Source organism: Malus sylvestris, chromosome 9, assembly GCF_916048215.2.
Source record: "Malus sylvestris chromosome 9, drMalSylv7.2, whole genome shotgun sequence".
In the NCBI taxonomy this organism is placed as follows: Eukaryota; Viridiplantae; Streptophyta; class Magnoliopsida; order Rosales; family Rosaceae; genus Malus; species Malus sylvestris.
Genome location: NC_062268.1, coordinates 4,828,483 through 4,899,114, shown reverse-complemented (window position 1 = coordinate 4,899,114; position 70,632 = coordinate 4,828,483). Strand labels below are relative to the sequence as shown.

General features: G+C 35.8%; 7 protein-coding genes and 1 non-coding gene across 14 annotated transcripts in view; 2 read left to right on the top strand and 6 right to left on the bottom strand.

Moving 5' to 3' along the window:
* LOC126583965 (truncated transcription factor CAULIFLOWER A-like) overlaps window positions 1-4,099 on the bottom strand; it is a 13,083-nt gene extending 8,984 nt beyond the window's left edge. The window contains exon 1 of one of the 7 annotated variants that reach the window (XM_050248529.1): window positions 3,567-4,099. In XM_050248529.1, the coding sequence (XP_050104486.1) occupies window positions 3,567-3,751 (185 nt within the window). In that variant the 5' untranslated portion in view covers window positions 3,752-4,099. The remainder of the gene's footprint in view (window positions 1-3,566) is intronic. The other 6 variants (XM_050248525.1, XM_050248528.1, XM_050248524.1 and 3 more) reach the window with 6 other exon arrangements.
* A 20,111-nt stretch (window positions 4,100-24,210) lies between these two features.
* On the bottom strand, window positions 24,211-29,788 carry LOC126583966 (agamous-like MADS-box protein MADS2). The gene is made up of 8 exons (XM_050248530.1): window positions 29,153-29,788; window positions 25,911-25,992; window positions 25,749-25,810; window positions 25,522-25,621; window positions 25,129-25,170; window positions 25,000-25,041; window positions 24,689-24,831; window positions 24,211-24,586 (listed from the first exon to the last, which is right to left on the bottom strand). The coding sequence occupies exons 1-8, from the start codon at window positions 29,335-29,337 to the stop codon at window positions 24,502-24,504; spliced, it is 741 nt and encodes a 246-aa protein (XP_050104487.1). The 5' UTR covers window positions 29,338-29,788; the 3' UTR covers window positions 24,211-24,501.
* Window positions 29,789-39,786: 9,998 nt separating this feature from the next.
* On the bottom strand, window positions 39,787-40,822 carry LOC126583970 (uncharacterized). Its single transcript, XM_050248537.1, has 2 exons — window positions 40,656-40,822; window positions 39,787-40,277 (listed from the first exon to the last, which is right to left on the bottom strand). The coding sequence occupies exons 1-2, from the start codon at window positions 40,766-40,768 to the stop codon at window positions 40,049-40,051; spliced, it is 342 nt and encodes a 113-aa protein (XP_050104494.1). The 5' UTR covers window positions 40,769-40,822; the 3' UTR covers window positions 39,787-40,048.
* An 80-nt stretch (window positions 40,823-40,902) lies between these two features.
* TRNAI-AAU (transfer RNA isoleucine (anticodon AAU)) lies at window positions 40,903-40,976 on the top strand. The gene has a single exon. It is a non-coding gene; the product is annotated as a tRNA-Ile (tRNA).
* A 1,226-nt stretch (window positions 40,977-42,202) lies between these two features.
* Window positions 42,203-43,260, bottom strand: LOC126582580 (MYB-like transcription factor EOBII). Its single transcript, XM_050246727.1, has 3 exons — window positions 43,131-43,260; window positions 42,896-43,025; window positions 42,203-42,743 (listed from the first exon to the last, which is right to left on the bottom strand). Exons 1-3 carry the CDS (start codon window positions 43,258-43,260, stop codon window positions 42,203-42,205), a joined length of 801 nt encoding a protein of 266 aa, XP_050102684.1.
* Window positions 43,261-46,323: 3,063 nt separating this feature from the next.
* On the top strand, window positions 46,324-51,498 carry LOC126583957 (probable tRNA (guanine(26)-N(2))-dimethyltransferase 2). Its single transcript, XM_050248513.1, has 12 exons — window positions 46,324-46,743; window positions 47,383-47,685; window positions 47,796-47,883; window positions 48,139-48,260; window positions 48,535-48,674; window positions 48,766-48,838; window positions 49,224-49,312; window positions 49,401-49,506; window positions 49,968-50,180; window positions 50,267-50,461; window positions 50,708-50,785; window positions 50,973-51,498. Exons 1-12 carry the CDS (start codon window positions 46,648-46,650, stop codon window positions 51,207-51,209), a joined length of 1,740 nt encoding a protein of 579 aa, XP_050104470.1. The 5' UTR covers window positions 46,324-46,647; the 3' UTR covers window positions 51,210-51,498.
* A 345-nt stretch (window positions 51,499-51,843) lies between these two features.
* LOC126583967 (UDP-arabinopyranose mutase 3) lies at window positions 51,844-54,497 on the bottom strand. Its single transcript, XM_050248531.1, has 4 exons — window positions 54,076-54,497; window positions 52,843-53,093; window positions 52,587-52,755; window positions 51,844-52,410 (listed from the first exon to the last, which is right to left on the bottom strand). Exons 1-4 carry the CDS (start codon window positions 54,385-54,387, stop codon window positions 52,072-52,074), a joined length of 1,071 nt encoding a protein of 356 aa, XP_050104488.1. The 5' UTR covers window positions 54,388-54,497; the 3' UTR covers window positions 51,844-52,071.
* A 4,369-nt stretch (window positions 54,498-58,866) lies between these two features.
* On the bottom strand, window positions 58,867-61,829 carry LOC126583959 (cytochrome P450 85A-like). Its single transcript, XM_050248517.1, has 9 exons — window positions 61,478-61,829; window positions 60,828-61,149; window positions 60,408-60,557; window positions 60,066-60,311; window positions 59,882-59,968; window positions 59,704-59,782; window positions 59,500-59,606; window positions 59,261-59,385; window positions 58,867-59,073 (listed from the first exon to the last, which is right to left on the bottom strand). Exons 1-9 carry the CDS (start codon window positions 61,666-61,668, stop codon window positions 58,986-58,988), a joined length of 1,395 nt encoding a protein of 464 aa, XP_050104474.1. The 5' UTR covers window positions 61,669-61,829; the 3' UTR covers window positions 58,867-58,985.
* Window positions 61,830-70,632: the final 8,803 nt, after the last annotated feature.

The following is a 70,632-nucleotide window of genomic DNA, read 5'->3' as shown; positions in this document are numbered from 1 at the left end:
GCCATGGGGTGTCTTGGGCAATTTTTTTTAGGCTGATATTTAGCTATGCCTTTTAAAACTTCATTTTGATCTCACTTTGCTCTTTGTAACTTATAAGTCACAACTTTACTTCCTGAAACTCATAGGTCGCTCCACTTTGCCCCCTAAAACTCGATTTTAACACCATTTTGGCTCCTGAAACTTGAAAGTTGTCTCTATAAAACTCAAAATTCACTCCACATAGCCTTAGATCTGTTAATTTCTTATGTGAGTTTAATTTGGTTGCGCTAGGCTAATCAATTTATTTTTTTATTTTTTTTCATCTCTTCAATCTCTTTAACCTTAATATTCTTTTATTGTCGAATGTTAACGCATAATGGAGATTTATAATCAAATTTATTGCATGTGGCATTGTCATATAGAGTCTTGGGTCCCACATGTGTTTCAGGAGGCGACCTATAAGTTTCATAGATGAGAGATTCTACAAGTCAAAGTGAAACGAATTTTGAGTTTCAGGAAGAAAAGTGGTGACTTTTGAGTTACAGTGGGCAAAGTGAGATCAAAATGAAGTTCCAGAGGGCGTAGCTAAAAATAAGCCTTTTTTTTTTTAATAAAACTTCTTCTCAGTCTTCTTCGTTCGACACTCGAGTCCTCGGCAACCTCGCGTTCTTTTTCTTCTCTGTGAAACACTGAAACTCTCCCTTCTCTTCTTCGCGTGATACTACCAACTGAGCAACACCGCTACCACCCAGCGAAGAGGGAAAGTGAGAGTAAGGGAGAGTACCGAGGGAAAGAGTGGTGGGGGATGTATACGGACCATTTAAATGTTGTAAATGAGTGGACATTAACGAGAAAGAGACACAGAGAAACAAGAGGGAAAGTCAGAGTAAGGGAGAGTACTGAGGGAAAGAATGGGTGGGGGGTGTGTGTGAACTATATTAATGTTGTAAAATGAGTGGACATTAACAAATGAGATGAGGGAAAGTGAGTGAGGGAGAGTGTACCGACAGTGAGTGTGGGATGTATGTGGGCTATATTAATGTTGTAAAATGAGTGGGATATTAATGAGGAAAAAGACAGTTTGTTACCATTTTTTTTGTTTTTTGTTTATATTTCAATCTATGTGGACCATATTTGGATGAATGATTTCTTTGTTTGTTTGTATGTTTAGTTAAATTTACTAATGACTTGTGCACTTCTGAATGACAAAGGATTTTTGTTTTACAGAGTATTATATTTTGTATAATATAATTATAATTATATTTATATATATATATATATATTTAAAAAATTAGGTCATGAGGCTTCACCTTATGCCTCAAAGCTTTGTTTAGGCAGGATTATCCATGAAACGCCTCGTCTACGCCTTCATCTTAAACAATGGTTTCAAATAACTCATTTTAAGTAGTAATTTCAAATCCCTTGGTACCAACAAATTTCATTAAATGCACTGCTTTTAGACTTCAGAATCCACATATCTTATATTTTGTAGTACTTTCTGGCTAATATAGCTTAAATCCCTTAGTACTTGGTCATCACTCGTCCAAACACAACATACATGATTTTACTTGTTGGGAAAATTGCAAAAGTTATACTTGATGACAATATACATTACTCGTGAAATCAAATAACTTATTTCCTTACAACCTATATTTAGTAACTTTTTTTGCTAAAGGGTGAAGAAGGATTGAGGAGAATGGAGTGCTACTAATGAAGGATAATTAATGAAAAAAAAACTTAAAATTAGTGAGTTTTTAGTTTTTAATTAGTTTTCATTTTATATAGTATTCTTCAAACATTTCTACCCCCTTCCTCCTACCATTCTTTATCACTCTTTTCTTTTGTATACCTCCTCTCCATCTTAAACAATAAGAGAAATCTAAAACCAATAGAAGGAATATGTTACAGAACATGCCCTTAGATTCACATAATCTCATAGATATAAGTTTCCTAATATCCACACTTACATTCTATTATGTCCAATGGTATCATGCATTTTATAAAACTTTCTATCTCAATCTAAATTGAAAAGAGAGAACTGTTGAACGAAATATTTATAGTAAGGGGTGGAGAAATAAATTGGTATCAAACTTGCCATTTACGAGATTCAAACCTAAAACCTCTTACTTACAAGTAAAAAGAAATACCACTAGCTCATAGTACTAAGTGGTGAAAGAAAGAGAACTTAATGATAGATGTGAGCAAATATTCATTTATGAAATCTCTTAGGTAATTTCATACTAGTTTAAAATGTTTTCCAAAATTTTGTAAGTTCTCATCCACCATTGGGTAAACAGACACAAGTTTAGGAAATTGACCTAGCTAACCATCAATATAAAGTAATACTTGGATTCCTGTTAGCTACAGATGTCCCTAATTCTTGTTGTCTTGTCTAAATGGTTAATCACACCAAAATGAAAAATCCTTTTGAGAATCGTAATTTTTTTAATTAAAAATTATCAATATTTTACACTAATCTGTACTTAAAAAAAAAAAAAAAGTTTTACTTCGAAACACGATAAACTGAACACAAAAACTCTAATCACTAGGACAATCCACTAATTTTTGAAAAATCATATTTAGTAACGAACCAACATACGTTTTCCTCTTTTTCTTATGCAACTGTTCCAGAACTTACTGGATGATTGGAGGAGTGCTTTCTCCTAAGCCCTAGGTGCGCAACCAGAATCATATTGGGTATGCTACATTTACAAGATGCTCAAACATATATCCTAGGTAACAAAACCTAGGAAAACACCAAGCCCATCATGACTCATTGCTCAATAACCCTCACACGGGTCCAACACCTGTTGAACAAATTATTTTAAAAATTAATTGCTAATTTTAAAAGTACAAGTAAGAAGAGCAACCCCCATGGCACTGCGTCCTATTTTGGTTTTATATGAGACAATAACCCTTATCTCAGACATTACGCAAGTGGTGGTATTTATTTACTGCCTTGTATCCAGTGTCTTATGTAATCTTCATACATAAAACCATTGGATTACAGAAATTAATTATGCCTTTTTTAAGTATATGGATAGGATATAAATATTTGCATACTCATTTTTACCTCTTATATAATTTTATTAATTTTTATCTATTAATTTTCTTTAATTCATCCGATCTGACGATAAAAATTTAAAAGAATTCTGAAAGAACATCATCCATATAGATATTTATATAAAATTAGCATTTAAAATTTAATTAACTAATTCACTCTCATGATTTGACCAGTAAGTACTCCCTTGTCACGTCTGCGAATGGTGAAATGAACAAGGGCTATGTACGTCTTCTGACAATAAAAAAACTGAAGTACTTATATTTTGTGTATATCTTTGTCATGTAAATATGTCGACCTCTTAAATATGGGACCAAAAAATCGATAAAAAGGGCCGATCCAGAAAAAAGTAGAGGGATAGATGGAGCTTAAGTGTATAAGTTGTTTAATTAAGTTTAAGTTTATTTTATGTTTAAGATGACTGGCGTAGCACAAGCAAAAAATACTAACAACAAACAAGAAAAAGAAAAGAGATGTATATACCCAGATAAAATCTAAGCTCAATAAGCTTGAGTAACGTTCAGACCTGAAATCAGTAGAATACTCAAAGAGCTTCCCTACGGTGGAGAAGACAATAACTGCCACCTCAGCATCACACAGAACAGAGATCTCATGAGCTTTTTTGAGCAATCCACTCCTCCTCTTTGAAAACGTTACTTGCCTGCTTATCTTGTTCTCGATCCGCTTCATCTGCACCTTACCTCTTCCCATTTCTTCTTCTTTTCCCTCTCTTGTTTTTTCTTATATATTGCTAAAACTAGAAAGGGGAGAAGCGGAAGAAATAGCACTTTCTTTTTTAGTGCTTAGAAACCCAAGAGATGGAAAATATACCAAATTTGAGAGAAAACCCTAATTTGGTTGATACAAGAAAGGAAAGGGAGCTGAATGATGATGAAAAGCAAAAGCAGGATGAGGAAGACAGATGTTTTTTTTTTTTTTTGGTAGTATATTTCTATTTTTGTATTGGGAGTGCCTTGGTTTTAATTGTTTTGATGAAGAAAGGCGCTGAGTATATAGGACAGAGCTTGGCTGTGAAAAAATCAGCAGCTGCTTCTGCTGCTAGCAAATCATGAGTAAACACGTGTTCAATTTATGATTACAAAATTAATTATTTGAACATGTTTTCACGGTTTACTAGTAGCAGAAGCTTGGCTGCTTACTCCGTTCGAGCATAAATATGGGAAAATAGAGAGAGGAGAGAGAAATAAATATGATGGTTTTGGGGAATGCGTTGTCGAGATGGGAGTGGTCCAAAAGACTAATCAGCTGTTTGGTCTATCAGCTTAGTCACAGGGTTGCAGACAGTCCGTACAAATGTCATGTCAGATTAAGCTCTGCCGGGCCAAACAGAGGCGTCATCGCAGCGCGGTAAGCATTTGCCACTGCTGACGGCGCTTATGTTTTCCAAAAAATAAAAACAAATTAAGTATATAAACTATTTTTAATATTGTAGCTATTCCCATAACTCGAGAAAGGATTCTCATGGGATTTTCTTTGTGAGAATTTCGGAAATCTTCTAATCATATTTGTTCATTGTATATCATACAATTAGTTTTTATTAGGTACTTATTTACAATAATTTCTAATCGCATAATTCTAAGCATAACATCAATTTTAAATAAAAAAATTTACAATAATTTTTTATTACATAATTATAATCATAACATCAATTTTATATCTTTTGGTGGTATATTATTTAGCACTGCACTAACTCTTGGAGCTCTTACTTTCATCCTTCAACTTTATTTATTTTTGTCTCCAAGTTGTCCTTTATTTTTGAAAGTGTGCTTATTAACAAATTAGGAGTATGCAGCATTTGTGATAAAAAAAATGAATGAAAGTACCAGCCCAAATTGTCAATTTAATTTGGATTTTCAAAATCGCCATTAAAACTGAATGAAGAAATTTTTTACCCTAAAAAATATTTTAGTAGAATAACCGAATAATACGTTTTAGTTACTGTCTTTTATTACAAGTAGTCGTTCAGTGTTACATTTGCTAACAAAAAATCTTATATCAACTTGACTTGGTATCGATGCAAAAAGTTTTCGAGCTAACATAGTTGATATTGTGGTCTGTTAATTTTGTAAATGAAGTCATTGTTGTTCTTATTTAACAAAGTTTTTTTTTAATTTTTTTTTAATTTTTTTTTAACAAATAATAACGTTAGTGGATTAAATTGTTCAATGTTATGGTAAATGAGAATAAGTGGAGATTAAACTTGCATCATGATGCATAAATATTATAGTTTTACGTCACTACGGTAAAACGTCATCTGCATTTATTTAACACATCTTTAACTTACCTAGGACAAAAAAGTGTTTGAGAACAAAAGTGGAACAACCACTAGAATTAGGGAGAAGTTTGTAATTAACTCAAGATTGTATATTAATATAATGGGTAATGCTATGGAAATTAAACTTTTAAACTAAATTTGAAAATTAAATTATGTGTAACCAACAAGAAGTAAGTACATCAACACTTAAATAAAAATTTAATCATTAACAACCACATCATTTAATTTACAAAATTAAAATTAAAATTTTAATCTCTCTAGTATTACCCCTAATATAACTGAGTAGATTCATGAGGTAATAAATTTGTAACATTGATACTTCGGCGTTGTTGCGTTGAAAGTGCACAATACCAATTTGTATCTAATTAAATCATAGGATAGGTTTTTTTTTTTTTTTTTTGTTAAATTCAAACCATGATGGGTTTTCCAGCCTTCATCAAGCATTATTTATGTGGAAAATAAAATCTATATTATTTTTAGATATCAATTTTGTAGCTTTCTTGACATGAGATAAGTTGGACAAAGAAAAGGTCGAAATTATAACCTAGCTGGATACCTAAAAGTCAAACAGCAGCCAGATCAACACTCAGCAATTCAGTTACCAAGGGCAATTAACATGATCCAATTACATGAACATCCCCAGCAGTTATATGACGAGGCTCAACTTTATTTCTTCGTGGTAAAGAGGGGTAAAGGACAAGCATCTTCAACTTGAATTTATACGTGTAAATTGCGGTGTAGCTAAATTAGCGATAACAATATGTTTTACTTTTTGCATTCAAGTTTGTATTTTTTTTATATATATTTTAAATTAATTTAGTAACTATACTATTATTGGTAAAAAAAATGATTTATACGTCATTAATTAAAATATTCTACCCCTCATTTTTTCTTCATCTTTTGTCTCAATCTTTTATCCGAAAATATTTTATTTTATTTTATTTTTAAAAGTAAAAAATAAATGAGACGAAATGCCGATAACTTGTGGCGCCTGTCTAGCACCACGATTGCAGTCTCCTGGCCACACCCACCCACACTGTAAAGGGAAAAGGCAATAGGGAGGGCTTCATTTGTAAAATATCAAGTCTTCTAGTCAACTACTTTCATGGATAATTAGCCAACATTTATTGGCATGTTTGCTTACACGAAAGCATTTGAATTATTTTGATTTTTTTTAGTGTTTCCTAGAGGCGGATATACTCGAGACTTCTATTGTGTTTACGGACAATTACGACACCAAGACGTATATAGTTAGACTTCACATTAGAATTCGTAATCCAATGTTTGAAGTAGCAAGAATAAATAGATTATGAGGTAGTTGATCTCAAATTTATTTACTTTCTCCCACATTCTTAACTTTCTCGTTGGATATTGTTATTCACATATTTATTTTTACTTTCGACATACATTTGTTAACTTTTTACTATTGATTTTCTTCAATTTATTCTATCTGATGAACGAAAATAAAAAAGGTAAATAAGAAATAAAAATGAGTTTTTGAATAAGATTACAATTCTCATTTCATGACTTCCCTCGTCCAAAGTAACTACGTAGGAACAGACTACTAGCTAGTAGCTGCAATAAAGCCATCTTCAATTTATGCGCATAAATATTGTTACATTCTTTACTAGTTTTATGCACAAAATCCATAAACAAATATGGACGTCACAATAATGGGAGAATCTTTGGATGAGCTCTTTGATCGCGTGGCATATTTCATCACTTAATATCAACAACTGTATATTAAATATTGAAACGTTGTTTATTTCATTAATGGTGTCGATATTACAATTACATAACTATCAAAATAAATCCATTGAAATGTTGTTTGTTTTATTATTGTTACTTTCTTTATCGTGTTGATATGTTCTTTAGTTGAAAACTGATTGTGCGTATGATTAGTTAGTCAAAATAAATCCATTGGAAGGGGAAATCAAGAGGTAACTGTAGAATGTGGGTATTAACAACATTGGAAAATATGAAGGATTGATATAAAAGAAGATGATAGAGAAAGAAACAAGAGAGAGATATTGAAGAGGAAAATCAAATCTTGAATTAATTGATATTTTCTGATACAATATTTTTAGCTGCTATATATATGCATAACACTATACCAATAGGGATATTCTGATGGGACCGAGGAATCGGAGTTCTCTCCTTTAGGGACAAGGTCGGATTGAGAAAGTACACCTCCCGGAGCTATTTGATCAAGTGCCGAGGGGTTTTTTTTACAACTATTTCCCAGTCTTCGATCGCCATTATGGCATCCATTGATTCAACAGATTTAGATACTCAAGCGGAAAAGGCTTAAGTTGACCTACTTTGGTTGAGCTGCCCGTAGAATACTTTAACTGGAATGGGCACGAAGTTATATAAGAGGGGCTTGTTCAAAACTTATATCTTTCTCCCATTTCTACACCGCAATACATCAAATGATGTCGTCTGTCTATTGCATTTAACATATCAGATAGTGACATTACTTAATAGTGGGTACGTAAAACAGTAAAGGTTTGCTTCCGCAACAATAATTGGGTAAGTAGTTTGCTTACTATATATTTGGCAAAATCAAACGGAGGGATCTTTGAAGCCGACAAAAAGACATTGTAAGTGAATAGTATCAGAAGTAAATTTTTAAAGTAAAAATGTCATTTTTATTAAAAGTGAACAATACTAAAAATGTTTCGTTAAAACTTCCTTTAACAATTGCTGCATAATTTCTCTTTTCCAATTGTTACCTGCTGCTGCTGCTGGTTGGGTCTCTCTCTTTTGTCAAATAAATTATATTGGGTTTGTTTTTTGTTCGTGAGGTGGCTTCTTGTGTTTGTACTTGGGGTTGGGCCCTTCGAAAGAGGAATGACTTACCTGCACTCTTTAGGTTTTGACGTTTCTTGTGTTTAAGAAGCCAGACGTTAAGGTTATGTTCCGAATCAATAATACTGTCTTGTGCATGTTTAAGTTTATATCAAATAGCTGTTTGCTCGTAATTTGTTTACTTTTATGCACTCCTTTGTGCTGGTTTGTAAATTAATTCGGGATTTCTGTATTATGCTTCTATATATGTACTCTATATCGAATTTTTTTGCAAACTAAATACGAGCTCATTTGACAACGACCTAATCCTTTACTACTAGTGTATGATATTGATCAAGAGAAGATCGACAAACAGGGGCGGAGGCATTGTATTGTATGCACAAAACTCTTAAATTCTATTCACCAATAGTTAAAACAAGAGGTCTTTTTTTCTTTTAACCCAACGACACTAATCCTAAAACTAAATTTAACTCTTATCTTGTAAACAAGTCAATAACTCTTAAATTTAAAATTTGAAGTCTACTTGAGTTTAATCAAAAAATTTCTTTTACATCGCCAACCGAAAGAATAATAAACTTTGAGCTTTTCCTCCTTTTCTTGTTGAATTTCATATATTTTGTCCTCCAAAAACAATATTAAGGTTTGTAAATCTTTTTCTTTTTTTTTGTCGAATTGTAAATCTCTTTGTTCTCTTTAACTTTTTACTAACAATATGGTCTAAAAACATGATCTCCCTAGCATTTTTCATTGACTTGATATTGGAAGGTTAATTTCTTTTAATCCTCTTTAATTTTGATTAACTACTCTCTATATTGAATAGATATTGGAAGGAAATTTTTAATTAGCTCACAACTCCAAGCATGTATTATACTCTCTTGTGAACATTATCTTCTTCTTTTTTTAACATTTAGTCACTCAATACTACGGTCTAGTGGTATTTCTCTTCACTTGGAAGTGAGAGGTCTTAGGTTCTAATCTCGTAGACGGCGAATTCGATACCAAACTAGGTTGCCCATTGTGTGGTTTAGCCGAACTCCCCCTCCCCTTAATATAAAAATATCGATGTACTCAAAACAAAAAAATGAGGCCCCTCCTCACGTAAAATCCGGGCTCCGCCACTGTCGACAAAACTAATCAAATTTAAAACCTTTTACAGCTATCAATGCATAGTCATGGCATCTGTGACTGTGACCACCCTACTCTTGAACTTGAAAGGGGTGTGATATCCACACACCCCATTTTACTTCTGACACACCTTTTTAATTTTCGACTGTCGGATCAAATGAATTGAAGAAGATCAACGGACATAAATTATCAAGGAGTGTGTGAGAAGAAAAATGGGATGTGTAGATAACACACCCCCAACTTGAAATTGTTATCTGACTACATTTCCAAAAGCACCGTATTCCATACCTTTTAATAATACGGCTATATGGATAAGAGAGGGGACCATTTACTACAAACTATGAAGTCCTAAAATTTCAAATTAGTATGGTGGAGAACAAGTGTGATAAAAAGGAAGATTTCTCACTTTTTTTTTTGTGGTTGTGCACATTTATTTATTTTTATATTGTTTGGTTAGTGATATTCGCTTGCAAATTTTTAAAGTGAACTTACGGGGCTTGGGTTTGATGTCAAATTTTGTTGATGAGTTTCGCATTCGATTACTTGAAGTGCGTGGTAGGCCTTCAAGAGCGCCCAAAATCTATGAGATTCTTCGGCTTTCTCTGTAAATTTGAAGCCAAGCTTAATACTGATGGTGCGGCTTGTGGCTCTTCGGACTAGGTTGGGTGATAGGATTTTTACACCTGTAAAAATAAGATAAAAATACTTGCAAGAGAACATCATAATTGTAGTATAAACGGTTCAAGTAAAGTCATTTTCCAAAGAGATTGATATGAATAACTTGTATTTAAAGCCAATTCTTAGTTAACTATTTAAAACAGATTTAGGAAAAGAATTTGAAATTGTGAATGAAACCTAATAAAAGCAGAAAATTAAATAAAACACATGAAATCAACTTTTAATTGAAATCAGCAGCAGAAAATTAAAGAAGACTCATCGAGACCAAGTATTCTTGGATTTACGCTTATCAAGCTGCTTCATGAATGTCTCCACTAGCCGGTCTATATTAGTTTCTCTCTCTATATATATATATATATCGTGAAGGTATTCAAGTGGTTAATTGTTTAAGCAAACTTTGGTGATGGCCATATTGGGGGTTCATTTGTGAAATTCTTATCCTTGGTGTGATGATGCAACCTTTGTTCATGATCTTTCAAGGCTTTCGAACTTACACTTCTTTTAGGAGTTGTTTTTAATGGATTTCCTATCTTCGGAATTTGAGTTTTCGTGTTGGTTTGAGGCGGGTCATCCATTTCCCCGTAACACTTTATTTTTTGGGTAAATTACATAGTAGCCTCTCAGGTTTGAGCTCTATTACAACCGCATACAACATCTTTAAAACATTTCACTTTCATACCTCACGTTCTATTTTATTTCAAAATAATACATCCGTCACATTTTCCATCCATTGATCCGTTAAGTGCTGACGTGGCTGATACATTTGTGCCACGTGGCAATTTTTTTTAAAAAAAAAAAAAACCTTAATCTTCTAAATTAAAAATAAAATAAATAAAAAAACCAAAATACTTGATTATCCCCTCCCCCCCCCCCCCCCCCGGCGCTCCCTGCATAACCCATATCCCATTAAACCCCCAACCTATTATTCCCCAGATCCAATTATCCACCCCCATCCCATAAGACCCTCGTACCTGCAACGCATCCCATTTCCCCGCAACCCCCCCTCCCCGGATCTTCATCTTCTTCCGCAACCCAGAAAAAAAAAAAAAAAAAAAAAACCCCTTTCAGTTCGTCTTCTCCCCCCTCTCTTCTTCCCCTGACCCCTATCTGCAACCTAGAAAAAAATAAAAAAATAAAAACCCAGATCCCGACCGCCATCGTCGGGTTCGTGAGGTGAAAATGGGAGAAATGAGTGTGGATTTAAGGAGTGGGGTGTGTAGAGGAGGGAAGAGGGTGGGATGGGGGCTTATGGGATCTGGGTTGTGGGTTCCAGGTACGAGGGGCTTATGGGATTTGGGTTCGCGCGGGCGCGAGGATGGGGTGGTTGGGGGTGGATAATGGGATATGGGGAATAATGGGTTGAGGGGATAATGGGATATGGGTTTCGCGCGGGGGGGGGGGGGGGGGGGGGGGGGGGATAATCAAGGGGGATTCGCAGGGTTCAGGGGCTGGGGGATAATGGGTTTCAAGTTTCTGGTTTTTTTTTTTTTTTTAAATTTAGAAGATTAAGGTTTTTTTTTTTTTTAAATTGCCACATGGCACACATTTGGCAGTCACGTGGCACAAATGTGTCAGCCACGTCAGCACTTAACGGATCAATGGATGAAAAATGTGACGGATGTATTATTTTGAAATAAAATAGAACGTGAGGTATGAAAGTGAAATGTTTTAAAGATGTTGTATGCGGTTGTAATAGAGCTCAAACCCGAGAGGCTACTATGTAATTTACCCTTATTTTTTAGAATAATTGAAAGACATGTTGCTGCCATGCTCACTTTTTTTAACTGATCTGTACTTTCAATGGCGGAAAAAATATCTGTTATCACAAACAAACTTTTCACACTATCGAATGAAGCATATATAGCTACAGTACAACCAAATTACATTCACATGTGACGTGTGTGTTTGCACAGATATATATGGCAATTTCACTTTTGAAGGAGAAACTTTCGTGTTACTGATGCAAAGTGCCAGTGAACTTTGATGTACTTAGGGAGTAAGATAGGTAAGAGGGTGACGGTGAACTTATTTTATATACGATTAAGATTTTCTTCCTTCTTTTTTTCATTCCCTTTCATCCCCTCTTCTCATATTTTCTATTTTGTTTTTCTCTTTCTATAAAAAAAATTAATATAAGATGTTGATGTGACTTAACCGTGACTCAAATAGGAGGGGAGGGAAAAGAAAGAGGGGAGAGAATCATACTCCTTTTATATATGTATAGCATGTGTGTGCCGAGATCATTGAATTTTTTTTTTCCAGAAAATGCTTTTAAATGGCTGAAAGTGTTTTTAGAGAAAATATTTTTAAAACCAATATTTAGTAGAAATGTAAAGTTAAACTCTAGAAAAGCACTTGAAGTGATTGCAGGAAGCACATAATTGGTGTTTTTTCCAGAAAGCACTTCAAGTGTTTTTGGTATAAAAAAATATTTTCTCTAAAATCGCTTTTAATCATTTAAAAATATTTTCCAAACGAGTCCATAATTTTTAGACTTACTCCTAGCTAGATAGGAGTATAAAGTTTTTCTCCTTTTTTTCCCTTCTGAATTTCTAATTAAACGAATTTTTCCAAACAAAAAGAGAATGACTAGATTATTATTATTTTAAAGGGTAGCGTTTGGTGGCTTCGCCACTGCAAATCATCTTTATAAAGGTCGGAAAGCCTCACAGTGACATTTCAGTCTCCTCTTACCATCATCTAGTGATTCACTAACGCTAGGAATTGAACTCAGAATGTACCATATTGAATACGGACATGTAATTCGTTCACAATTACTTAACCACCCATGATGTTTGAGAATGACTAAGCTGTTGGCCATGTCATTGTTTGTTGTTGCTTGTTGCCTTATATTTTCTTTATATACATATAAAAAATTAATATGATTGAATTTTGCAATTAATAGTGAATAATACTCAAGGATGTGGGGAAAATGTTGCATATTATGAGTAAATTAAGCTGAGAGACCGCGGCGGGGGGGGGGGGGGGCCAAAACATCATGTAATTAAGCTGCATATTTAGTACTTAGAAACCTTAAAATAATGATGAGATGAGAATAGGGGTGCAACTTGGGTTGGACTAATTCGAATCCGTTCATGTCCAATCCGACTTTAAACCTAAACAAGTGGGTATTTTTTAAGTTATAACCCTCCCCCCCCCCCCCCCCCCCCCCCCCCCGCGGGAACCCAACCCAAATTTAACCCGTTTATTGATTGGGTTGATCAATTGTCCGTCCATCCCCAACCCAACCCACCCCAACTAACCAAACTCAATCTAACCATATTGTATAATGCTCATACTACACCCAAGTGAGCCAAGTCCAAAAACCAACACACTATTGTATAATGCTCATACTACACCCAAGTGAGCCAAGTCCAAAAACCAACACACTTTCTAATTTTTTTTTTTAATAAACTAAGCTTTATAATTACTTAAGTTTTTAGGGAATAAGAGGTTTTGATTAGTCAGCCCATATTTGTAGTCTCTGAATCCTAAAGCTTTATAGTAGATGGATTTATGAAATTAAGGTTAGCTAGCTTTGATGCTACTTGGCTTAATTTTTTTAGGAATTCTTGAAAACTAAGTTGTTACAAAATTAAACTAGAAAAAGTTGGGCAACCTAAATTCAACCCAAGTAAACCCAAACCCAATTAAACCCAAGTCCAAATGAATCAGAATGAAACCCAACCCGAACCCAAGCCCGAATGGTAAAAATTGGATTGGGATTGGATTAATCTTCTAACCCGCCCGAGTTGCACCCCTAGATAAGAATAGTACACATGCAAACTAAACGGTCCCAATGAATCAACCGTTGTTAAATCAAACCTCGTAAATCTATATACATGCATCTCTTTGGTCGAGCACATGCATATATGGGACCATCTGATTCTCTTCACGCGTATATAATTCAACACTTCACACTATCTCAAATATATGGATAATTAAATTAAAATGTAGCCCTTATTGCTTTGGAATATGCACCTATATATGTAAGGTACTAATTTATAAATATAAATAAATATAAAAAAATAATCTTTACTAATTTATCACCAGCACTATACACCTCTTAAAATGTTTTGAACACAATATTCATCATTTTTTTTTATTATATTTTTCTTTCCCCTTCATGTGGGCACCATCAACTTTTACTTATCCTTTCATTTTTTTTATTCTTTTCTCTCTAACCACTTATATTTATATTATATTTTATGATGACAAAATTATCAAATTACCCCTACATTATTTGATATATTATATTAGGCTGCTTTTGGCTTTTTTTTGGTTGAGGGGCAATTTTGTCCTAATTTTTTTGTCAAATGCGTGACCCCAAAGTTGTTATCAGCATGCGTGACCCCAAATTGGGGCTCTCGCTTTCTATTTTATTTATATATATATTATTTATTTATTTATTTATTTATTTATATATTTATATGTGGGGTTTATTATCCATGTATAGGGTGGGAGCTTCAATGAAGGATCCTCGAGTAACTTTATTTTGAGATACACTATAATGAGAGGAATTAAATTAAAGATGAGTTGAATTGAGGAGGAGTTTTGTTGAAATTATTTACTAAAAATTTTCTGCAATAAGGATAGGAATGGTTCGAATTCCATATAAATGGTTTACTATTCAGCTGAATCGGAATAAAAATCAATATGATTATTAAAATGCCCTTTATATAAATTATTTTTATGTTCATATTGTTTTCTAATCATTTGTATACTAATTAATTATTATCCATTTATAATAAAAATTCGATTAGTTTTATTCATTTTTACCCATATATTTCAAATAAAATAATTATGGTCTCTTTCTATGGTTAATAAATTATTTATAATTTTTTTGGTTAATAAATCATTTTTGGTTTAATTAATAGAAAATCAAGTGAGGGCAGTGTTGGAATAAAAAGAACCAAGTAAGGGCATAATTGGTTAAAGGAATTCATTCCCATTCCCCCGCATGCCAAGGAATTCAAATACCTTCCTTGTCTAGGAGTCTTAGAGCAGTTGGATTTCTAAATTCGCGTGGACACCACATACATTTTGATTATCCCAAAGTTAAGTAAACAAAAAAGTATTCTGTAATCTAAATCTAATTTTTTTAATTTCTACGATTCACTTGGGTCTTCTTTAAAAAATTATCCATTTATAATAAAAATTCGATTAGTTTTATTCATTTTTACCCATATATTTCAAATAAAATAATTATGGTCTCTTTCTATGGTTAATAAATTATTTATAATTTTTTTGGTTAATATATCATTTTTGGTTTAATTAATAGAAAATCAAGTGAGGGCAATGTTGGAATAAAAAGAACCAAGTAAGGGCATAATTGGTTAAAGGAATTCATTCCCATTCCCCCACATGCCAAGGAATTCAAATACCTTCCTTGTCTAGGAGTCCAATTCCTCTAAAAGAGGAGTTGGATTTCTAAATTCGCGTGGATGCCACATACATTTTGATTATCCCAAAGTTAAGTAAACAAAAAAGTATTCCGTAATCTAAATCTAATTTTTTTAATTTCTGCGATTCACTTGGGTCTTCTTTCAAAAATTATCGTAGCAAAATATTACCTAAATTTAAAGCCATTTAATATTTCAACTAAATGGTGGTTATTTTATTTATTCATATGCCCACCTATATAAGAGAGATGATCAACAATGTTATCAGTATTTTGTGTCTAAATGATATTGTTCTTCCTTAAGATATTGCATTCGTCTAAGTTTTATAAGAATGATATTTTTGTTGTGTTGTAGGCCTATTTGACTGAACAACTAAAGAGCAGAGAGAGGGGGTGTGGCACGGCAAGAGAGAGAAGAGAGATATGTGATTTTGAGGTGTGTCTTATCTCAATGGTGCCTTTATTTATAATAGTAGGAAAGGTAAATTCTTTAGGATTACAACTCTAATAGGATAATATCTAATCTATAAGATATGGTAGAATTCCATAAGGATATCTCAAGATATAATAGGATTTACACGATCACATTTCTAAATATTAAAACTACAACACTTTGATCGAGATTAAAAACAGGATTCGATTCATTGAAATAAAATTCGTAGCAAGCCCCACAATATATCTCTATCAAATAAGGTGATTGAAAGAATTTCTCAATAGAACTCCATGATCTTAATCCCCCCATATATTCACATGCTTCTTCAAAATACTAAATTTATAAAAGGTTTTTATATTAACACCCCACAAAATATTGAATGCACCCCACATTAAAATTTAATATTAAATGACTTATGTACTCCATTATGCAATGACAATTTTGACCTTATTAGGTTTTAAAAAAAATAAAGATTTATAAATACACCCCAAATCACTTTTAGCGTATTATTTATCTTCTCAACTATCAAACATGTTGATTAAGAAAAATTGTTTTTGACGAATGGAACACAAAATTGATGTTTCAGGAGCTTCACATGAGGTAAGACTTCATAGTTTTCATTGTTTTAGTGATTTTGATGACATCGACAATTATTTAATCTTGTTTTTGCTGCATTATTTAAACTTCTATGTTCATATTCATTTTTTAGTGTTCATATGGTTAGATTCAATCCCTGAAAATTAAAAATGAGTGTTATAAGTTTTGAGAAATGTGGGGTGTAAAGAAAATATGGGGTGTATGTACAAAATATAAGATGTATATTGAGAATGTGGGGTGTGGGGGTATTATGGGAAAGTAAGTGGGGTGTATAAGATAATTTTTAAGTGAAAAAAGCAAATGTGGGGTTTATTAAGTTTATGGAGTTTATTCAACAATTTGTGGAGTTTTAATATAATTATGTTGTGGTCTATTTTATCTGATAGAGGGACTAGGGCCGGCGACAGAGAGAGAGAGGAGAGAGATGTGTGTTTGTAGAATTGTAGGGGAATGTGTGTGTTGTTATCCCTCCTACATTGTGCCTTTATTTATAGTAGTAAAGGGAGAGAAGATATTCCTTCTCCTCCAAGTAATACAAGTTGTAATAGGAAAGGATAACTAGAATCAAATCTTATCTAGGATTTACACAATCATACTTAAACTATGAATGTTTACAACACTCCCCCTTGAGTGGGTAAATACTCAAGGTAGATTCAGCATCATGCAGAAGTTGAGGAAGTCGACTCGTTGGCATTGATTCCAAGGAACAACGCTTATTCTCAATAAGGTAGGAACTTGCATAAGTAGTAAGTCTCACTAAAAAACCCTAAGGCTATGGCAAAAACCCAAGTAGGGACAAAATCCATAGTCTAAGGAAAAATGCGTGAGAAATGCAAAGTCAAAAGAAACGTCTACAGGACGTCATCAGGGATATGACCAGCCCAAGGTGGGTGCCTCGTTAAAACCTAGTTAGGTAGCAAAAAACCCAGTGGGAAAAATGCTCCTAATCGTAGGGAAAAAGAGTACATTAAGATCAAGCAAGTATCTAGAAGATACTCCCCCCTGAGTTTGACATAATTCCACAGAGAAATAGCAAAGTTACAACTCAGAAAGTTTACGCATACCAATTTCATGAACAAGCTTCTGAAACGTCGCCTTCGGTAGTGATTTGGTGAAGAGGTCGGCCAGATTGTCTTGTGATCGGATTTGCGTGACTTCAATCTTCTGATGCTCTTGTTGTTGATGTGTAAAGAAGAACTTCGGCGCAATATGCTTGGTGTTGTCTCCTTTGATGTAACCCTTCTTGAGCTGTTCAATGCAAGCTGCGTTGTCTTAAAAAATCGTCGTTGGGGCATTAACGGCGGGATGAAGATCACAGGAGCTTCGAATATGGCCCACTACTGCTCTCAACCAAAAGCATTCCCGAGTTGCTTCATGTAAGGCGAGAATTTCAGCATGGTTAGACGAAGTGGCAACTAAGGTCTGTTTAGTTGACCTCCAAGATATTGCGGTGCCTCCAACGGTAAAGACATAACCCGTTTGAGAACGCGCCTTGTGCGGATCAGATAAGTATCCAGCGTCGGCATAACCAACAAGGCGAGAATCAACCCGATGAGCATAGGGTGCGGCATCACTCGAGGATTCGTAGGGATAGAATAAGCCCAAATCCGTAGTACCCCTAAGGTAACGGAAGATGTCTTTCACGCCAGTCCAATGTCTGCGTGTTGGTGCATTGCTGTATCTTGCCAAAAGATTAACAGCGAAGGAGATGTCGGGTCTAGTGCATTGAGCTAAGTACAATAAAGCGCCTATCGCACTTAGATAAGGAACTTCAGGCTCCAAAATCTCTTCATCATCCTCCTTCGGACGGAAGGGATCTCGCTTTGCATCTAGCGTACGAACGACCATAGGAGTACTCGAAGACTTCGCTTTATCCTCATTAAAACGGCGCAACACCTTCTGGGTGTAGTTCGATTGATGTACTAGGATTCCATCCGAACAATGCTCTATCTCGAGACCGAGACAGTATCGAGTCTTACCTAGATCTTTCATCTCAAATTCCGACTTCAGGTGCGAAGCAGTTCTCGCGAGCTCTTCAGGAGTTCCGATGAGATTCATGTCATCGACATATACTGCAACAATCGCAAATCCGGAATGTGACTTCTTAATGAACACACAAGGGCATAGTTCGTTATTCACATATCCCTGACTAGTCAAATACTCACTTAAACGGTTATACCACATTCTTCCGGATTGTTTCAAACCGTATAGTGAACGCCTCAGCCGAATTGAGAGCATGTTCCGGGGTTTGGAAATATTTGAACCAGTCAATGTAAGTCCTTCGGGAACTTTCATATAAATTTCCGTATCAAGATCCCCATAGAGATACGCGGTTACTACGTCCATCAGCTGCATATCCAGTTTTTCGGAAACTACCAAACTGATAAGGTATCGAAAAGTAATCACATCCATAACGGGTGAGTAAGTTTCGTCATAGTCAATCCCGGGGCGTTGTGAGAAACCTTGTGCTACAAGACGAGCTTTGTAACGCACAATTTCGTTCTTCTCATTACGCTTCCGAACGAAAACCCACTTGTAGCCAACGGGCTTCACATGTGGAGGAGTAGGAACTACAGGTCCAAACACCTTACGTTTCGCAAGTGAATCAAGTTCGACTTGGATTGCTTGTTTCCAGTTTGACCAATCAGCTCTACGTCGACATTCATCAACAGAACGCGGTTCAATGTCATCGCTCAACATGATCTCAGTAGCTACTGCAAATGCTAATGCATCGTCGACAATCATCTCATTTCTACGCCACACATCATCTAAGCTAGCATAATAGACCGAAATCTCACGATTCTCGGGAGGAGGATTCGTCTCTTCAAGGACGCTTCCATAATCTAGAATTTCCTCATGAGTTGGGTAAAATGAGTAAGCGATAGTCGGATTCACGGTAGGCTCTTCAGGACCTTGTGCCGTGGTTTTCCTCTTCCGGGGGTGTGAATCCTTTGAACCAAGGGGTCTGCCACGCTTTTGTGTAGGGGCAGATGATTGGCTAGCCGCTAATGTACGTGGATCACCAGAATTGGCGTCCCGGGCTTCCAGGAGGGTAGTCCGTCGTACATTTGGTACATCCATCTTTGCAGGCGTATTCGCAGCTGGAATATGTGATCTTGTCACGCGCGCTAGATCGGTGAAAGCATCTGGCATGCTCTGAGCTATGCTCTGGAGATCTAATATGCGCTGCACTTCAGCTTCAGACTGAGCGGTGCGGGGATCTAAATGAGACAAAGTGGGAGTCGTCCACGATAATTCGCGTCGTTCATTAGGAACGTTGACGTTCTTATCTCCCCCTAACGACGGGAAGACTGTCTCATAGAAGTGACAATCCGCGAAACGAGCGGTAAACAGATCGCCTGTCAAAGGTTCTAAGTAACGAATAATCGAAGGAGAATCATATCCGACATAGATTCCCATCATTCGCTGAGGCCCCATTTTTGTACGTAAGGGCAGCGAGATCGGCACATAGACCGCACAACCAAAAACGCGCAAATGCGATATGTCGGGTTCGCATCCGGTGACCAACTGAAGGGCACTAAATGGTTGTGTCGCAACAAGCCTCAGGCGGACCAACTTTGCTGCGTGCAATATTGCATGGCCCCAAGTAGCGATCGGGAGCTTGGTACGTATGACCAACGATCGAGCAATCATTTGTAAACGCTTAATAAAAGCCTCTGCCAGGCCGTTCTGGGTGTGAACATGGGGTACAGGATGTTCAACTTCAACCCCAACCGACATGCAATAGTCATCAAAAGTTTTAGATGTGAATTCTCCAGCATTATCCAATCGAATAGATTTGATCGGATAATCAGGGTGGTGGGCCCTGAGCTTGATAACCTGAGCCAACAGTTTGGAGAATGCAGTGTTCCTTGTGGACAACAAGCACACGTGTGACGAACGTGTAGAAGCGTCAACCAAAACCATAAAATATCTAAATGGTCCGCAGGGAGGTTGAATCGGTCCACAAATGTCCCCCTGAATCCGTTGTAGAAAAATGGGAGGATTCGAACGAATCTTGTCATAAGAAGGCTTAGTAATAAGCTTTCCCATAGAACATGTTTGACATGCAATTTCATGGATCGAACCTAAGCTTCGGGTTAGTGGATGCCCGTGTGAAGTTTTGAGGATACGGCGCATCGCTATTCGTCCAGGATGTCCCAAACGATCATGCCAAAGTGTAATTTCGTGCGCGGTCCCTGTGGTAGGGCCGGCCACATAGTGGCATTCTATGGGGCGTATGGTCGTAGTATACAGACCACTCGGGTTACGCTCCATCTTCTCTAGAATACGCTTCTGGCCATATTCGTAGGAAGTTACGCACAGAAATTCAACTCCGTTTTCTATGTGGGTTTTAGCGTGGTAATTGTTATCTCTAATGTCCTTGAAACTTAGTAACGTTCTTCCGGAACGTGGAGAATAGAATGTCTCAGCAATGGTCAAGATTGTACCATTGGACAACATTATACGTGCCTTACCGTATCCTTCGATCAGGTTGGATAGGCCTGAAAGGGTTGTCAGAGGTGCATTCTTAGGTACGAAGTTAGTGAAATAGATGCGTTCACGCAAAACAGTATGCGTGGTTGCACTATCTGCCAGACAACTAACTTTCCCACTAGTCATACCTAGAATGAAAAATTAATTTGAATCGGTCACATGCATAAAAGTTTATAAAAACAAGTATCAATTCAAAATAATTTCATTTATTCAAGGAAAAAACTTAATATCCAAAATAAATCGCCAACTAATAATCCAAAACATAAAGGAAAATTGTTCAAAATCAACCAAAAAACAAGGTGGGGTTCGGCCACTAGGTGGAATTCGGCCCCAATTGTCTTATTTTAACTGAAAAATAAGTCTATGTCTAAGATTCTAATCTTCCATAGGAGTGGTATCCTCCTGAAAATCAGAAACCTCTATCTTTGTAGTCTCCGGTTCGTCCACTTGCAGGAAGTTTGATTCAAACTTCGTACGACGAGAATGATATGCATCCACAACCTTCTTGGGAGCACGGCAAATACGGGACCAATGGTCCTTGGAACCACAACGATAGCACATATCGTCATTCATTGTGGCAGGTGTTTTGCCCTTATTCTTGAAGTTCGGGGCCTTGGGAGCGAGGTTTGGGCGCTTCTGGGCTTTGTTTCCTCCCTTGGATGGGCCTTGGCTCTGTTGACCTTGGTGGGATGGCTTCTGGCCGCCCTTACCACGCCTCTTTTGGCGTTTGGGGTGCTGATTAGTGTTATAATGTGCTTCAGGCACAGCAGTAGCCCCAGTAGGTCGAGCTTGATGATTCTTCATCAACAGCTGGTTCTGCTTTTCAGCAAGAAGTAAAACAGAGATCAAATCCGAGAACTTAGTGAACTTCTGAGCTCTATATTGTTGCTGCAGGACAATATTAGAAGCAGAGAATGTCGAGTAGGTCTTCTCCAGGAGATCCTCTTCAGTCAAAGTTTCATTGCAAAACTTGAGAAGTGATCGGATTCGACAAACTTCAGAATTATATTCATTCACAGACTTAAAGTCTTGGAAGCGCAAGTGCTGACAGTCGTGTCTTGCTTCAGGCAAGAATATGTCATTTTGGTGATCGAAACGATCAGCCAAAGCGACCCATAATGCACGTGGATCCTCCTCAGCAAGGTACTCAGTTTGTAAAGCGTCATGGATATGTCTTCGGATGAAGATCATAGCAGTGGCTTTTTCAGCTTCGCCAACAGGTGCATCCGTTGCTTCTTCAATAGCAGGACGCAAGTTCTTGGCAGTGAGGTGGAGCTTCACATCTTGAACCCACTTGAGGTAGTTCCTTCCAGAAACCTCCAAAGCGGTGAAGTCAAGTTTGTTCAAATTCGACATGTTCCTATCACAAAATGGATGAACAAGATGTGGTTAGTGTAATGGAGAAAAATCAATCCATTCACATAGGAGTAGAACATACAGGTTCTAATATACATGTATTGGTTTAATTTTGCATGAAAAACTTCGGGTTTTCATGGGTGATATATTTAAGTGAAAACTTCGGGTTTTCTAACAAGGCATGTGTATAAGAAACTTCGGGTTTCAAAGTAATTATGAACTTCAGGTTCATATATTCCTGCAGGTAAACACAAATATATATGCAAACAAATATGCAAAGAATATATGCAGAAATATTGTATAATGATAAGTGAATTAATTTATTTTTGGTCTTCGGGACCAAATTAAAGTGTGGGTGAAAATATAAAAACCCATATTTAAAAAAATATTAAATAATAAAATCTCGGGGCCTAAAAGTATAGGCCAAGAACCCTCGGGTGGGATTACAGGCCCACGGGGTGAGAAGAGGGGAATGGGCTGCTGTGTGCAGCCCTAAATTTTTTTTTTTTTTCGGGCCGTTCCAGGTGAGCCCAGAATTTTTTTTTTTTTTTTTTTTTTTAATTAGATGCATATATAATTCAATGAATCACATATTTACTTTGATGCATATGCAAATAATAGTTTCAATGCATGTACATATGTAAGATTCAATTCATGGCAAATATCAAATTCACATAATTGTAGCAATTTTGATGATGAAGCATACACAATTTATGTAGAATCTAAAATACGTTAAACGTAAAGTTGGGTCATGCATCATGGTGAATGTTCATGCTATCAGGGCTTGCAAAATATCGAGTTAAAAGCCGTTGTTTGGAAAGAACCTGATTGCGTGATGATATGGATGAACTGGTTTGATGCAGAAAAAATCTCCAACGTCAGATTCCTAAGCGCAGCGGTAGGAGCGTGCTGATAACGTGTTGTGGTCTATTTTATCTGACAGAGGGACTAGGGCCGGCGACAGAGAGAGAGAGGAGAGAGATGTGTGTTTGTAGAATTGTAGGGGAATGTGTGTGTTGTTATCCCTCCTACATTGTGCCTTTATTTATAGTAGTAAAGGGAGAGAAGATATTCCTTCTCCTCCAAGTAATACAAGTTGTAATAGGAAAGGATAACTAGAATCAAATCTTATCTAGGATTTACACAATCATACTTAAACTAGGAATGTTTACAACAAATTAGCCTTTATAAAAATTTAATTGAGCATTATAGGTGACTACTATGTACTGCCACTTATTATGGGCTTAAGTTATAACCAAATTATATTGGGCTTATGGAGGAGAAAATGTTGTAAACCCCAGGACAATGCAAACACATAGGCCCAACTTTTGTTTTGAACAAACTGACCGGGCTTGACACAATTAAGAGACCTTTGATTCAACTAAGGTCCCAATTTTCTGCACAAGCTAGGTATTTGTTTAGAGATATTTCTCTTCTCAATGGCGAAAGAGGTCCCAATTTCGAATTCTTCGCTGCAAGGTTTATCATTGGATGCACTTGATCCTAATAACTCAATATTTTACCCTTCAATTTTTGGTCTTCATCCCTATATCTTTATGTACAAATTTAATGTGCATGAGAATAAGAATTATCTTTCTATCTATCTATTTATCTATATAGGTTAAGGTCTTGGGGACACACATTTCTGACATACGTTTGTACACGTTTTTTTGGGAGCCACTCCGTTATGTATTTCATGATCCAACCATCTATTTTCTATGTCATACTCAAATTTCATGTCTACCAAAAATTAGCCAAATCCGAAACCATATGACTTGAATAAAAATTATTATTTCTTTGCAAAACCGTATTTGTCAATTTTCTTCACTACAAATAAATCTCTTGATGGTTTTGGATTTATTTAATTTTTTACAAGGATGATCTATGAATACATTACAAAATGGGCCTTATAAAATGGGTGTCAAAGCAGGATCCTAACCCTATACATATATCCAGTCTGCCACTACGATAAAGTGTCATCTGCAACTACTCTTCTCTTAAAAAAAGGAAAACATTATATAACCATAGTCTCAAAGCAAGAAATAAGTTCGCAATATTGTAAACTTAAGCCCTCTAACAAAAGTTAAAAGGACTTTAGGCCTTTGAAAGGTCCCCTTGAAATGCAGTCACTGCTGATTTTATGTGAAATTAAGGTTACATGCAGTTTATATATTGCCAGAAAAAAAGAAAAAAAAAAGCATAAACTTGGGTATATGTTTTTTTATGGCTGATTAGAGGCACTGATCAGATTCATCAGCAGCACAAACTCAAAGCATCCATCCGGGGATGAAACAGTTCACTTGTTGGGCATGAGTTGTGGCACCCATCTGCTCTGACCCCTCTGCAGGGTACCTGTAAATTATTTAAAGTAATTAGCTTGTAATTAAGCTATTAGTGAAGTTTAACATAACTTATTTAGATGAATAATTAAATATTAAATACTTGTATAATTACCCTATTTGCAAAGTGGGATTGCAATCTAAAGGCTGGAAGAACCCTTGGGATTGAGCATGGTGATGCTGGGTTCCATATGCCATACCCTGGTCACCTCCTTCCCATGACTGTCTAAGTTGATTTCTTGAACCAATTTCATCCAACTGCAATATTCATATGGTAATATTATTGAATATAAATATTCAGAATTAATCAAGAGAGCACATTGGACCGTCGCAAGACTCGTTAGTTTTTTCTTACGGATGACAGTGTCACAATCAAAAGAGCACATTAAAAATTTAACTGCAGTGAGCCTTGAGACAGAAATTTACCTTCATTGTCAAATCCCTGTTGGCTTCGATTAACAGTTGTTCCTGTAATTAGAACAAGGTAGATAATTCACTTTTAAGCACATGAAACTGCAATGCCTTCATTTCTCGGCAAAACTGAAAGGCACATACCTTGTTCTGAAGGGCAGAAAGTTGGTCCAGCATATACTGGGTCTGCAAAGCAACATGAGATGAACAATTAATGCGACATCTCCTAAAAGAGCTGAAAGGGGGTAGTTCAAGCCAATACTTCATTAAAATCTAAGGGTTTGCGCGAGAATGCTTTCTGAATGGCTAAATGCACTTCCAAATAACGAAAATTGGTTATGGCTATGCTAGGCATAACTAAAAGTTGTTTTGATTCCTAAAAGCACCTTTACCAAAAGATTTGTTGTGTTTCCATTAAATCACTTCGAGCAGAAGTTCTAGTAACATAAGCAATCTCAAACGGGCCCTAAAAATGGATGATGAATTCTGCCATATGGTCAATGTATAACTCATAATTTGATATTGAACTGCAGTTACCTTAGTGGACCTAACTTGCTTCAAGGAGGCCTCAAGTTGGCGCTCAAGCTGCTCAAGCTCCTTTGTGTTTAATGGACCCAATTCCTCACCAAGAAGATTTCTACATGCATGGATACAACATAAGTTGAAATTATTCATCAAAAATGTAAATTTCTAAGCGATAAACAATTCCATGAAGACCACAGTTAATCCATTGGCTTAATTATAATTCACAGATGATTAATTACCTCTGAGTTCGTTGTAGGGACTCACATCTACCTTTGAGTTTCATGTACTCACGATAGCTGCTCTGATATATATCCATGCAAAGTAGCAAATATGTATTAGCGAAGTAAAACGTTTTAAAATTTATGCACGATATAGAAAACTAGCAATTTCTTAGGTGTTACCTCAAGTTCCTTTGCAGGTATGTTGACTTGATCCACCGCACCATAACTGCACTTTTGGTACCTGTCTACGGTTTGGAGAATGCTAAAGAAGAAGGGAGGAGAAAAGGAAGGAAGAAAAAAGACCAATTAATTAGGATAATAAAAGATGAAATTTTTTGTTTATGAGAAGAAACCATAACATGCATGCCAATCCATGTTGTAGAACTATTTTCCCAGCGAAAGACACCAAGCCAAAACTCACAGCTATCATTTGATATGAACTTCTCATGTCTCAAATGATTGCACATAGATAGCCAATTATTGTACATATGATTTAGTGTGCCAGAAATACGGGACGGAATACCATATGTCATAATACAATTGGAGGTTCTCCGATTGTATAATAATACGTGGTGTTATGTGTGTGTGTGTGTGTGTGTGTGTGTGTGTGTGATATTATAAGAACAAGAGCTTGTTGATTTCTTTGCATAAATTAAATGCAGCAAAGTATTTTCACCAATTATAAATCGAAGCATCCAAGACACAATAGTCATCTTAATCACTGGATTCAGCATATAAATACGCCATGTATTCTTTCATGCGAGCAACATAATTGTCCTAGTTTAACTACATTTCAACAAAGCAAGGAGTTCGCTCATTATACTCAAGAATGGTTAAGTAACATTGTCTTCCCGATTTACATATTATGATGTCAGACATTTAAATTAACAACGAATCCAGACAAGAAAGTATATGATCAACATTCGAAATTGACAACCTAATACAAATGTTTTTCCTAAATCCTTATAGTTAGTATTAACAACAAATATAAACAAGCATTTTTTTTTTCACGCATGAAACATATCTAAACCCAAGAATCTTATTTCACAAGTAAAGTAAAGGGTTTCCTATTAGTAGTAATTTCTGGTTACGCCAAATAGATAAATTATATTAAAAGAAAAAGACAATGAAACAGACAAATTCATCAAATATCTTCGTAAAGATAAAAAAAAATAGCTTGTCAGCACTCAAATGTATTGTTGAAACTCTTTACGTAAACCAAATTTATGGTTCTGATTGGACATCTTTTCATATTCGAAAGTACCAAACTTTAGTTAAAAAACTTGCCTCTCATTACTTACATTGGATTTATGAATGTGTCCAATCCACTTTTTTTTTAAAGAGAGACTAGTGGTGGCTTCACCACCATAGTCCATTCTTTTGGGGGTCGTATGGACTACGGGTCTGGAATTTATTTCTAACTACTGGGTTACTGCATGGTGGTTCACTTACTAGTTAAACATATTTGATTTATGAATATCCTACACATACCTAAAAATTACTAATAATTCCTGAACCCCCATATGTAAAAACACTAGAATATTAATTGTCTCATGAACACAATGAAAAACTAAAATTTGCAGTGTTAAAACTTAACAAACATGATTTGCATGCACAACAGACATACATATATAATCACAAAGATCAATGCTGAACAGAGAGCAAAAAACTGTCTTTAATTAAGAAGTGGTGAAGCAAAAAGGAAAAAACTTTAAATTTTCTTTTAAGTAATTCATGATTTGAAAGATGTCACACAGCTTATAATCCACTGTACAATAGATATAGTTATTCTTTGATAGATGTGTCAAATATACGGGTTTCAGAGCAAAAATAATCACAAGAAGTAATTTTCTCAAAGACATGCATGCCAGAGAACTCTAACTTTCAAATTCTATGGGAAAAGCAATATAGGATCATTATGATCTCAGGCTTTTGATGCTCACACCTCTGGAGCCGATCGGCCATACTCTCTTTAACTCAATCAATTCACAAAAGGGGACTCGCTTGAACAAGATAGTGCAAAAGATGAAATACTTTTTTTTTTTTTTTGGGTCAAAGCAAAAGATGAATTACTTAAATTTTATTTAATTAAATAATTAGAAAAGTTTATATGAATTTTAATTATAGAATAATAATGTTTTACTTTCTCGTTTCCTTCTTCTGCACTTCTCCCTCAGGGTTGTGTTCTTTAAATCCCTTTAATATTTGTTCAATTAATCCTAAGGATAGAAAATGAGGGAGGATTGAAGGGAGAGAAAATGGGAGTATGAATATCACTTTTTAATTATATTTCACAACTAGACATGCAAGGGGAAGAAATTAAGGGCAAAGAAGTAAAGGCAATATTTTTTCATTTAACCATAAAAAAAAAAGAAAAAAAAAAGGAGTCAATCCTTTCTTACAAAGAAGAAATCAAATTAGAAGAAAGAACTCCAAATGCTAAGTAAAATGGGAACATTTGTGCTTCAGATCCAGTAATGCAAGAATTAATACCCAAAAAACTGACAAAATATCAGTTTGTGCAATCAGGTACATGAAATTAGATGAAAACCCAGAACCTTAATCGGCTAATGCAATAATTGTAGTGTCCCAAAAAATGCAAAAATTAGCCCAAAAAATGAACAAAATATCATTTGGTGCAATTAGATACATGGAATTAGATGAAAATCCAACATCTTCTATAGCTTATGCAAGAATTAGTACCCAAAAAATGAACAAAATATCACTTTGTAAAATCAGATACTAAATTATATGAAAACTTAACACCCTAAATTTTTTTGAACAAAAACTTAACACCTTAATTAGCTAAACAACACACACACATATTTATCACAAAAAATTAATTTTAAATAACGGATAAGAAAATGAATCTTTTCAGGTAATGGAACTTAAAATTAATTTATATCATCAGCCTTGTGAGACTATTATAATTAATGTTTCCAATATATATAGCACTAAAAATTAATTTCAAGAAAAAGTAGAAAATTTACAAATAGATGCTTTTGCGATAGTAGAAGCAAATATCATATATATGGATCCCAGTTGAGCCCATGATGAAATCTAAATTTGTATCATCAGCCTTATGAAATTAATTAATTAAACAAAAAAGATAGAAAATTTATGGAAGAGGCTTTCATTTGTAGAAGCAACTAAAATCATATATGTGGATCCCAATGAAACCCATGAAGAAATTATAATTTGTATCATCAGCCGTATGAAAATTATTAATTAAACAATTAAAAGGAGAGAAACTTTGTGAAAGGATTACACTTGTAGGGGCCATTAAATCATATTAAATTGATCCCAATGAAACCCATGAAGAAATCAAAGAAACTATAGAGAGAACAATTAACAGATCCCAACTCAAATCCAGAAATTACAGAAGAAAAAATTGATCAGACCATATATATATAAGGAATTACCTAGGGCTGCTACAAAACTCATAGAGCTTGCCACGGTTGGAAAAGACGATGAGAGCAACCTCAGCATCACAGAGAACGGAGAGCTCATAAGCTTTCTTCAGAAGCCCATTTCTTCTCTTTGCAAATGTGACTTGCCTGTTTATCTTGTTCTCTATCCTCTTCAGCTCCACTCTTCCTCTCCCCATGTCTTTAATTACTAAAAATATTATCCACCCAAAAACCACCCCCACACACCACACACCCACAAACCCCTTAATTATTTTTCTTTCCCTTTTTTTAATGTATATATTTCTTAATTTTGTGCATCTAATCACCAAAAGTTTTGATCTTGGCAATATTTTCTTTCCCTTTCTTGTTCTTCTTTCTCTCTTTGGTGCAAATAATCCTCCTTTTCTAGGTCAGTACCAAACTGTAACCAAATTTGTGAAAAACAAGAGAAAGTTAGATACTCACTCAGTTGGAAAACCCTAAAGAGATATGGAGGGGAGAGAGAGAAGAGAGAAAGATCAGAGCTTGTTGTCTTGTAGTTCTATCTCTTGAGTCTTGGCTTATCTTTTAACCTCAGGTTCCGATCTACACCCAGAAACTCTGAAATGAAATTTAGGGTTGGTGTTCTTTCCAGTTTCATATAAAATCTCCTTTTTTATTTCATTTATTTATTTTTTTTTTGTTTTGTACTATTTCTTTTGTGTTGAAAGAATTCTACAACCAATCACAGTTTGAGCGCGTTTGGCTGTGTCTGTATATCTTTTGTAGGAAAAGACTTATGTGAAAATGAAAGCTCACATGTACTATTGTGAAATTATATGATGAGAAACGCTAAGATGATTTTCTTAAATTGAGGCTCTATATAGACTCTCCGTCATTTCATGTTTTTTGTATAATATTTTATGATGTTGGTACGGGAATTGTGTTAAAAAAATAAGATGGCAGGGAGTCCTACTTTTGAAAGAGTCTCATTAGCATTTCTCTTATATGATTTACTAATTAACAATTTTGCAACATGAAATCATTATTTTGGTTGTCCATTGTGGTTTTCCCTAAATGACGAGTTCAAACTAAATTATTATGATTGATTATTGTAAGGGCTGGTTTGGTATTGCTGTGCTTTGAAAAAAAACTGCTGTGAGAATAAGCGGCTGTGCTGTGAGAATAAGCGGCTGTGCTGTGAGAATAAGCAGCTGTGAAATAAATCAGCAGAGTGTTTGGTAAACTTTTTTGTAAAAGTGTTTTTGGAAAAAAAGAAACAATCTGATATTGGGTCTTTTCATTAAAGGAGCATTGTAGCTCCGTGTGCTTCGAAAAAAAGCCAGTTTTCCAAAGCTGCAAATAGCAGCTTCAGCTTTTTCCTTTGATTTCAGCTTATTCTCACAGCAGCTTCCAAAATAAGCCATTTTTTTTTCAGTTTACCAAACACCTAAAACCCTCACAGCTTTTTTTCATGGGTGTTTTTTTTTTAAGCACCTCACTCCCAAACCACCCCTAAGTCTTAGCCTAACTTTTACCCTTTATTATATATATATATTACTTTTCATGTTTAGGGTGATTACAAAATTGTGGCTTTCGCTTTCTCATTACATTATGAGGTTTTGAAATTATATTCAATCTATATTTTAACCGTTTGGATGCTTGAATCTTTGTTAATTTGATGACTGGACAGATGATGTAAGGGTTCTGAGGTGTGTAAAAGCCATACTTGCAATATTATGACAAACTCTGTAATTAGTTGTCGTTTAGGGATACAAATTTAGCATGAATTAAGAAGTTGAAGCTTCGTGTGACTATTTTAGGTTCATATAGATTGTAGTGTATAGTGTGACGTCTACATCAACTTAAAAATGGTAATTTTGTGGCTCATTTTAAAAAAACCATCCTAATCACATTAGCGAATTTGCGAACAAACGTTCTTTTTGAAAAAAAAACATTTCTAAATGGCATTAACAAAGAAATTTTCGCTTAGTTGATTAAGAGCATTATCTTGCTTTCAAAATACTGAGTTCGAATCTCTCTTACCCCCAAAATTGCTTGTATAAAATAAGGATTAAAAAAAAGAAAAAGAAGATCATTTTTCACAAATGAGTTTGGGAGGTATTACACACGCAGTAGGGCGCGTGGTAATTTGAATCTGTTGGAGTCAAAATGGATTTCTTGATATATACTGTTCTCACAGGTAGCAGATCGTCGTCACCTACCTTAAAACAGATCTCACGTGTTTGTGTCTCACTGGCCTGATCTTTCTTTTAAAAATTAGAAATTAAAAATAAAATGGTTTCTTAGACCAAAAGGCCTCTAAAACATTAGGTTATCTCTAATCGACCCGTACAAAGGGTCATAGGGCTAAAACTAGCTCGGAATAACACAAAAACCGTCTTCAACCGAATGCCAGACCAAAAGGCTTGTGGGCCCTCAAGCTCAGCCTATTTGAATGCCAACGACTACCTGGCGTCAGCATGATGCCAGCTAGCTGCCGTCAGGTTACCGTTGTAATTTGAAATTTTTTTTTTTGGACGAATTTAAAAAAAAAAAATCTAATTTTTTTCCTATAAATACCTACAACATTCCTACAACATTGAAAGTTGAAGATAAGAATGCCACATATATAAGAATCCTATCTAAATTTTGCACAATCAATTATATCTCGACACGTGGCACTTGAAATCCTATCCAAAAGATTATTAAGATTACAAAAAGATAAAAAATTTGGAGAGTTCTTCACTTTAGCAACACATGTCACTAGAAATCCTATCCGAAAAATTATTGAGATTAAATAAAGATAAGAAATTTGGAGAGTTATTCACATTAGCGACACGTGTCACTCGAAATCCTATCCAAAAAATTATTGAGATTATATAAAGATAAGAAATCCGGAAGTTTATTCATTTGGCGACAAGTGGCACTCAAAATATGTTCGAAAATCTTATTTTAATATGGTAATTTAATTTAATTAACTATATTAATTTAATTAAAATAATAAATTATGTTTGGCCTCGGTTGGAGATGATATAAAATATGGCCTAGCATTGTTCATTAAAATATAATTTCTTGCAGGACTAGAGGGCTAAAGGGAGCCTTTTGGCCCTCATTCGGTTGGATATGGCCTTAGGGTGTTGTGGTACACGGGATTATTTCGGACTGTATTAGCTTCAAGGACTAAGTTGAATTGAACTTGACATAGACTAAGTAGTATAAGAATAATGAAACGTCTGGTGCGATGTCGAATTAAGTTGCAGACTACATTATTTTTGAGATCCAAATATGTTTTTATCATTTTATTAATTCATTTTATTATTTTAACCCCTCTCTCTACCTTTCCTTTCTCTTCTCTTGATTTCTTTTTTCCGTCAGTCAAATGTCCAAAATAACCCTAATACAAGTCATGTGCAAGTATTTTGGATGAAAAACTTAACTGTGTTAGGATATAAGATGACCTATTAATAATTTAGGAAAAATTAATATGACAAATCCCTTAAAATTTTAGTTCATATAACAAATTGAAAAAAATGTCTAAGTTCGTATGATAATTTAAAAAATTTCCCAAACGATGTGTATAGTATGAACTATGAATTATATATGCAATGTCCATAATCTAAGAACTTATCCATAGGTTGTTTAAATCAGAAATGTGACGAAGAATTTGAGACATTTCAACTCCTAAATATAAATTTATAGCCGCAAGAGTAAACAATGTTACAAGTGTTACATTTATTGATTACATTGTAAGAAATACAATTGTGGCTTAAAGACTTTGTAGTAGTCTATTTTGTTTGGTTGGAAGTCTAAAGATCAATGTGCATACGAGTTATTAGTCTAGTTGTATTTTTCTTCCGGCACATTGTTGAAAGAAATCTCAATTTCAAACTTCTTTTTCTTTAATGCCTTATTTTTATGAGAATCTAAATACCCCAAATAATGTATGACCACAAAAATGTAAGAGACAAGAACTAATGAACAACCATTTTAGAATGAAAGATGCATTTCAAGAACAAAAGGTTAGAACAGAACATTTAATAGGGTTGCATGATTACGGCAATTTTCACACAGAGTGAGGACCATCGTGAAGTTGTGAGAGACCAAAATATAAAAAGTTTCATGCTTGTTATTAGATCATCGATCATTCAGTTATGACATTATAACGAGGTCGTACGTGTAAAACCAAAGTACAAAGTCAAACGAGATGCATAAATAGAATGCCAAGGATTGGTTTTACTTCTTTCTACAAAGCCAGAAATGCTACATTGCTTAGACCACAGGTTAAACCAGAATTGCTGATACACAAAGGGCATTCATATTATACTCAAGAATGGGGAGATATTTTTTCAGTGTGCCGAGAACACGACATGTTACATCACGAGTCATAATACAAGTGGTTGGATACTTGAAAAAAAAAATTCAACCACTTGTATTATGACACTAGGTATACCGAGTTTTGTTCCTAACACACTAAAAAATTAGGAGGCAGGTGGGTGTATATATATATCCTTCTGATGGGTAGGTTTCTGAATAAATTATTGAACAAAAAATAGAGGGTTTCAGAAATTAGATTAGATCAGTTTCTGGAATACAAGAATATTACCAACCTCCTCACGTTTTGAGGTCCATGCGTCCCCACAACTCGCTATCACTCAATTGCTACAAAAGGGCTAATAATGTCATTGGAAAGATATTTTTCTTTTGGACAATGCTTGTGTTATAGGGACTTACTTAATTGTCCCCTTATTTCCGACTAACGAATCTTTACTGGACGAACATCATAATTGAAACAATTCATTATCTTGATCATCATCTAAAGATCAAGGTATGCAAAATATTCAATTTGGAGATCTTTTAGTTATTCATATGCATAAAACAAATAAACAGTTCATCAAGAGGATGCTACTTGTTACCAAAATTATTGATTGATTTGATATGTATGGTGACTAAACGATCTTCAAATTGAATGATCTTTTGCAAATATAATCCTTAAATGATGATAAAAAAGAATAAATAATTTTGATTATGATGTTGGGACGGTAAAGATTCATTAATCGTATGTGGGGGAACAAGTAGGTTATCCGTAGGAAAACACATGTATTATCCTCATTCTTTTCCCTCGACAAAATAATTAGGGTTTCTTCATATATTAACACATATATTATCTTTAAAATGTCGATTTACGATACTACATATTGCGATTTGCATGCGATCCTTCTTGACATGCGTGATCTTTCACGTAATGTATTTTCGTGGTTTAGGGTTTAGCTTAGGTCAAAATATAATAATTAAGAAGAAAATGGCGAAAATTAGTCTGCTAAAATAATAAATATCAACAATAGAATTAGTTATATTATTGTAATTAATATTAAAAATAGTGCGATTGTGTAAATCCTAAGTAAAGATAAATTATGAATCATTTGGAATCTAAATTTTTTTTCCCAATTATACTTTATATTACTTGGAAGGCAAGTTATTTTCTTTATTTACAGTAAATAATGACACTAGGCATAAAAAATCATATTCCAGAATTCCTCAAGCCTTTCTCTATATTCTCAGCATCACTCTCTTTTTCTCTCTCTCCTTCTCTCTCTAAATTTAGGTGACCTATATAAGTAATGACACTAGGCATAATAAATTGTATCCCAAAATTCTTCCAGCCCTTCTCGATATTTTTTGCCCGGCACTCTCTCTTTCTCTCTTTAAATTTAGGCGACAACATCTATATATATTTTTCGGTGACATGAGAAGTGACTGGATGGCGCTTCTTTTATGGGAAATATAAGAATCCATAGAGTTAAAGTAATAAATTTGGTAAGTACGACAGATTTTTAAAGTTGTAAACCACAATCATGCATGGGCATGTAGTTAAAGATGAATGAGTACAATTTTTCAGTATGTGGAACCCATCTAAATTATTCCTCTTCAGTTTTGAATTGTATATCTAAAGAATTGTACACGTAGGAGAGATCTTTGAGTATATATATCATCTTGTGTTTCAGATACACATTATGGATAAGCCTATATTTTCGTCCAACTAGACTCAAAACTTACCCTAAAAAATAAGCCGGTCATAATAAAATATTGGTAATGAAACACAATGAACAACCTAATTTTATATATATATATATATGTGTGTGTGTGTGTGTGTGTGTGTGTGTGTGTATAGATGAAGATTCTTTAAAGGAAGGGATCTCTATTTTTTTTCAAAAAATGGGGATTAGTCGTGGGGCCCACAAATCGAATTTCAAAGATCTGAACGTCTATTTTTTCAAGTTGCACCTCATAGATTATCCTTGCAGAATATTAGCCAAATTGGAAATATTTGAGGCATCTAATTGAGTTCAAAAAAATTGACGAAACTATGTTCCAATAAACATTGAAATTTTATCGGAACAATTAAATGGACAAATGGTTTCGGATTGAATTGAATTTTTTCACTGATGACCTATGAATCGAGATATACAAAATAGACGGTTCGAATCGTTAAAGTTCGATATGGAATGAGTCCCACAACTAATCTCCATTTAAAAAGAAATAAAAATCCCTTCCCTTAAAGGGCATGTATAATGAAATGTATGATAGAATAAGGGCTATATAAATATAGAGAAGAGTGGTGGAAGATTGGTGAAAGATATGAGGTATACCAAATACATTTCGGTATTTTGTTCTCGTTCTTCCTTATTTATTTTTTCTTCACCCTCATTCAACCTTTCTTCATTCCCCGCGTACTTTTATCGTATCTCAAATAAATTAAAATCAAAAATTCATTTTTGCTCATCACCATAAACTATGGTGTTTGCTCACCATATACTTAATCAATTGACACGTGTTATTTCACTTAATCTTGGTTAATTTTTTTTTTTAAATTGAAAAACTAACATTTAATGTGAAAGTTAACTAGAGTTAGGTGAAAGAACACATGTCAATTGATTAGGTGTATAGTGAGCATACACCATAGTTTATGGTGGTGAGCAAAAATGTTCCCCTACAAAATATAACTATTTTTTAGGCGGAATGATATCTGTACATATTAATTGTCTTGATTTAAAATATAACAAGTTAGGAATGAATTGTACTCGAGGTGTTAAGAATTTAATAGTGTTTTTCATGCATTCGAGGTCATGTTTAAATGCCCTCTCGTTTAATATATCTTATAAAAAATGTATTCAACATATTTATCGCAAGATGAATTTTTTCTTGCCTATAAATGGCCAGCTTGAGCAATCTCTTTCTTGTAAGCAATTCGTAATGGCAAATATTATCAGATCTCTCGATCTCGATACATTATTTTATAATTCTCTCTTTTGATGGGCTACTAGCCCCAGTATTTAACAAAAAAATTAATCTAATGGGTTATTAGGATAGAAAATTCACATGGTTTTTATTTTCCTTGCAAGTTAAATGCTTAAAAAACTAAAGTTAACCCTCACGTTTAATCCATGCTTAATCATATTTAAGGCCAACCAACAATGAACATTATCATTAAAGAAAAAAAAATCAATGAACAAACTTAGGGGGTGTAGTCAAATTAAGATTTTAAAGGATTTTAAAAGTGATGGATTTTATAGGATTTAACAAGATTAAAGACTCCTACAAAATTCATATGGATTTTAAAGAATTTGAATGGATTGTGGTGGAATGATTTGAAATCCTAGGGGGTGAGGTTGAATTCTTTTTAGTCTTGGTTATATATACTTTTACTCTCAAATTCCACAAAATCCACAACTTATTGAAATCCTACAAAATCTAATTTTTTGAATCCACTTATTTATTTGGATGAATTTTAAAATCCTTTAAAATATTTTAATTGACTACACCTAGATTTAAATGGATTCTAAAATCCTTTAAAATCTTTTAATTGACTACACTAGGATTTTAAAATCTTTTAAAATCCTCTCAAATACGAGTTTGACTACACTCTAGTACTACGGTTAAATGATACTTATCTTTATTTGCAAGTGAGAAATCTTAAATTTGATTATCGTCAAATACAAATTTGAACCACATTATTACTCAATCGAGATTGAATCATAAATAAAAAGACAATGCTAGAACCAAGAAAGGCAAAGTCGAAAACGGAGATAAACCAGTTAAACACGCGTTTCCATAGGAAGAGTCCGTCTTATGTTCCGACCTCAGAGAAGCGCCAGTTTCCAAGGCCCAAGAGGAGTGTCAAAGCAGCCATCCACCGACTACGTGTCGACCGCCTATTGGGGGTCAGAACAGTGCCAGGTGACGGACAAGATTGATGGCGAAACCGCCGTACGCTCTCAAACGGCGTTTGCCCCTCGAACAGTAAAATGCTCTGCGCGGACACGTGTCGCGAAACGACAGGGGTAAAAACAGGAGTTACTGGGTGCTTAATTTTGGCTGTCGACGTCTTGTCGGACGCGTGCTGGGGAAAAGCTTGAAAGCTTGAAAGTAGTCGTTTGCCCGTTTGATTATGCTTTTTGGTTATGGAATTCACGTTGTCGTACACAGTAAATGGTAAAAGGTTAATAGTAAAAATGGTCTTAGGAGACTAGTAGTAACACTGTACCTTGTAAGATGTTAAAAGTCAAATAGTTCTCATTATTTGAAGGGAAATATTGTAATTTTATTTTTCATTGGAGAAAGTCAATTTTAATTTATTCTAATTTGTGCAGAAGTTGATTTGAACTCGAATCTAATCTCAAGTGGCTAATCTATGTCACCTACCATGTTTGCTGATAAAATTGGTTTGTACCAACGAGAATTTAGTGTTTGGTAGACTTAAATGCATTTCGGACCGTAATAATAATCTTGAAATGAAATCCAACATAGGAGGGACATGGATTCTTTGATCCAAGCTCAAATGTGTGTCACAACTGAACCCGAATCAAAGCTCAATCTTAGTACCCTAGTCATCCTTGCTCAAAACTCGAAGCTTAGTCTAGTATTGACTAGGTTGAGCCACCAAATGAGGCCCGGTGTGGCATTTCACATCTTTTAATTAAAGCGATAATGAAGAGAGTGAAGAATTAAACTCATGATCTCATATGCATGGATGTATGTTCTTAATCGAGGCCATGCCATTTTTCTTCCTTTAATTCCAAATTTATGATGGGCCACAATTTTTGTTTATTTCTCTTTACAAAGTCATCAGAATTTTCTGAAATAACATTACAAATCTTGTCCAAATAACCAAATTACATTTGAATTCTGGTTCTCTTAGCCTTCTCCCATCAAGTGTGCAAGTATCTTCTTAGCTTAGGTTGCCAATATAAGAAAGGTATATTACCTTGCTATATTAGGGAAGAATGAGATCTCCAATATCCAATACAAGTTGAGTATTCACAATTCGGAAACAGATAAACTTTTGTTGTCCCCGAATGAACACAACGGCATTCTTATACCATATTATTTCGTTGTGTTCATTCAGGTTCATGTGATGCAAGTTATTCTCCGAAAGAGAAAGCACGGTTCTTATTAATCGCAATGTTGTAATTCAGATTCCCTCCAAATTTTGCAGTACGGATTTGACGGACCGAGTAATTTGAACAGTTTAAGAGAAGGGGAGAGAGATCCAGACTCTTGATTTGTGTAAGGTGGACCAATAGAATTGGGTATGAGGCTGTAAGATTTAAAATGAGTTTTCTAGATTTCTCGATCCGTTGGCTCCAAACTGCAAAGATTCGGATAAGATCTCGATTGGTCCTAAAACAGTGGCACATATCAAATCCATCATAGCAGGATTTATCATCTCAGTGAACTTAGTCAAGTTAGGCCCTGAGTTCACTGCTGCTCAGTGCACTAACAGGCAATAGCTGGTTCCAGGTGCCTTGTCACTTCGCAACATTTATAAGCATGCATGGAAATATGCAAAGCACAAATGCGATATGATTCCTCCCACAAACACAATAGTACCGTGCTTTAAGCTTCGCCCGTGACACATGCGAGCATGTCTGGGAATCAAAGCGACACATGCTAAATGCAAGGTCATTCTGTCACTTACAATACCCCGTCAATATATCTAAGCATAATTTCAATGTATCAGTGCGAGTGTTTACGAAATCTGCAGATTTTAGAATCCTAAAGGCAAATTGCCAAGGCACAACCACATACAGTAAATATCACCCCTTCGGCCCTTCCCCTAAACCAGCATTCCTACCAATTTCAAAGGGTATATATACTTTTCTTGTGAGCTGCTATCTTTGGCAAAAACCTTCTCTTTCCAGCTAGCAAGGCACTTCCTAATAGTTTTGCATCAGTGTCCAGTCTACCATTTGGTCTTACAACAACACATTCCGGATATCTTAAATTCCTAGATCGAAGAAAAGAACCGTGGTGCGAGGGTGGGGGGAATGAAGAAAAAGCCGTATGATATCACTTCTAATCAAAACCAAAGTTATGACGGTGTTATCAAAGGCGTGCATCGGGCACCCCTTGAGAGTTATGGGCCTACTGAGGCCAAATATCAGATCAATAGTAGGAGCAGACGGAGGGAGAGGAGGGAAGCCGTTCATCTGAAGGTCAGATGAATGGTAACTTCTTGTGTATAACATATGCCCCGTACTAAATTCTCAGGCTCCACCATTCAACCGGGAGCATAAGGGCATCAATCAAATTCAAGCACATACATTATATCAGGCTTATCAAAGATGAATATTCCACGAAAAGCAAGAACAACATAGGACCATAAGGACATCAAACAAATTCAAGCATTTTATCAAGGATGAATATTCGACGAAAAGGGAAAGTACAGAAAGTTTCAGAATGTATATATATGGATTATGCACCGCTATATCTCTACTGTCTAATTTGGGTTCATAAATTTCATTGGCCTACATCACTGGTACCAACCAAGTATGGTGACTGAGGGCGAAGAAAGCTTTGACATTGATTAATCTTTCTAAGATAACACAAATAGCCTGATCAAGTTTTAGTTTACACGATCAAGCAAACTCAAACAGATGTTGGTTTAGAGCAATCGGGGCATGAAAAATGACCTCTAGCTTGACACTTGGTGCAAGAGATGGATCTTACTTTCAATCCTTCACCACCAAGCGATTCATACATGTCGTCGATGAGATTTGATCCGAGCATTTCACCTTCTTTGATCAATCCAATTCCTTTGCATCTTGAGCAAGCTATCAACCTCAGATTGCCACATCTCTTGCACATTCCCAAAGAACTGAACATTCAAAGGTTTGACGTACACAAAACATAAATTAGAACAATAATCCTCGAGTCACCAAATTTGTTCAAATGTATCAGTGTATGCGTCGAGCTCCTTAATTGTTCGTAACAAATAAGGTCTAAAGCGGACGTCAATTTAAATCAATCAAACACTGTCACGTCATTTGATGAACAAATTTGGCGTATCTAACATTACTCAAATCACCAAAAACGTCTAATTATATTGATGCAGAGAGGAAAATTTCATAGGTACAAGGGTTATTTCTGCAAATCTTGGAAACTAATCAGAAGTTGAAGAAGATTAATAAGTAAAATCATTAGAAAGGCTAGTGTTTAATGAACATATATGAAACGGGGTATTAGTAAGTGTTACCTGCGCTGAGACGCGGAGATGAAAGCGTCAATTTTCGGGGCAGCAATGGTGGCGCTGAGGAGCAGAGTTCCGACACCAAATCCAGCCAGCTCGCTCGCCGTTATGTTATCCATTTGCTTTGCTCTCTGTCTCTCTGCTTTCCTCTCCGGTCGACCAGAACATGCTGATAAGTGATCAGTGAAAAAGCTCCTTATCTGAAACTTAAGTTTCCAACATAATAAATAATTTGGTGCTATTGGACAACAATGGCCTATTAGCTCAGCTGGTTAGAGCGTCGTGCTAATAACGCGAAGGTCGCAGGTTCGAGACCTTCATGGGCCATTTTTTTTAAGTTTCTTTTTTGGTTTCTGGGCTTTAGAATTACGTGTTTAATCTATCAGCCCAAGTACATTTTAACAATTGTGTTAAGCAGTCCGTGTTCTTCTCTTGCTAGATAGAATTCTACGAGCCCATAACTAATAATAGTTTGATTCTTTATTCCTGGATGAATATCGGTTGATTCGGACAATTAAGATCATTTACCTCTGCATCCGTAGTTTTACTATTGATTTCCCCCTCGGTTTCTTTTCTTTTCTTTGCTGAAAAGGACTCAATTTCTTATATATATATATGTGTGTGTGTGTGTGTGTATTGTATTATTGATTAGTGCATACGATTCAATGTTATCATCGTTTACCTCTTTACCAACGTTGTGATAAGGTAAACTTAATTAAGAAGCGGTAAGATTTGTATCACGGTGAAAAATAGGTACCAACGATGTACCTGCATGCATGTATCTAAGCTCTTAATTAACTGATTAATTACTGCAATTACATAGTAGTATATGGGCAGGCTGATCTGACCTTTGATCTTTTAGTTTCACCGATCAGTCGGTTGTTCGCATGCCTGCCTACCTCATGTCAACAGTTAATTAGCTTTCAAAAGATATATGCTTATAAGTGGTCGTGATCAGCTTCGATTGTGTATATAGACAACTGACTTAGTCCTTGATGAGGTTTTGATCAGTTCAGCTATTGGTGCGTTCGCAGTCCCCTTGGTTGGGGTTACTAGTGATAAAATCGATACTTTTTATCTATCAATCTCCAATAATTTTCCATTTAAAATTAAGTGGTTAAATTGTTGCAAAACAAATTGTTTCTATTTTTTTGGTTACAGATCAGTGTCTTTCGTTGATCACTGCATAAAACTGTGTTTTCTTTCAAGCTAATTTGAAGTCCATATATATACTTTGTTTTCTTCCTCACTGATCACTCATCTAAAACAAGTTTAATGGATACAAAAGATCACACTACCTCTTATTTATCACGCTTTGAAAGATAAAGCAACATATATATATGTATATATAGAATTTTATAGATATGCTTATGATAGCTAGCTAGCTGGATCAGATCGAAGTTCATCATCGATCGTGTCTGTTGGCGACATAAAAATAAATATAGTACCAATCTAATGAATGATCAGCATTTCTAATTAGATGACGTAGCCTCCCCCGTTATAGAATTGTGTTTGAATGTCCTGTTCCCCAAAATAAAGCAGGTGATTTAGTTTCACTTCAATTTGTGCATTGATATATTGCTCGATTCCCCTCCAGTAGATAAAGTTGCTGCAGTAATCCCTTGATTATTGATCTGCATGGCTACTTTGTTGCACTGGTCTAAGCTTGTGTGTTGCAGCGGATCCATTCGACCATTTACGTCGTCCAAGTTCCAGAGCTTGCCCATATAAAGCCCTTCTCCTAATAAATCTGACCAAAATTCAACACTTGCTTGGTGCATAAATTTAGGCATGCAATATTTGTCTTCCTCCATGTTTTCTTGCCTTTTTGCTTGTGTTTCATGGATATCAGTATTATTCATATTGTTTACTATTCCTCGGCTGCAGGCTTCCAAATCTTGATGTGGTGGGGGTGTGGCTCTTGTTTTCATGTTTTGATCTTCCTCTAATTGTTGTTGTTTTGCTTCAAGAATCTGAGCTTTTATTTTCTCTTGCTTCTGAGTGCATTTCTCTTTCCTTTTGAAATGGGTTCTCCAGAAGTTCTTTACCTCATTGTCTGTTCTCCCTGGCAAGTATCTTGCAATGGTAGACCATCTGTAAATTCATATAACAATTCACATCGGAAAAATATATTTGACTGTACTTGGAAAATATTTAATCGAGAGAGAGAGAGAGAGAGAGAGAGAGAGTGTGTGTGTGTGTGTGTGTGTGTGTGTACTAGCTAGGGTATTGTCCTTATTACTGACTTGTTACCCCATAAAGCATGCAATTCAACGATGATGTCTTCCTCCTGAGGTGTTATATGCCCTCTCTTTAGTCCTGGCCTCAGATAATTTACCCATCGGAGTCTGCAACTTTTCCCACTTCTTTTCAAACCTGAAAATAAAAAGAAAACCCTAATTGAGCATGCATGTCTAAGACTATCAATTAATCCAAAATTAAAGCTAAAAAATTATACTAATTAACTTGGTTAATTATTACCTGTAGACCTAGCCACAGAACCCCATCTTCCCTCTCCATGTAAGCTGACATATTCACCGAGCAGCTTATCCTCCTCACGACTCCAAGAACCTTTCCTCCATCCTTGTTCTGCAACGCCACCCCAACCCATCATAGCTACCATCTTTCAGCTCAACTCAATAAGTAGTATTTGCTTGTTTTCTTTGTATTCTATGGGACGCTGGTTATATTGCACAATGCATGGGTAGGTTAACTTCCCCTTATATACACACATAACACATGGTAAGTATCTTCTCTCTGAATCAGTGGCTTGAATATATTTTGCTTTGTTTAATACATTGATGATCTCAGTCAAGATCTTTGAATCGAATCTCTGCTTCTGTCTCTCATCATGTCATGAAATCGAATTGACCCTTCCCTCTACAAACCTGAGTACACGTGTTGAGACATGGGTCTCAACCATCTCAACACTTCCAACCAATCCCAGTACAACAGCTGGCTCGTCGAGCCCTACTCCATTTACTATATGACATCACCCAACAGGATCTCTCCGAATCCTTTAGGTGAGAACCTTAGGAATTCATGAATTGTATCTGTTCATCGCATATAGTGTGATCAGTTTTTATCAGATACTATTTGTGTTTAATTTTAAATAAAATTTTTTAAAATGATTTTTAATTGCACGATGTACAATGAACGATGAACGAACACGATTCACGGTTCCTCCGGATCCTCACAAAGAGGATCTGGATTCTGACATCACCACTAGATCATACGTTCTACATAACAAAAGCCACGATAAAAAAAAGATCACTTATCGATAAAAAAAATAGTGGTATTCACACTTATTTTTACCTATTACGCATTCATATTCATTCGATTCGGCGGTAAAAAATTAAGAAGGTGTGTGAGAAGTAAAAATAAGTATGTGAATAACACTACAAAAATAAACACACAAAGCCACATTGTATAACTAATCTGTCATTGTTATTTAAGATTAACAAAGAAGTTTCTTAATAAATGAATGAAGCATAAAATTCTTAACTAAGCCGAAATGATTTAGTGGGTCTCCTTGGAAAGTAGCCCTTATCCAACTAGGGTTCAACATCTGTGAAAAAGTATTTGCATGCTTAATCACCATTGTTTAGGGTAATGGGGGGCAAAAAGTTTTGAAAGGAGAGGGGAGACGATTCACCTATCCTACACCTGGCCTTTGGGCTTCATCTAATTACCTAATTTGGAAAGTTGAGAAGTGCTTTATTGTATTAACTCATTTGTTTATGCATTCTATGCCTATATGTAGGTATTGATGGTTATAGAAACTATATATTAGTTGCTAATCTTTGGAAAGGTTAGATAAGAGTGTCAAGATCTTGTCAAGCTTAAAGATTTACAGTGTGAAATGCACGATTTGATGAGGCCGAAAGAAAAGAAAATATTTTACAAAAGCTTTTGCTCCTCCAAACCCCTTTGAGTAATATTACTTCATCAATGACGAAACCCTACTTTATGTTGAACAAAAAGGTTGGGCTAATTATAAGTTTAGAAATGCGAAGAAGACTTATGGGAAAATTGTTAAAGTATCATCAATTGGAGATGCAAAATGCATTAAGTTAATATTTTGTATTTTTGGTTTGCTGAAAAGCTCTTCAATAGACGAGATGTAAAAAACTATTTTGGTTGGAAAATATAAATAAAGATGTAACTTTACATCTTTTGAGGGTCGACATCATTAGTCAAAGAGAGAAAAGTAAATGGAATACATCTCTCCCATTGAAGATGATCTTTATAAACCTCACAATTGACTAGTAATAATATGGTTTAAATTCACCTTTGGTGAGAATCGAATCTAAGACCTCTCACTTATAAGTTAAAAGGAAAAGGAATACCACTAGACCATAATACTAAGTGACATCAACAAGGGGTCATGTGAGGGAGATTGTTAAGAGTCATATAATTTAATGTTCGAGGAGCATCTACTGTTGTCAATAAAAGGATTACTTGTAGGAAGATGTTAGGAGCTTTCCAATAATATCCATCGATTAATGTCCAAATTTGGTGTTATGGTACAAACGGGTCGAAATGACCCATTAAAGTACTGGCAATAACTCGAAAGACGATATTGTATCGAACATGCACCGAGATCAATAACATGCACCGAGTCTCATCCATTGAAACTCACTTGTGTACCAAGTTCGGGCGACCCGAAACTATGGATCCACTTTTTCAGAGCTATGCATTTTTGCCAAATGGGCCTCCTCATCTGAAAATCACTTGTGTACATAGCAACAAAGCTCTTTTGGATAAGTTGAGCCCAAAACTTGAAAAGGAGACAAAGTCCTTACACATTCCCTTACAACATAACCCACTAAATCTTTTGTCTTAATTCTCAATTTACATTTTGTTTAGCCCAAGATGACCGTAATGCCTAAATTGACAGTCATTTTGGACCTAACACAAGCAGTGGAGTCAAGGAGTGTAAGCCAATGGGTGAATTTTTAGGCACGGTGAGGTCAATGTCACAAAAATTGTTGTTGTTGCTAGAACAATAAGCTCACCACAATTTGAGCCGTTTAGTGGACAAGTTTATTGAGGACTTGCACTAATCGTCAAGTGAGGAAAGATTATGTTTATGAGGATGATTTAGTGGAGGGTTACAAGATTGTGAGTGACGAAAAAGAAATGTCAATTTATAACTTCCCGTTCATGTTACAAATGTTTTGTTTATAGTAAACAAAAAACAAACACCATTAATACATGAAATGATTTATTTCATGCACTATAACATATATTTTTCGAGACATTATTGGGGGTTGTCCAATAAATTTTTTAACTTAGGCCTCCCACAATAAGCCAAGAAAAGTGAGTTTGAAACCAATATAGGAATCACACTCCTACCGTGGTCAGAAAATTTAAATGTGATACTTAACATATTGAACTCACTCTTGTGCATTATTAGTGTTGTATAACTTATGTTATATGTATCAAACTAAAGTTGTCTGATACATATATACAAGTATCACACTCACTCAAACTATTATGAAAGACGTACATTTATATTAAACGACTCAGTTTTATAACAAAATATGTTTGTATTTGGCTATTTGGCTTAGTGATATTAATAATTAAAAAAGAAGAAGAAGGTTTTGTTTACAACTTTTCTTATTTGGAGCCCCGGATAGGGGGTGACCCGACATCCCCTCCCACTCCACGCACCACTTTTACAACTTCCCGTTCATGTTAGGGTTTAAGCAGAAAAAAGAAGAAAAAGAAACGTCAATTTATCCGAAAAATCAAAACTTTAATCGCGATTAGCAGCAAAAGATAGGGTTAATTAATAAGCATATTTGTACTGTCTACAGTCTACCTATAAAAAGTCTTCAGTTTGAGGCTCCTTGCACAAATTCGCAGACTCCGGCCAGGGGTTCCATAGAGGAAGACGAAGAAGAAAGCCTCCTGCTTTTTAGAGTTTTGACTTTGTTCTCGGAAGGAAGAGATTTGGGGTTGTTTTTTTTTTTTGCTTGGAAGTGGAGGAACAATGGCGACCGATCTCAGTGATTACGCCATCATCAAGGAAGGAGAGGCTGAGATTCTCATGCATGCTAAGAACCAAGTGTTTTACAACAAAACCCAGGTGCCAAAATCTTCCGTTTCTGTGATTTTTGAATTGGGTTTGTTGGGATTTTTGAGATGAAATGTTTGAGGGTTTTCTGTGTTTTTGAGTTGTTCTGAATTGGAAGTCAGTTGGCTCAGTGTTAGTTGGTGAAAAGTTGTGTTTGGTTGCTGGGGTAGTATCGTAGGAATCGGAAAGATTAATGTTTAGAATCGAAGAATTTCGATATGCGAACGGTTTTATTTTTTTGATTAGTAATCGTTGAGGAATGTGTGTGATGAAGCCTTGGATTGGAAATGTTAATTGTGTCTCGCATTTGGGAGCATGTAAGTGGAAGAAACCCAAGGCTCATCATTTAGATTATGTATTTCTGCTTACGGTTTATATATGCAGTGCAAATTCAATATGGACGAGTTAACCTAGTCGTCGCCCAAAGTTCTTTGCTTTCCAATACTTAACATCCCGTTTTGGTTATGTTATTAGCAGTTTTTTTTAGTATTGTAAATATTATGTAGGGGGTGATTTGCGATATGTATGACTGTTGAATTTTCAGCATTATTGATCACTATTTATTGGATACATTCAATCACTTAAGTTTGCTGGCTGACTTTTAGATTTAGTAATTCAGGAGTCTTGATTGTTTCATTGTGTAATAATTAGGTGAACAACAGAGACGTATCCATTGCTGTTCTGAGGACATTCATAACTAAACGCAAGGAGGAGCATGAAGCAAGATTGTCCAAGAAAACAAAAACTGCAGTGAAGGAGTCTGACAAAGATGCTTCAAACTGTGTCGTAGAAGAAGTACCTATTGAGCCTGCTAATCATGAAGAAAAAACCAATGGAGATTGTGAAATGGCAGCAGAGGTATCTCAAGATGAACCATGTAGCGTTTCAGAAGAACCAGAGAAGGTCACTGAGGGAAAATGGCATGGGGAACTGAAGCCACCAAGAGTTCTTGAGGTTTTTTCATGAATTTTGATCAGAATCAATTAATTAGTTTCTTTCATCTTTGTTCTTTAATCTGGAAGATGCAAATTCACATTTCTCTTTTGTATCATTTGCGTTCACAGGCCTTGTCAGCTTCTGGTTTAAGAGCTCTTAGGTATGCTCGTGAAGTGGAAGGAATTGGTCAAGTTGTTGCTCTAGACAATGATAAAGGTAGATTTTAGGTTTTCTCGAACTACTGCACTTAAATGCATATGGCCAGTTTTTTTGTTAACCTTTTAGAAGGTTACTTTGTTTGTTCTTAAAAGAAAAGGAATAATTAATGGACATATAGACCAAATTAGATGAGATTATGGACTTCTAGTTTCTATTTAAATACATATTGATATACCCAAGTTGTAGATCCATATCAGCTTTTCTTATTGCTTGTAAACATCAGAACAGTTATCACTATTCGTCTTCCTGCAGATGCTGTTGAAGCTTGTAGGAGAAATATCAAGTTCAATGGTTCGGTTGCATGTTCAAAGGTGGAATCACATCTTGCTGATGCCCGTGTGCATATGCTCACCCATCCAAAAGAATTTGATGTGGTATGCCTATGCTGTTATATAGTTTATGCTATTTCTCAAGGAATTCTCATTTAGAAATTAGAATATTTATCAGAATAAAATATAATATTCTAAAATTATTTGAATAAAGAATGGACTGGAATTGGTTTCATTAACGGGCCCACACACTTCACAATGATAATGATTACCCTTATTCCTTTCTTCCCTAGAGATAATTCTTTTGTGCGGATTCCTATCATTTAATACTTTTTAGCATAAAGAGTAACATACTCTTTGCTGGTTATTGGTGTTTCAGGTCGATCTTGATCCTTATGGTTCTCCCTCTGTCTTCTTGGACTCTGCGGTTCAATCTGTTGTTGATGGAGGATTGCTAATGTGTACGGCAACTGATATGGCTGTGCTATGTGGTGGTAATGGGGAGGTTTGCTATTCAAAGTAAGCACTCATACCTTTTTGCTGATTGATTTTGATTAAGCATATATTCTGATTCTTGGACTGAGCTTTCTCAAACTGTTCTGTTGATTAGATATGGTTCCTATCCATTGAGAGGGAAATATTGTCACGAGATGGCTTTGAGGATCCTCCTAGCTTGCATTGAGGTATCATCATGTCCTTGATTAGACATTTTACGTTGAACATGCAAACTACTTGAAACCTATTATTTAACAATTTAGCCTGAAAGGAAGCAGAATTGATATTGCATTTGTATTGGTAATGTAGTTGTTGGCAAATGTCTTTTCTATAGCAAATATTTACTGTATTTTTTTGGGCGTAATGATGGTGTTGGTCACAATTATAGGTTTTCAATTAAGTTTAGCTTGAAGTTAGTTAACTCGATAGGCAAATGACTTTAAAAACATGAAGACTGCCCCTAATGGACCATAAGTTATATTTCAACTCATTTAAATTGGATGTGTGTGCATATATATATATATATAAATTTTTTTTTTGGTGCATAGTTAATTTCTTCTTTGTACAATGCAGAGTCATGCAAATCGATACAAACGATACATTGTTCCTGTGCTATCTGTACAGATGGACTTTTATGTCCGAGTTTTTGTTCGTATCTACTCGTATGTGACCTATTTTCTATATCATTCAATGTTAGCTATTAGACTTCTTCCTTTTGCTGTTGTATGATAGTTCAACAATTGGTTGCAGTTCTGCAAGTGCAATGAAGAACACTCCCCTTAAGCTCTCCTATGTGTATCAGTGCATTGGTTGCGATTCTTTTCATCTTCAGCCTATTGGAAGGACTGTCACAAAGGTACGGTGATGATATAATATACCTTGAGAGTTAGGTTGTGCTCATCTATTCATGACAAAAATCATGTTTAAAAAGTTGATTTTCTTGCTTTTCCTGAAGTATACGTAAACCCCTCATCTAAATTATAGTTGTAACAATGACTTTAAAAAGTTAAATTGACCGTTATGAGGGTTGATTGTTTGACACTACCTTTTAAGACAGTTATATCTCAATTATAGGACAGTTAACTTCAATTATAGGACGTTGATCTCTCATAGTTATTGTTCTATTAGTAAGCTTTGTCCCCTTGCGGAATATCTTCATATATTTGTCCCTGTGTGTGTATTAGATATGTTTGACTGCTCTGATTTTTACAAAGATTTGTGTCTGTAGCAGGCTTGATGCTTCAGATAAATGGATTTATTTTATTTCCGTTATTTATATCAATAATTTTCTGATAAGGGATTACTTTATTCTTTCAGAACACCAGTGTGAGATATTTACCAGGTTTTGGTCCCGTTGTTCCTCAAGAATGCAGTGATTGTGGAAAGAAATTCAATATGGGTGGGCCTATATGGTCTGCTCCTATTCATGATCAAGAATGGGTGACTTCCATACTATCTGATGTGAAGTCTATGAAGGAGCGGTATCCTGCTTATGATCGCATCTCTGCTGTACTAACAACAATTTCAGAGGTGTGCCCTTTGTCTTAATACTGATCCTATTAGACATAAATTAGATGTGCTAAAACAGTTCCACTGATGTCTGTGTTTGTTTGCAGGAACTGCCTGATGTTCCTTTGTTCTTGAGTCTGCACAACCTCTGTGCCACACTTAAGTGCACTTCCCCATCTGCTGTGATTTTCCGTTCTGCTGTGATCAATGCAGGATATCGTATATCTGGAACTCATGTAAACCCATTGGGGTTGAAATCAGATGCTCCCATGGATGTCATTTGGGACATAATGCGCTGTTGGGTGAGCTGTCACTTTCAGCTCTCATTTGTTTCTTGCGTGATGCGTGTATAAAATTTTCAACTAGTTCACAATCTTCTAAGATCCCTGCACGGAGATTCCTTCCCACTCCCCAATTAACAGTGTGGTTCTGTTGTTGCTTTTCCTGCCTCTACTCTCTAAATTATGTAGACTTTCTATGAGATTAGTGCTATTTACTAGTTCTTGCGTTGGGCGTGTGGTATCTTATTGTGCCTTTATTTTGTGTAGGTGAAGAATCACCCGGTGAAACCTCAGCCTGCAGATCAGTCAGGAACCGTGATACTTGCCAAGGAACCTGTTCTTCAAGTATGTTTCTCCCATTTTTGAATATTAATAACGATTATTTGTTTCTTCTGATTATATTTGCCTTTTCTTCTTTTGCTATGTGCATGTAATTTCATGGAACAAATCACCCCGTGTGTATGTGCGCGTTCGAGAGGGGCAGTGAGAGATATCTAGCTAACCACTCTTTTTGACATTTTCTCTTTTGCAGGCTAACTTTGCTCGAGCTGTTGCGTCTCTTAGCAAGGCACAAACCAAGAAGGTAGCACGCTTCCTTCCAAATCCAGAGAGGCACTGGGGGCCAAAGCTGAGGGCAGGTCGTACAATCACCAGCAAACACATCTCTCTCTTGGGTCCGGAGGCTGTCAATGAACATCTTAACCATGAAGATGGCGAGGAACATGACGCCAAGCGTCAAAAGTTTGAAGATCAACCCACCCCAAATTGAAGATGAACGGTTTTAAGTTTGTTGACCAAGTTGGCCTAGAGCTCCATCCTCCCATTACCGAAACACCGTACATCCTATTCCTTTTTATTTGGAGACAGCGACGAGCAACTGGAGCGGCAACTTTATATTTAATTAGAAGCTAATTTTCAGCAATTTTGAGTTTGATAGACGATTTTTATTTATGTTTGCGTACTTTTGAGTTTGTAAGCAATTTATCTTGGTCACATTGACTTCAATTTTGATTAAATTCTGTCTGATATTAACAGTGCAGTTAAGTTCCGGTTTCTTATCTCTTATGTTTGAGTTGTCTCACATCAAACAATTCAAACTTGAGCATATGGTCTCTTGGAGCTCCCTTCTTGTTTATCATATTTATTAGCGAATGAAGAGGAGCCCCGCAAATGAGAGAAACTTAGATGCAACGGGATGGTGTAATGATGTCAAACTGTAGATTGACTTGGGTCGGGCTCTTGGGAATACATTACATGGTCTTCAACCTCGTCATGTAAAAAGACTTAAATGAAAAACAGAAATTATATTTGGACGTATAAAACTGACATTTCCGATCAAGATAGTAGAAAGCTTGACAAAATATGCTCAAATACTAGGAAAACATTTTGTCTCTGGATTTGAATTCTATATGAACTACATACTTTTATTGCACTAAGCTCATTGGACAAAGTTAAATAAAAATTACATCTGTCGATATGCAACTCGAAGCGATGACCAAAGTGGCTCAGGAGGAGGGTAAAAAACAAAAGATTACAGTCACTAAACTAACCATAAGATATAATCCCAGAAAGTACAGTAAAAATATAAAGAGCATAATGCAGTTGAATCAACTTTTTAATAATTTTTTTTTTCACTTGGCCTTGCCGTTGGCCAGTTTAGCTCCAGGACCATTAGGGTTGAGCTCATCCCAAGCTTCAATCCATGTGACCATGGCGTCGGCCAGCTTGTCGAAGTAGGGATCGACCTTGCTGAGCTTCTCCTTGACCTGCTTGGAGAGCTCAATGTAGCATGCTTGCACGGTGGTGCAGTCTTTGGGAAGGACAGCAGACTGGAAGAATGGGATGATCTCTTCCTGCCAGAAGATGCCCTTGTACTCCTTCCTCAGGTTCACAAATGGATTGCTGGCTTTGCTGTGGTAGATATATGGCAGCCCTGTCTTCACTCCAAGCCCCAAATGATCTGTTATCACCTGAAATATTTATGACCATACATTGTTAATATCTGGGACGGCATATTGTTCTAACCAACTGACCTAACCGATATATGCAACATAATATATCATTCACATGAAAAAAAAAAGAACAATGGAAGAATTAGAAGACATATGGGCATATTGTATGGTTAAAACAAGAGAAGAAAGGGAACCTTGGTGCACCAGCCAGCCCACATATCGTCGTAACGTCCAATTGGTTGACCGTCACCCATGAGTCCGAAGTACATTGCGGGGCCGATGAGGTCGCGGTCGAAAGCCAAGTTCATCCCACACATTGGGAACAATGTGCCCTTTGGGATTGTCAGAACAGCATCCACAAATCTAGTGAAAGCATAAGCATATAATTTTAGGAAACATATGTTGCATAATGCGTACAATGCAAAAGATAAGGTTTTAGGGCGTGTCTACCTGGTGTTTCTCTCAAGTGGCTTCACAAGCTGTGTTGGTGCATCATAATCCGGGATGTTGAGCCAGAGACCGTGAGAGACAGCTGTCGGAACACCCTCACGGAGACTGAAAGGGTATCCACGAACAAAATCCGCACCGTCTCTGAAGGGATCATACAAGGTGTTGAAGAAAAATGGGGTGGATGGTGAAAGGATGTTCTTGATGTGTTGCTCCAGTGCATTTACTGGTTTGCCAGATGGGTCTGTTGCAACCTATAAGCATACACACAGAAAATCATGATCACTTAAAAATATATGCTAACAATTTCACAGTTGTAGTACAAACAAATTGAAATTAAGTACTTCAGAATTGGGAGGAAAGGACAGAAGCAAGTTGCATATAAAACAAATGCATACGCTATATCTTTATCTAGAGCCCATTCCAAATTTAAAATAGTGGGGAATGGAGAGGAGAATCATTTTCATACAACGAGGATGTCACTGTAGCAACAATATTCTAAAACAACTACAAAATAATATGAAGAAAAATTAAAAGGCATTACAATCTGTAATTGAATTGGACGCTAATCACACATTGATATGTGAGATAGTTAAAAAGCAAAACATGTGTGATTGGTTTGAGATACCATCAGTGTCATTACAATTATTGCAAACAATTTTCTCTATCTAAGGAGAAGGGGACTATTACCTAAACTGATTTAAGATAGGGATTTACCTACGTACATACAGATGCTACTGTCTGTAGTGATATATCACAAGTCAAATATAGCAGTTTCATGTGTTTAATTATACACTTACAAACATTAATCATTCCAAATAAGCTCGATCACTATTGAAAAATTATTGTCAATTCAGATCAAACTAGATGCCATCAATAGTGCTTTTAGACATACATTCTCTACAAATTGAGGAAGCTTATATCATTTTATATGTTACAGTATTAGATGGTGTGTAAGCAATGCCGTCAATATTCATATAATTAAAATATATAAAAACAACAATTTAAACCTAGACTCGTAGTGATCAAACATATAATTAAAGGAAAAAAAAAACGATAGTGACAGAAGAACGTGCCCCATGTATGATGCAATCATCTATATTTCACGCAAAAGTATGAAATAGAAGATCGAATAAAACCAAGATCCAGAGTTTAAAAACCCAAAAGAAAAAAAAAAGGAATTTAAAAACAAGAGGATTGGAAAACCTAGAAAAATAAGAAGAGGAGAGGATATACAAAGCAGTCATCGTCGATGGTGAAGATGTACTTCTTCTTGGAGACCATGTAACCAAAGCATCGGCAGGCAGAGTCTTTGAACGAAATGCAGGACGACCTCGGACCCAGAATCCTGTTAATGTCGTTGCGGTTGTAGAGCTCGTAGTCGAAGCCGTCGGGGACCTTGATGGTCTCCGTCGGATCACCGTCCTGGACGATGATGAGGTGGTAGGGCTGCAGGAACGGCCGCCACATCTCGAGGAAGTCGAGGTTTCTGATGGTCGGGATCACAATGTCGAGCTCATCCGTCAAAAGGGGTGTCGCTGAAGCCATTGGAGGTGAAAGGGGCAAAGTTCGAGAGAGAGGGAGAGGGAGGAGTGAGAGGCGTTGGAAGGAGGCGAGGGAGTTCGTATAGGAATATAAATGGAGGGGGGACGTGGTGGCACGTGAGGAGGAGGAGGAAGCGGCACAAGTGTGGGGAGTTAGGGAGGAAACGTGTCCGAGGTTTAAAGGTGAAAGAGAATGGTTCAAACTCTCCCAAAAGCAAGCTGAGATTGAGATTTGCAACTGTAAAAAGACCAGCTTTTGATTTTATGAGGTTTAAAAAGGACTTGACTTTAGCTTTTTAGATTCTAATTCTAGTCATCCATTATTAACGTCCCACGTGTTGTTTATGAAGAGTTTATGGCATTCGTTACAAGAAATTTTTCAATGTGATCGTTACACTGTCATAACATATCTTTTTGTTTACTATTAGTATACTTTAGGTTGGGAGCATAAGAAAAACTTCAATGTGGCAATGAGTCACGTCTTTGACCTTCATACTCTCTCTCACGCAAACACACATCTGTTTTTTGGTTAATCAAACACCATTTGTGTCAACCTGATAACACTTTATTGGCTTAGTATACATGACCGTTCACGAGACATCTATCGAAGATTGTCTCTTAGTTTGGAAAGTATACTTTATCGTCCACATATATTCTAACATGCAAATTAGTAGCAACGTATAACGGTGTGACTGTCATATTAAAAAAAAATTATTTATGCTTGTCACGCTATAAAAATTTTCATGTATATACCTGAGATATTGCGTTAGCAGTATCTCGATTAGACCTTTAGGTTCGGCTTTAGAGAAGTTAGGTTTCATGTCCCCCTCTTTTCCCTTGTATCTTTTGTTGATTTTGTTTCTAGAAGGGTAATGTTTATGTCCCCTCTTCTTTTCATGAATTTTTTTTTATCCTTTTTCCTTGTATTATGAGGGGTTAGGTTTATGTCCTCCTAATTAGGTCTACCTTTTTTTTCTTTCTATATCAATAAAATTCCCCTCATACCATCGAGGTTTTCTAAATAAAAAAAAAAACATTAGCAGTATCTCAAACTAATCATACATTGTTATTTGAGACGGTTAAAGACTTAAGATATGACTAGCCTCTCCACACACGCGGCCACAGGTGACTTACAAATTTTAAATTATGCGCGAAATGTGAGACACCACATGGCTTTTTTTTTTACAATTTGGGAGGAGCTAATTTACAACTGTACATATGAATTTACCACAAGTTAACTGAGGATGTATAAGTTACGGGTAAATTATGGCAGCGGTTTTTGAATTTATACTAGTTTTTCACTTTAGTCATTCAAATATGTAACTTCCCACTTAAATTGTTCAAATGTAACAGTTATGTAACTTTCGTCTATTAATATTTGAGTTTAAATGTTTCATTCAAGATAGTAATTGGGACACTTGATGCAAATGGAGGGCAATCGGACTAAATTAGAAGACCAAAGTGAAACACGATTACAAGTTGACCAACTTGTAACCAGGGGCAGATCCATTACAGGACCGGGTTGGTCCCAGGACCCTCCGGAAGATTGGAAAAGCATCTGTGAAGATCGTTGAGGACCACCCGACTGCATGGTACCGTGCTGGTTTTGGAACTCCATGAATTTGCAGCGCAGCACCCAGTAGAATTTAGCTAAGAAGAAGGAGGTTTAATATTGTTTTTAATGACCTGGCCAGACGGTGCCGTTTTGAGCCAGGTCATTCAAAATATTAACACTCTTTTTCGTCTACAAACCCGAGGCCCAACTATTTCTCATGCAATTCCCTCTTTTAATTAGAACAAAACCCCAAATCCACCCATCCAATACAAACCTTACCCCGGAACCCCACCACAATTATTCCACCTCTATCTTTCCATCATCACCTCATTACAATATTGAATTTCAAATAAATTTTATGATTTTGGTCTTATGTGTATTAGATGAAAATATCCATATGATTATTGTGATGTAGTTTATGATTTTTTTATAACAATTTGATCATTGTTGGTTAATTTATAGAGAACTTTTATCTATACTTTAAAAATCACATTTTGCACTCCTCATAAGTGTAGATTTCTTTCTCAGTTTGAAATACAAAGTGATATTTTTAGAGTGCAAATAATAATTTTTAATATATATATATATATATATTATGTCTTTGTTAGTTCATATGATATATTATTTTATTTTGATTAGATCAAACAATCTGATCTTGGAATGTTTCTCTCTAACATCAAATAGTAATTTATTGTAAAAATTTTCAATGTTATTCTCGTTTAAGTTTTTTTGAAACTTTTACAATTAGGACCATCCAATGTTCAAATTTTGGATCCGCCATTGCTTGTATCGTAGATTGCAAAGTAAAAGAAACCAAATTTACTACTAGTGTTAAACCAACACATTGTACGCAAGGAGGAGGAATTGTTGAGCACAGACAATCTAGACGGTTAAAAAAGAACAAATAAACATTAGATATGGAGAGAGGAGAAAAATACTTCCTAGTATGGACCGGTGTAGTTTACACCAAAATTTGTAACTGTTGTTGAATTTCTTACTGCACATCCAGCTCTCTATTCAAATAGTGCATGTCGTACACTTGAGCATGGTATCGAAAGGCATGTGGGATTAGAAAGTTACACATGTAATAGCATAGGGGCTTGAGTTTCTTTTTGCGTCCAAATCACACTTTCGGTTACAGTGTATATGGGAGTCTGGACAGGACTCACCTTGATTCCCGCACATTTATTTTGGGAGGCTTAAGGCTGGTTTGGTATTGCTGTGCTTTGAAAAAAAAATTACTGTAAGAATAAGCGGCTGTGCTGTGAGAATAAGCGGTTGTGAAATAAATCAGCAGAGTGTTTGGTAAATTTTTTTGTAAAAGTGTTTTGGAAAAAAAAAACAGTCTGATAGTGGGTCTTTTCATTAAATGAGCACTGTAGCTCCGCGTGCTTTGAAAAAAAAAACCAGTTTTCCAAAGCTGCAAATAGCAGCTTCAGCTTTTTCCTTTGATTTCAGCTTATTCTCACAGCATCTTCCAAAATAAACCATTTTTTTTCAGTTTACCAAACACCTAAAACCCTCATAACTTTTTTTTTATTAGTGTTTTTTTTTAAGCACCTCACTTCTAAACCATTCCTTAATCTCCATATTAAGCAACCCAATAAGTTCATGTATGAGACCTTATTTACGTTTCCTTCCTCCATTAGTGCATAGAGTTGTCAATGACTCGGAACAAAAACCCAATGGTCTAGAATTTCACTCGGGTACACCTTAACCCACTAAACTATGGACATCTTGATCAGCCCAAAGGAGAATGTTTGGATTTTGCATTTAGACGACCTGATCACGTATTTTGTCCAACATTAATACAACAATATTACATCGTTTTTTAATTTTTACTTAAACTTTTGTTGACAAGTATATCAAAACGACGAAAAGGTGGTTGGACAGTACACATGGCTGGGCTGCCTAAACCAAGATTCTTTCTTATTCCAATCCAAAAGTGGAATCATTGCTCTCAACCACTAGGATTGCGAGTGTTTCTAATTAATGGAGAAATGAGAACTGGAACTTAAGACAACTTCAGACATCGTGAAGAAAAATATTATTAAACTAAGAGTTAGTTGGTGAGATCGTACTCTATATTTAGTAAAATTTGAATCTCAACACACTTCCATACTGCCAAATACCATAACCTTCTTTTGTCCTTACATGTATACTGCTACATTGACGCAATGGAAAAAGGAAAACATTTTATAGAACCCAAATAAAATTCTTTTTGTGCATATTATTCTTTGTACAAATATTATAGAATTCATTTGAAGATACCTTATATTAAGTGCAAGTCTGTAAAATATAGGACGGAGCCTGCTCTACAAGGACCTAGGGAAAAACATTTTTGGCATTATAATTATTTGTCAGTTGACAGTTTTTCTGTGCATCTCCACTGCAGAAATAAAATAGATTGCATTTTTGCTCATTATTTTCGAGAAATTTTTAGTATGTTAAAAATACGGTTTATTACATCAAGTGTTATTATATAATTAGTTGTAATTTTTTTTCTTTAAGTTGCCAACTAATTATATTATTATACTTGTTGTATCGTGTCATGTCCTAACACATTGAAAAATCTCTCACCATCTCCAACTGATGGTGATGCTCATCCCCAAGAGATTTTTAAAGGTGTCTAGAACACAGACACATAAGCCATAAGTCATTATACAAGTAAAGAGACACTTGGGGAAAAAAAAAAGCTTTCCTTTCCTTGTATAACAACATATAACGTAACGTCTCGTGCTCCGGACACATTGAAAATCTCTCCTTACCACCTTATTAATTACTGTTAAATTAGTTTAAATTTTAAAATTAGTATAATTGATAAATTAAATCAAATTCGTCTAACGATAATCAATTAGATAATAAATATCACCATCACTTTAGGTTTAGGTTAAGTTAAGCAAATATTTTCAATACGAATATCCGACAAAAGGAAAATGCTCAAATTCCATTAATTTCTCTAATGTGTTAGCACCTTATCATACATCATATTTCTCTCCCATGACCTATATATTGTGTTCTCTCTTTTTTCCATGTACATAAATTAGTCAGTAAGATGAAACCCTAAGGTGCAGTCCATTCGGGGCCTCTACTCTTGGAAATTTCATCAGTTTGTCTCCCCCAACTTCTTCCCACCTGCAAGGATATTAGAACTTTATCTTTAATAATTTAACAATCGAATCAACGAGCTAAAGCTATGTGATGAAGCTGAATGCTTAAGTTACACCTAGAAGAATAATTGATCAAATTTGTGGGCGGTCCTACGAAAGAAACACTTATTATACTTTATTTTACTTTTGGTAAAAATCAGATCAAAATTTACCTGTATCTAGTTACAAAGTAGTGCAGGAAAGTTGAAATTTCTGCTATCCCTAGCTCCTTTCCTGGACAGAGTCTGGTGCCACCTCCAAATATAAAGAAGAAGGTTGAAGACTCCAAGCTCCTGTCCTGCATTTTGCATTCAAACCCAGTTTAGAAATTCCGACTTTTGTTCAAATTCCGAGTTTATTTCCCTTTTCAAAGTCGAGGGGGTCAGAGAAAAATACAAATAGTTTCACTAACCAGCCATCTCCATGGGTTGAAGGTTAAAGGTTCCGGATACAGAAAGGAGTCATAATTAATCTCTCTTGTATACACATAGATTCTCCATCCTTTCGGAATCAAATATCCTGTTTAAACATACAAAAAAAATTGTTAAAATTAAAAAAAATATATATATTAATCATTAAAAATAATCTTAAATATGTAACATATATATTTTCTTACCATTTAGTTCCATATCTTGAGTGGTTTTTCTTAATACCCCATTCACAATGGTGGCTAATCTTGAGGTCTCAAATATTACCTGCAGGGTTAAAAACAGCATGAAAGATATTAGCAAACCAGCTATCATAACCAGAGCAAATGGTAAATCCAAATTTATCAAAGGTGAGAAATTTCTTACCGCACGAGTAAACTTCATAGATTTCAAGTCGTTCCAGTCAATTGGGTCCTCTGGATTTTTCTTTTCTCTAATTGCCAAATGCTCTTTCTACAAAATGTGCAGTTAAAAAGTCAGAACCAAAGCTCCGAAGTTAAGCAAGTTTGGACGAGACTAGTAACAAGAGAAAAGCATATCATAAACTTACTCTGAGTTCTTCAAGCACTTTGGGATGATCATGGAGGTACTTGACAGCCATCATGGAAGTAGTCGAAACGGTCTCATAACCCGAATACAAAATCGTGACGACCATATCGATTATTTCTTCGTCACTTAGTTTGTTTTTGTTTTCATCACTTCTCAGTAAGCAGCCAAGCATGTCCTGATGGACTTCTTTGGAAGCTCTTCTCTCCTCTATAAGCTTTTCCAACATGTTTACAATATTCTTCCTTGCCTGCATAGAAAACGTTTCACCAATCTCAGTTGCTGGACCTTCCACAACAACTTCCATCAGAGATTTTGGTGACGAGAAAAAAAATCGGATGTATACCTGAAAACCGCGGCAATAATTCGTGCCAGGAAGATCAATAGGCAATGAAATGGTGCCTAGCACAAGCTTGAAGAACTCTGTCTTGAATGCTGGAGTGATTGAGCTTGATTCAATGCCTGCAATCTGCTTCAGAGATGATAAAAGTGCCATCTGTATAAAACAGTTGGAAAAAAAATCCATTACAACAGTGAATATTGAAGGAATATTACCATAACATGTTTACTAATCCGTAATTAGCCACGAGGAATTGAACTGAGGAGGAGTTCAACTCCACCATAATGATATTTTGTGGGCCCGACTTATAGTTTAATTCCACACAGTTAGTAAAAACACACAAGTAATTTGTAATTAGAGTCAAACTAACTACAGTTCGCCTCCGAATATGGGTTAAGGGAGAACATGGGATGTTGTTACACAAACCTCTTTGGTTTTTTCTTGAATGTTGATAACTTGGTTGTCCCAGCCTGTGAGGTGGGATCTCATGAACTCATCAATTTTGGGCAAAATCTGGTCTCTGATCATGGTAGGGTTGATGAGGGCAAGCAGTGCCCCTCTCATGTACTTGTGAGTGGAGCCATGGACTGCTGCAATGTTGCATTTTCCCAAAATATCCAACATGGATTGTGGGTAGCCAGGAACCAGCCCTTTGGCTTCATTCATTAGGATGTATCTGTTCACCTCTGGATCCATGGACACCACTGTAGGGCACCCCAATATGTGGGATTTGAAAAAACTCCCATACCTAACCAAAAATTAGCAAATTAATCAGAAGAAGTTTACTAAAACAAACCCGCAGAAATATTCTCTTTGTCAACTGGTGACCAAGAAAAGCACGATCACTGACTGTTGATTTGATATCAATAGTGGAGAATAAATAGATAACCACTAATGGTTTAATTTTGACCGTTAATATCAAATACAATGGTAGGTGACCACAAATTCTTAGTCACCAGGTGATTGAGAGAACGGGACTCGAAAAATCCACCCATTTTTTTTTTTCTAAAACAAACCCAGAGAAAAGCAGAGCAAAACTTGTACGGAAAACAGAGGAAAGTGAAAACTATAATCACCTTGCTCTCTGGTTTTTCATGAAGTTTGGACCTTGTTTGAGAAACTCAGTGGTTTCACCAAAGACTGGCCAACCCATTGTGCCTGGAGGGAGGCCTTTCTTTCTGTATCTAACTTCATTCCATCTGAGAAGAGCAGAGCAGATGCAGAGCAAACAGAGGAAACAGAGAACCACTACCATGAAGACAGCCATTGATGCTTTGCTCTCCTACAAGCTGCAAGTAAACCCTAGACAGAGGGAGCATTCAATGGTATGGGCATGCTCTAGTTTTGTGATGTAGCCAAAAGTGTTGCACATGTATATATATATAGGAGTCGACCTCTCCCAATTCTCAACCACCATGTGAGAGAGAGGAGAGTGAGAGAGAGCATATTATAGGCCAATCCATGCAACCTATACAAAGTGAGGGACCCTAATCTCTGACCTCGAGTAGTAAAAGCTTTCTAATGGCTAAAAAGTGTTTAGTTACGTAGAAAACTAGAGCACACGTGTACAACTGGGCTATAATATTGTGAAAGAAAGTTGAGATTTTATCGTAAAATTATTTGGCAACATAATTTAAATCAATTAAGAGTTGGTTAGGGTTGTGTGTCCGCCTATTTACAGTCAAATACAAACTCACTCTTTACAAATTAGAACAGTTTAATTAAAACCCTATAAAAACTAAAGAAGAAATCAATCCTTCCAAAACTTGTAACTTATCTTACCGCACGACCCAACAAAGATTTGAAGTTCCAAAGCCAAAGCAATTGAATTAACAATGTTTTTCCAAAAGTGAATAGTTAAAAAAGGTTTGAACTATCGTATTCATAAACTAGTTTGGACTCTCGGGGAAGGATGCTGACAGTAAAGTGGGTGGATGCTGCGGAAAATTTACCACTGTAATATTTAAGGTAGAGGGTACGAGATTTCAAGAAATGCTATAACTTTAAGTGGTGAATTTGAAAGGCACATGCAGACCACCCTATAGGGCCTAATAGAAAAGTGAATCCTTCACATGTTCGTCAACAAGATCTGCCAATGGAATTACGAAAACCAGAAGAAGACACAGGAGCTTGTTTACCATGTGAATAAGACACAGGAGCTTGTTTACCATGTGAATAAGTGAGGAGAGAGAGAGAGAGAGAGAGACAGTACTTTTGGTTCCATTCCAACGTTTGAAACTTGGAATGCCCCTTGTTCTAGTTTGAAGCTGTGGACTGTAAATTCCTAAACCCCACTATTGACTTTTGGACTTTTAATCTCAACACTTTTCTAAACCCCTTGTTATAGTTTTGGATCTCTCTCTGTCTCTCTCTCTATATATACGTACATATACACACACATATATATATATATATCTATATATACGTACTTCCAAAAATAATCTCACAATACCATAAATCATGCCTCATGTATGAGTATGGAACAACATATCCCCTAACTAACTTCGACTTAGATTATAAATAAGTCATTAGTTGAGTTAATTCTTATTTGAATGTGTGATTCTATGATAAATTCATAAAATGATATGATAAGTATTTATCGTGTTTGAATTACCGTTATCATATAATGAAGGCCTCAACCTTCTTCTTCAATGATTGATGAAAAAAGGGCCACAAACATTTATCATCCCACCCACCATAGTTAGCAATTTACGTCTAAATCCCGTCATTAGTAGGGCATCTTTACTAACAATCAAGTTAAGCAGCATAAGCAGGCTGAACACAGGAACATCCTTACATTGTAACATAGTTTACGATCATATTTTACAAAACATAATCTGCTGATTATATGCATCGTGAGTACTCCTTTTTCCTTATCTTTAATAACGATATGCCAGTGTTCTTTAAAAGCTTTAATGGTAGCCATTGATCATCTGTGCAAGATCAAGTACCATAAATGTTACATTGGTTGGTGTGAAGAAGATGCCGTATTTTGCTATTAGACCATCTCCAATTGTTGGGCTAAAAGCCAAATATTTTAGCACAAAAATAGCTTTTCTGCTCTAACAGTTTTAGTCTAAAATTTTAGCCCGGGATTATTAAAGAGTGAACTTAGGCTATTTTTTTTGTTAAATTAAATTAAATTTTTTTTTGTAGATTATCGTAAATTAATTTTATGAACATTTTAATCTAAAAAAAAAATAAATTTCGATAAATATTAAAAAATTTAAATTTTGATTTTTGGGCTAAATTTTGGAAGGAATCTGGCATTGGTTTAGCAGTTAGCATTTAGCCCAAAATTTCCCCTTAGGTTGGATTGGGTTTTGGGGGGGGCAGGGGGAATTTTGGGGGGTAATTTGACTTTTAGCCCACCATTGGAGTTGGTCTTAAGGATGGAATCAAAGACTTTGAAGTATGAGGAAGGCGTAATGTTAGAAAGACTAAATTTTTTAAACCAATAAGAAATCGGCATGTTAATCGACACTTGATTAAGTATCCAATAATCAATAACCACATCATTTGGTTTACACAATTTAATTAATTTAAAATTTTGGTCTCCCTAGCATTACCCATGAGGAAGTATATATCTCTACGTGTTCTTACTAGAAGCAATCCTCAATAGGTCAATATGTTGAAACTTAAACTTCAAATGCCAAATGAATGAAAATTTTGGTCACAAATAAAGCCAAAAACCCTAGAGTGCTAACTAGACCCAGCTAGTTATAGAAATTTTCCATTAACTTCTTTCTACTTGTTTTTATTGAATAATTTGTTTCAACAGAAGAAATCTATGGTCACTTGTTGCTTATGATATTAAGAGTGTAAAGAGAACATAATTGTTTTGTTTCAATACTGATTCTCTATGAATCAAAATACTGATTATCCATTCTCTCTCGTTTGATAAAGGGAGGGAGCTCAATCAGTGTGCTAGGGTTCATCGTGATGATCAGGATCATGATTCATAATTAACATGCACCACACATTATCTTCGGGCGGCTCCGTACAGTAGGTGTCGATGATCGTCAGTCTAATCAACATGTTATATTATTTTGATAAGACATGGTTCGTCCTGTAATTTCCCGTTTATCTCTTCTACTCTCATTTTGTTTCTTGACATTGGTTTGAAGCTGATGGCTTGTCTTTGAGTGGCACAGAATGTGGATCGGATGGTGACTTGAAGAAAGGTGTGGATCCATAAAGAGATCCTTAGATAGAGATTTGACAAAAAAGGTGCATTTACCAATCTAACTTGGTTATCAAATTAAACACAGTCGGTAATTGTACTAGGATAATGAGAGTTATTACGGCGACGATAATGTTATGTGTGATCCTCATGCACTTGTACACTAGTAAAAAAAAAAAAGAGATATTTTGTAGTTCGTCATTTTATGTACGTTTTATAATCGAATACGGAGTTTCAACGTATCGTATGATCCAAAATCTATATTATCATTTTCTCATGTAGTTCATTGAATCTGGTACGTTTTATCTTTTAAAGTACTTGTTCCAAATGGAGAGTAGCTAGATTTCAAAAATTGAAGAAAGATATGTCCCAACAAAGCCTATAGGGATGTATATCGAAACTCCTTGGAGTTTTCAAGTGCACACGGGTGTCTTTTTTAGCAGTTGACAAATGGCACTTAGACACCCTTTAATTCTCCAAGTTGTTATCCAATTCCAAAATATTTTGCTAGAATTACCATGGCATGATTAGGAAGAAGATTGCATGCCGACATGAAATGCATAAATAGATTGATTGAACATGCTAAAATTCAGGAAAAATAGGGGCCAAAGCAACTTAATTATGAAGAAAATAATAATAAGAGAGGAAACTAAGGGGAGAATGAGAAAGCGATATGTGAATGATAAGGAGTAGGGGGACTACTTATGTGAATTAAAAAAAAATTGCACTGTACGGAATTTGCAGATGGAATGCATACGATACTGGCAGGCTGCAAAAGGTTATTATAAGAGAGAAAGAGAGAGAGAGAGAGGGGTGGGGGGGCCTGAGGGGCCATATGCCTGGCTGCTGCAGAGGGGCAGAAGAGAGAAAAGGAAGAATGTCTACCCACACAAACGCACACATGCGCTTCATGCAAAAGCTCTGCTTTTTTGATGAAATTAATATTTATATGAATATGAATGAATAATTATGTGATATAAAGTTGTGATGTACATTGACACATCCAGTTGCACGAGGGCCTCTATTTTGTTCTCTTCTACTTTTTCATGCCAGAGCGGCAGAGATGGGTACCCAACCAATTATTTCCTCTAAATTATTGATCTCTTATACAACACAGGGGTCGATGGAGATGTATGTGTGCGTACGCAATTCATCCAGGCACATTAAGTTGTAATTGATAACTTAATTTGTTTTATTAATTCAAAAGCATGAACATTATGCAGATGTGGGATTTGGATGAGCATGATAGTGTGTTAGTCCTCGTAATCTCTCTTATCAAATAGTTTAGATTATCGTTTTTTTTAAAGAAAAATTCTTAAGGCTATCTTCAATCTAATGGTCTAAAATTTAGCTCTATATTTTTAAGGGTAAAATATGTTTACTACCCTCATATTTCGTGGTTTTCAACATTTAGTACATCAAGTTTTTTTCGTCTAAGATTCATAACTGAAGTGTAAATTTTGGGACAGTCTCATACATCCGTTAGTCAAGCTGTTAAGTCTCCCGTTAACTGTGACGTGGCGCACTGACTGAACGCCACGTGTTATCCACGTTTTTTTTTTCTTTTTTTTTCTTCTTCTTTCTTCTTCCTTCTTCTTCTTCCTCCGACTGCAACTTTTTTTTTCCTTCCTCCTTCTTCCTTCCCCTTCTTCCCCTTCTTCCTTCTCCTTCTCCTTCTTCTTCTTCTTCCTCCGAATCTGGGGAAGTTTTTTTTTTTTTTTTTTTTTTTTTTTTTGCTTCTTCTTCTTCCTCCTTCTTCCTTCTCCTTCCTCCTTCTTCCTTCCTCTTCTACCTCATCTTCTTCCTCTGAATCTGCCCAGATTCAGTTTTTTTTTTCCCTTCTTCTTTCTTCTTTCTTCTTCTTCCTCCTTCTTCTCATTCTTCCTTCCCCTTCTTCCTTCTTCTTCTTCCCCCGAATCTGGGGAAGATGAAGGTTTTTTTTTTTTTTTTTGAGGAAGAAGAAGGAAGAAGGAGAAGAAGGAGGAAGAAAAAAAAAGTTGCAGTCGGAGGAAGAAGAAGAAGAAAGAAGAAAAAAAATATTAATTTGGGCAGATTCGGAGGAAGAAGAAGAAGAAAGAGAAGGAGAAGGAAGAAGAAGGAAGAAGGGGAAGAAGGGGAAGGAGGAAGGAGGAAGGAAGAAGGAGGAGGAAGAAAAAAAAAAGTTGCAGTCGGAGGAAGAAGAAGAAGGAAGAAGAAAGAAGAAGAAAAGAAAAAAAAAACGTGGATGACATGGCACCCAATCAGTGCGCCACGTCACAGTTAACGGGAAACTTAATAATTTGACTAACGGATGTATGAGACTGTCCCAAAATTTACACTTTAGGTATGAATCTGAGACGAAAAAAATTTGATGTACTAAATGTTGAAAACCATGAAACATGAGGGTAGTAAACAGTCTTTTACCCTATTTTTAACTATTTATCTATACATGAGATTGGTCAATTTTTTCCTCAAACTATAAGGGACCTGTCTGTCACATCTCAGTCTCGACTCCGTCGTAGCACGATATTATCCGCTTTGGGCTTACCATTCCCTCACGGATTTGTTTATGGGAACTCAGATGAGAACTTCCGAGTGGATCACCATCCTAGGATTGCTCTCGCCCGAACTCGCTTAACTTCGGAGTTCCGATGAAATTTGAAGCCAGTGAGTTCTCAAAAGGCCTCAAGCTATAGGGAGGGGAACATGTACATATAAGACACATCACCCCTCTCCGTTGGTCGATGTGGGATCTTACAATCCATCCCACTTAAGGGGAACCCGGCGTCCTCGCTGGCACATCCGTACCGAACGGCAGAGTGGCTCTGATACCATTCTCTCACATCTCAGTCTCGACTCCGTCGTAGCACAATACTGTCCGCTTTGGGCTTACCATTCCCTCACAGCTTTGTTTCTAGAAACTCAGACAAGAACTTCCCAGTGGGTCACCCATCCTAGGATTGCTTTCGCCCGAACTTGCTTAACTTCGAAGTCTGATGGAATTCGAAGACAGTGAGTTCCCAAAAAGCCTCGTGCTATAGGGAGGGGAGCATGTACATATAAGGAAAATCACCCCCTCTCCGTTGGTCGATGTGGAATCTTACACTGTAACCTTCACCTCCAACTTTATAATTTATTAAACTTTTGTATTTCATTGTTTTTTTTTTGGCTAATAATTTTGGAAATAGTTTTTGCATAATCTATCTTGTTTTATTAGTATGAACATTTTATTTTTAAAAAAAAAATTAATTAAAAAAAAGGTAGTGAAATATGAGAAAATTGACTCTTTTTTTAATTTATTATTATTATTTTTTATGGATTAGTGAACAAATGGATAGGTATTTATAGAATTTTGGAGGAGTGTTGGTGTTGGATCTGATTTAGATTACTTAATAATATTATTATGAGTTATGACTGCTGAATTTAAATTTGAACCATTGGATTTTTTTTATTTACGTTAAAATTGATTAAATTGGATTTCAGTCAATGCATTTAAAAAAGGATGTAGCTAGGCGAGCCGCACTACATCAAAACCCATGAGACACGCCAGCCACTAGATCTCAACGTAGCCAATCCCTGCAGTAGAAAGGACGCTTGTTGAGCGCCTGCCACGCAGACAATTCTTCCCCACTGGGGCCCACATGGCTGGTCTACATGTGTGCAGGCAAGCTAGGGTCCTCGACCCACTTTCGTTATACAGGGGGAAATGGGGATAACAGACCTAAAATCCTATTTTTCCCAGTCCCAAAATACGTCCCTTGGAGATGGTTTGGACCCAAAATTTGGTGGTTTTTTCTCAACCCCCCACCCCTCGCACTGACATTGGTGATAGCGTAACGTCATATTTATTAAGAGATGGAGCTAAAGATTAACTTCGGGGGTCCTAGTGTAAAAAAAAAAAAAAAATCCTTTTTAACATGTTTTTTTTTCCTATAGTTAATCATTTGGGCATTTCGTCCTCTACCAAGCCATGCTGCTTGCATGCTGGCATTTGTTGAGTGTTATCGATAGGGGACCTAAAGAATTTTTTCGAGTGGCCTTTCTAAATTATGTCTAGATCTCCTGTCGAGTGATGTTGGCTCATTATGTTGAGTATGTCAACACGTCCTATTTAGTGTCACTGAGATATGTTAAACATACATTTCATTGAACACTTAATGGACACAAAAAGATTATGTATTATATATTCTAAGAGTCCATGAAAAAGCTTCACTATTGTATTTCCCCGACTCCGGACCACTCGGATTCCTATGTAAACTGGCCCTGTTAGAAAAGGATCATCGCTAGATCCTTTTTTCTGGGTATTCATAAATTATGTCCGTTCATCGTACATCGTGTAGTTAGAAATCATTTAAAATTTAAAATTAAATATAAATAGTACATAACGAAAACCAATCACACGATGTACGATGAACGAACATGATTTTTGGATCCCCCAAATTCCCATACGCACGCATAGTATACATTTGCATGTGATGTAATCTTTATAGAAAACATATAAAAAAAACTATATTGGTACTACCTCCAAGACGGAGTATTCAATTGGAATATTGAAATTTTTTAGAAGAGTTTAAAAATTCAAGGTATTCAATCAAAATTTTAAACAAATTTATTTGAAAATTCAAGGATATATATAGTAAGAATTTTAAAAGAAGGGGAATATATAAAAGTAAAGATGACATCCAATGTATCCAGTCATGATTTTGGTTATCCAATCATGTTTTGATTTTTTTGACCAAAAAAAATCATGTTTTGGTTTTTTATTTTGAAAGGTTGAAGATTTATTTGTTAAAAAAAATGCTATGTATGATTTTGTAATTTAACAACAATACTTATATGTATATAATGCAATTTATATCTTGACTACTAGATGGTAATTATATAACATACATATATTCATATGAATATATCTTACCACATATGGTGATGGTATTAAATACATAAAAATATTGTAGCCAATTCTATGATTTTGATGGATTTAGAAAGATTTCATAGTGTACTTGAGGCCTTAACAAATTCAACATCTCCCTTGTTATTTTGAAAAAAAAAATTACTCAAATCACATGATGTATGTGAAAATCCATTCAAATTCATGAATTTGTAACTCTTTTAAAATTTTAAATCACATTAGGTAGTGATCTTACTCAAGACAAAAAAATAAGAGTGATCGCTACAGTTACTTACTTAAGTTGTTACAGATGGACTTTATGCAACCGGTGGAACCGAAAGGTATTGGTGGAGGATTGTGTGTTTTTTGGAAAGATGTGGTGGACATTTCTCGTATTCTTTGGAGTAGCTTTTATATTGAATTGGGTGTGGGTAGTGATTCGAGTAGTCGAAATGGAAGTTGATAGCGGTATATGCAAGTACGGATGATAAACGAAGGAAACGGCAGTGGGAGGAGCTAAGTAAGCGGATTAGTAGTTCACGTGGGAAATGCTTGGTGATTGGAGATTTTAATGATATTGTGGATGATGAAGAAAATGAGGGAGGTAACTATCATCTGGTGGAGGAGTCAATCAAAGGCTAGGGGATGTCATTGGGTGACGTGGGAAAAATTGACTGAGAGTAAGAAGGTTGTAAGTTTGGGCTTTCGAGACCTCATTGGTTTTAATTTGGCTATGCTTGCTAAAATTAGTTGGAGGGTGTTAAGGAAGCCGGAGTCGATGCTTAGCATGGTGCTTAGGGACAAATATTTTCCCAACACATCATTTTTGGAGCCGAGTAAGCAAAATAAGTCGTCATAGGGGTGGAAAGGCATTCTGTGGTGGAGGTAAATTTTGAACTGAGGCCTTCGGTGGAGGGTGGGGAATGGGGAGTCAGTTAGGGTGGCAGACCTTTAGCTTCCCAAGCCTCATTAGTTTAAACCGGTATTGAGGAATGGGGCTCCAAATTTAAAGGTGTCTGAGTTGATGAAGGCAGATAGACAGGGGTTGGAGGAGGTTGCGATTATGGTGACTTCGGAGGATTTGGAATTGATTTGAACTATACTGATTAGTCGACATGCGTGCGAGGATAAACGAATTTGGCATTATACAAAGGATGGTTTGTATTCGGTAAGGTGTTGCG

What these genes read in the sequence shown, in the direction of transcription:
- LOC126583970 (XM_050248537.1), bottom strand. Translation starts at nt 40,768, where the DNA reads ATGGATAACATAACGGCGAGCGAGCTGGCTGGATTTGGTGTCGGAACT. An exon ending in ATCTCCGCGTCTCAGCGCAG is followed by an intron (nt 40,278 to 40,655) that starts GTAACACTTACT and finishes TTGAATGTTCAG; the next exon opens with TTCTTTGGGAATGTGCAAGA.
- LOC126583966 (XM_050248530.1), bottom strand. Translation starts at nt 29,337, where the DNA reads ATGGGGAGAGGAAGAGTGGAGCTGAAGAGGATAGAGAACAAGATAAAC. An exon ending in ACAGGGATTTGACAATGAAG is followed by an intron (nt 24,832 to 24,999) that starts GTAAATTTCTGT and finishes TGAATATTGCAG; the next exon opens with TTGGATGAAATTGGTTCAAG. An exon ending in AATCCCACTTTGCAAATAGG is followed by an intron (nt 24,587 to 24,688) that starts GTAATTATACAA and finishes AATAATTTACAG; the next exon opens with GTACCCTGCAGAGGGGTCAG.
- LOC126583959 (XM_050248517.1), bottom strand. Translation starts at nt 61,668, where the DNA reads ATGGCTGTCTTCATGGTAGTGGTTCTCTGTTTCCTCTGTTTGCTCTGC. An exon ending in CTATGAAGTTTACTCGTGCG is followed by an intron (nt 59,783 to 59,881) that starts GTAAGAAATTTC and finishes TTAACCCTGCAG; the next exon opens with GTAATATTTGAGACCTCAAG. An exon ending in TCAACCCATGGAGATGGCTG is followed by an intron (nt 59,386 to 59,499) that starts GTTAGTGAAACT and finishes TGCAAAATGCAG; the next exon opens with GACAGGAGCTTGGAGTCTTC.
- LOC126583967 (XM_050248531.1), bottom strand. Translation starts at nt 54,387, where the DNA reads ATGGCTTCAGCGACACCCCTTTTGACGGATGAGCTCGACATTGTGATC. An exon ending in CCACTTGAGAGAAACACCAG is followed by an intron (nt 52,756 to 52,842) that starts GTAGACACGCCC and finishes TGCTTTCACTAG; the next exon opens with ATTTGTGGATGCTGTTCTGA. An exon ending in GGGCTGGCTGGTGCACCAAG is followed by an intron (nt 52,411 to 52,586) that starts GTTCCCTTTCTT and finishes TAAATATTTCAG; the next exon opens with GTGATAACAGATCATTTGGG.
- LOC126582580 (XM_050246727.1), bottom strand. Translation starts at nt 43,260, where the DNA reads ATGGGTTGGGGTGGCGTTGCAGAACAAGGATGGAGGAAAGGTTCTTGG. An exon ending in TTCTGTGGCTAGGTCTACAG is followed by an intron (nt 43,026 to 43,130) that starts GTAATAATTAAC and finishes TTTTATTTTCAG; the next exon opens with GTTTGAAAAGAAGTGGGAAA. An exon ending in CATGCTTTATGGGGTAACAA is followed by an intron (nt 42,744 to 42,895) that starts GTCAGTAATAAG and finishes ATGAATTTACAG; the next exon opens with ATGGTCTACCATTGCAAGAT.
- LOC126583957 (XM_050248513.1), top strand. Translation starts at nt 46,648, where the DNA reads ATGGCGACCGATCTCAGTGATTACGCCATCATCAAGGAAGGAGAGGCT. An exon ending in TGCTCTAGACAATGATAAAG is followed by an intron (nt 47,884 to 48,138) that starts GTAGATTTTAGG and finishes GTCTTCCTGCAG; the next exon opens with ATGCTGTTGAAGCTTGTAGG. An exon ending in ATCCAAAAGAATTTGATGTG is followed by an intron (nt 48,261 to 48,534) that starts GTATGCCTATGC and finishes TTGGTGTTTCAG; the next exon opens with GTCGATCTTGATCCTTATGG.